Below are 72,089 nucleotides of genomic sequence, written 5' to 3'. Positions count from 1 at the left end.
GACGTAACTAATTTGGACTGATTATACCTTTAAACTCGTAAAGCTGCTAAAAGCCTATTAATACCGAATTAAATTTCACTTCGATAAATCTAAAGAACAATAGTCTAAATTTTATATTTTTATTAGTAATTCATAGACGCTAAATTATTAATCATAAATCTATTACAATTTGACGAAACTATCGAAACCAAACTTACTCAAAACCATACCTACAATAATTTGAGAAGATTTATGATTTGACAAAACTATCGAAACCAAACTTACTCAAAACCATACCTACAATAATTTGGGTATAAATTTTCTTTATCAAAATATCATCGTCGATCACCGAAAATTCATCGTTGTGATCCATCGACATCTATTAGTTTACGCCGCTGTTAGAAGCTCCATAATGACGGTTTCGTATTCTATTTTTATGTGATTTGATCGAATCAAACATTTAGAAAAATTATCGAAATCCTTGGAACAAGTTGAATTTTATCCTTCTCTCTCCCTTTCATTATATGTCTCTCCCCCTTTTCTTCATCTATGCTATATATTTATATCCCTAATTCTTTGTTTTGTTTGTTTCAACATTTGATACACGGGAAGATCAAGTCCCTTCCTAATTCTATATTTTGACACCTACTAATATATTAGCCACTTTTTAATATGGTTTTGACACCTAATTTGAAGGATACTATTTTTATTATCTATACTATATACTAAATGTGTAGAAATAGTGATGAGGTGTCTTTTTCTCAATCTCACTAATGCTGACATGTATTTTTTTCAAATTTATGAATTATTTGATTTTTTCGGCTTATTATTTACTATCCTCTTCTTCTAATTTTGTTTTATTTGACAATATCAAGTTCTGTTGCATATGAATGATACATTGTTTTTAATTCATTTTTAATTAATTATTAGATTTTTTTGATAATAGATAGCATTAATTGGAAGAGATTTTTTGATAATAGAACGAATGCTTCTGCTTCTGCTTCTTAGAGTTGATACAGAAGATAAATGAGCGTAAAGGAATAAGAGATCTGCTGTCTGAATGATGACGTTGGATATTGGGTAAACTCTTCTTTTAATAGGCACTTAAATAGCACCTAGGAAAAAGGCAACTAATCGAGCATCCGTTCAAGGTAAAAGAGTCATCTACAACATAAAGTTTGTGACATTTTTATATTAGATTTTTTTTTTTGGGATTTTAGGAGAACTTTGTTTTTTTTTTTTTTTAGGAAATAGGAGAACTTTGTTTGATGAATGTACTTTACATATGATGTTATTTAGTCAATATAAGTTTTCTTTGATCTATAAATAAATAGAAATTTTGAGAATTACACATAATTAATAAATTATTGAAGGGGATTAAATCTCAACATTGAATTGCATGACATTTGTAATATTTTCTATATTAATATTAGATTATGACTTGATTTTATTAAATTTTTGTAAATATATATTTAATATTTCTAATTCTGTTAGGTAATATTATTCTTTCCTTGAATGAAAAATAAACAAAATAGGTAGTCTTCCTATTTGTTTAATCATTTGAACAAGATTTGAATGGAAATATTAAATAGGAAAACTACAAAAAGCGCGCGCGCGCGCACACACATATATATATATTGAAACGAAATGCACATATATATTTATAGCTTATTATATATATATATACTATAAAAAGGAATGCTTTCAACAGTACAATTTAGTATTTTTATCAAAAATTTCCAATTAAGTCCCTCAAATTCTTCCATACCTTTTATTTTTAGGTGTTTTTTGGTCTTTTCAAGTTTCTACTGCTCACAACAAAACGACGCCGTTTAGGAGGGTATTTTTGTCCATCCACTACCTAATTCAGGGTTACGCACTTTTACTCTTGCTTTGCCTCCTCACATCATCTTCTCTGATCTGCACTTTCTTTCTTCCTCATTCCTTCTACATCGGAGACCATGAGTTTTCATTGGAAACCTGTCTTCTCCTTGCCTTCACCCCGCTGATGCAAAATATTATGTCGGTCTCTCTCCTCGCTTGATGGAGGTTAGTTTTGTCTTTTACGTGTGTGCTTCTAGGTTTCGGATTTTTCATCAATTTAGTCATTACCTTTTGCTCTCACCTGATCTGCTTCTTCCTCTTTCGGTTTCTGCCTCTATTACTCTGATAACATTGTGATATTATCCCAAGGATCAAAAGGGATATTTGATTAAAGAACGCCACGTGTTAGTCGCCTGACCAGAAATTTCGCGGCGTATCGAAGTAAAGAGATCCGACGGGCAAATCACCTAAAACTCGCCAAGAATGATCCGCTGGCGAATCTATGAGGCGGATCTCCATAAGCTCTCAATCCGCCATGGAACGGCAGAGCCGACCTTGTAATAAAAACCATTAATGAGCTATCAATTAGCTAACCGCCAACTTAAGGGTAACCAGTAACCACCATTAATGGGGCATTAATGGAGACTTTCTAGTTACTGAGAGTTACGACTTCACAAACTATATATAGCCTATGTCTCAGGCTATCAAGGTACACATTCACTTACCCTTTGTCAATTCAGTTTGCTCTCTTGTTCTTCCTTACTGACTTTGGCATCGGAGCTTCCCCCGTCGAACCCAACGACGCCCCCCACAGGGACGGAAGTTAATCAGAAATTCTCTGCTTGTCATCATACTCTTTGTCGGTGCGATGTCTTTGCTCTTACACAGATTTTCAGAACTAGAGCATTTCATTATATTGATCGGTGTTTTTCTCAATATCTGGTACTTTTCTACCTTTATCAGTTATGTATATATATTCTGAATCACAGTGATTATTTTCGTCCAATTTATGACTCACACTTTGCCTTTTTCCAGTCTTCCTGTCTCAATTGATACTTTATATATCTGCTGTAGAAAGACAAGAGTTAGGATGTATTAATTTCAGTTTTTCCCCTTTCCATTTCTTTCTAATTATTAGTTTTCAATCTATTTCCCTCATTGTGACATGATCTAGGTTTTTGAGGACTTCATTTTTGTTGCTTTGTTTTCATTTCGGTTTATCGGTTGTTAATTAAAGCTTTGGAACCTATGAGTTGAAGAGATAAACAAAACTATAAATCCATTTCAATTTTCATTTTCCTTCTACTATTTCAATATTCAAATCTGAATCATGTTTTTTTATTTTCATTCTAATTGCAGATCTGGTTATTTTCTCTATTTAATTGCTTTTTCTATTTCATTCTTTTGCTCCTACGGGTTTAGATCTGTTATTTTATTCTTTTGCTTTTACCATCTCTTGCTTTCTTTATTTTACTGATCTTTAGGGTTATTTATTTTCCTTTCTGACCTTTATTTGTGCAGATCTACGAAGTACTTAGTAGGCGAAATTATGGTCGGCGTTGAAAGATCAGGCTGTCCTAGCTTATGCTTAGTTTTAAAACGCATGAAGTGACTACTATCTCTCTTTTTGTTCATTCTTTCCTTTGTATCTGGGTTTTTCTTTCTTAATTTTCCAGGAATCTTCTTTTTCTTACCTATTATTTCCATAGATGAAATGGAAAAGCATCTCATGATTTTGAGCTGGTAAGATTTCATTTATTTAGGTTTCTTTCTGTGGGATTGAGTGTCTGTGCCTCACTAGATGGTTAGATCTGAACAAAGATATGCATATTTCTTTATTTAGACGACTTCTAATTTCTAGGGTTCTATTATTTTGTTTGTTGCTCTGTTGGTAACATTTTGATTTTTCTTTTGCTCCGTGACAATTTTCAGGTTCGATATGATCTTAGGTGCATGTTTCTAATTTGTCTGTGTTTTATTTTATCTGCTTTTTCATGTTTCAAATTTTTCACTTCTTACATGTCAAATGTAACCAAATAATAAAATTTTGAGCCAAACAATGCTTTAAGCCTTTTTTATTAACTCAGTTTCTACTGGTAGGCTTCTTTTCTATCTTCTAATCATTTGTTTGTTTTGTTATATTCCTCTATAGTTCTCCCCCTGAACTCAAATTTCTTATTCCCTTTTACTCTTTGTCGGTGCGATGTCTTTGCTCTTATATAGATTTTCAGAACCAGAGCATTTCATTATATTGATCGGTGTTTTTCTCGATGTCTGGTACTTTTTCTACCTTTTTCAATTATGTATATATATTCTGAATCACAATGATTGTTTTCGTCCGATTTATGACCACACTTTGCCTTTTTCCAATCTTCCTGTCTCAATTGATACTTTATATATCTGCTGTAGAAAGACAAGAGTTTGAGGGATGTATTAATTTCAGTTTTTCCCCTTCCCGTTGCTTTCTAATTATGTGTTGAATTTTTGCCCAATTGTTAAAAAGATCTTCTTTCTATTTTTACATATTGAAATTTTAAGCATAATATGAAGTTTTATAATATGATTGTTTGGAAAGTAATGAGCTCTTACAAATGCTTCCAACTATGTTTCCTTTTAATGGTTTTTTATGGTCGGATGAAATAAAGGTGATCTTCTCAACCATTAGGTAGTTGTTGATTCCAGATGTGTTTTCAATATATTTCCCTCATTGTGACCTGATCTAGGTTTTTGAGGACTTCATTTTTGTTGCTTTGTTTTCATTTTCGTTTGGGTCTATGGGTTGTTGTTAATTAAATCTTTGGAATCTACGGGTTGAAGAGATAAATAAAACTAAAATCCATTTCAATTTTCCTTTTCCTTCTGCTATTTCAATCTTCAAATCTGAATTTTTTCTTTCCTCTTAACGTTCTTGTCTTACCTAAAAATACAAATTGTGCAGATTAATCATTTTTTTTTCATTTTCTTGGGGGTTTCCCATTAATTTGCAGGTAGTATGATCTAGATCAGGAACAAATTTCTAAGATGGTTAGTTTTTCCTACTTCAATAAAATTTCACTACAATTGACCTATGTTAACTCTTTTGTTTTTGGGATATGAACCGTTTCTAAACACTTTCTGGGTATTATTTGAATCATGTGCTCTTCTTTTTACTTGATTAATTTGATAATGCTTTTGTGTATGGGATATGCATTGCTTCCAAAGACTTCTTTTCTGTTATTAGAATTATGTGTTCTTCATTTTACTTAATTAATCTCATAATGTTTTTATTGGAAATGATAAAATTTGTACTTCATTTGGTCTTATAAGCACAAAAAATATGTTGTTTTAAGAGCACAATAATATAAATTCAAAAGTATCCGATTATTTTTGTAAGCTTTGGTTACTTTGGACCTGCAGTTTTGGATCTCAGATATCAGTTGGAACTAGACCGACTGGTTAGTAGGTTTGATATTTTCAAATTCATGATGAGAAACAGTCAGTTTATGTCTAACCTTGGGCGTCCAATTAATTGTAGTTTGTAATGTCTTTGTGGATTCTTCTCATCAGAAGAGGAAGTACAAGAAGAAGATCGGTGATGAATATGGTGCATTTGCTTTTTAAGTTAATTTCAACCATGTTTGATTTGTTTATAAAATTTTGCAGTTGAGGCAGTCAAAGGCGTTTGAGGACAGCAATATTTTTCTCCTGACTTAAATTGTCTATATTTACAGTTGAACTAGCTTCAACTTTATGCTTGGTTTTTTTCTTTTATCAATGTATATAGATAGTTCCTAAAAAAACAATTATGAAAATTGATATATTTTTTTGGTTTAAATACAGCATTAAAGATTTTTTTAAATTCCCGAAGCAAAGCGAGGGTTACTTTCTAGTATAGTATATAAATGAATTATAGTAGGCATTAATTCAAAAATCTTTTTTGTTTTATTTTTCTTCAAATTCTATAACTACTAATAAAAATTTCAAATAATCTGATGGTATATGATTACCGTGCACGGGTGACAAGCTAGTTTATTTCTAAACCCACTTCCTATTTCATCATGCTAATATTTCTGGTAAGTTTTGTGTATATCGTTTCTCTTTATTTTAATATTAAACTTGATTACAATATAATAATATTAAATTCAAATACACTTATTAACTTTCTAGATACACCATTTAAAATTAATTAACATGTTATTATATACCTTACATCAACATAATAATTGTCTGATTTTTTTTTTTTTTTGAAGAAATATTAGCATGATATGTTTTTCTAGGACTTTGACGAAAAGGGCAAGGGCGATGACCTAAATCCATGGCCGCGTCTTGCTCTACGGTGGTTGGCGATGCACCGTTCGCTATAGCTCATCACTTCGGAAGAGAGGCCTTCGCTCGATTTTCCTCCAATGTCTTTGAAACCAAAAAGAATTCAACCAAGGCTTCGCCTTCCTTTGCGGAGGCCCTAAAGAAATCCATACCTACTACGGCGATTTCGGCGCCGACGCAGCCGCTGATCTCTGAGGAGGGAGGTTTCATGGCGGTTAAAATCCCTCAGGCCATATATGAGGAGAGAATTAAATATGTGCAACATTCGGTGATTGGGAGAATCACGCTGAACAAAAGGGATCGGCCCTAGAGGCACGCTGAGCTCAAACAGAAATTGAACCAGGTTTGGAAACGGAATTTAGATTGGAAGCTGATATCACTTGGGAAAGGTTTCTATCAAATCATCATGCCGGATGCCAAAGCACTCCAAGCAATTTGGGGTCATGGGACAATTTCGCTAAAGCCGGGCATTATCAGATTCTCACCTTGGACCCCTGGTTTCAATCCGGATTTGCACAAGTCCACCTCTGCGCAGGTCTGGGTAAGGCTATACAATCTGCCTTGGGAATTCTAGGATACTAGAATCATTGCTAATATTGCTAGAGCTGTCGGGGTTCCTATATGCTTTAACCAAAATACGGTTAATGGTGAGTTTGGTCACCATGCCAGAGTGCTCATTGATGTGGAGCTGACTTGTGATGTTTAATACAAGCTGCACATTGATACGGATAACCATAAATAGTGGATCTATTTGGAATATGAGAATCTTTCGATGCTTTGTAGTAATTGCTCGGCAATTGGACATTCCGTTGCGCAATGTCGCGGAAGGGCTAATGCTAATCCATAGAGCCAGAAGGGCAAACCACAGAGGAACAGAGGTGGGAGAAATCCCTAAGCGGCTGATGTTAATGCGGATTGTACTCAATCTGTCGATATCTTGCAGAATGAGAGGCCGTAAATAAAGACAAGCTTTTGATTGACTCCTTGCAGCTGGTTGTGCGCAAACCTGATGATCAAGGGAAGGCACTCGTTAGGGACAAGTCTGAAAATGCTAGATGGGGTGACTGCAGTGAAGGAATCAGTCGTTCAACTTCAGACTCTAAGGGGTCCGAGCTGCCTAAGAACACTCCAAATGAGGTAAACTTCTTATCTGAATCTCCTGAATGGACACAACATGTGATTAGATCAGCTAATAGAGATGTCAATATTGTGAATGATTTTGCTACTGAAGGCAGCAAATGGATTACAAACCGTAAAAAACCTAAGGCCAAAAAGAACGACTCTCGTATGAAAGGGCGAGTGCGTTCTCCTGACAAATGCATATGATTATTTTGTACTGGAACTGCAGGGGGGGTCCATAACCAGGGTACCCAATGGGCTCTTAGACTTCTTTGCAGGTCTAATCATCATGATTTAGTGTGTTTAGCTGAACCGATGGTTGAATTAGATAAAGTTCCTGGTGTCTTCTGGACTTCTCTTGGCTTGCAATTTATTTCACAGAATGCAAATAATTCTATCTGGCTTTTCTCTAAGTTTGGTAGTAGCAATAGATGTGCCACTATTGTCAGTCATGAGCAGCATATCACCATCAGATATAGTTTGAACACTGAATCTTTTCAGATCACTTTTGTTTATGGCAACAATAATTCTGGTAGAAGAAGATTTCTCTAGAACTCTGTTTTAGCAGTTAAGGATTGTGTTAAGAAGCTTGTTCTGGGGGATTTTAATGCAGTGATAGGAGCACATGAGAAAATTGGAAGAAGCCCGTCTATAAGCAGCTACAGGGATTTCAGGGATTTCTTACGAAATGGTGATCTGACTAAGGTGGAAAGCACGAGAATGCAATTCACTTGGTCGAATAGGAGAATGGGAACTGATCATGTTAAGTGCAGGCTAGATAGAGCCTTGGTCAATGAAGAATTTATGGATAGTTGGGACAAGGTAAGATGCTCGGCTCTTCCTCGCAACAAGTCTGATCATAGCCCGATCATTCTGTCTTGCCTTACTGGTTCCCCTAGAAAAGGAATATTTTGATTCCTCTCAATGTGGACCACTCATAGTTCTCTGCACAAACTAATTTATGATCACTAGTCCTCCTGCACTATCTCCCTACCTCCTGCTCAGCTATTAAGTCACAAGTTGAAAACGCTCCGGCCTAAGCTTCGGGTCTGGAATAAGGATGTGTTTGGCCGAGTTGAAATTAATATTGCAGCTGCCATGTACAAGTTGGAAGCAGTTCAGGCCAGTATCTCCAGGGATGGATTGAATGATAATCTTTTCGCTCAGGAAGCGGAAGCTCAACAAGATCTGGATCTTCACCTTTACAGGCAAGAGTTACTTCTCAAGGACAAAAGCAAGGAAAATGGCTAAAAGCAGGGGACAGAAACTCAAACTTCTTTCACCGGTCGGCTAAAATTAGAAAGATATAATCCTCTTTGTATAGTCTTTTAATCAATGACACTATTGTGAATGATGAGAATGATATATCCCAACATGTAGTTAGCTATTATGAATCGCTATTTACAGGCAACATAAGGCATGTTAACTATGAGGCCATTAGCTTTGTCATCCCACAAAGCGTGATAGAAATGGACAATAATAGTCTGATTGAGCGACCGTCGGAATCTGAGATTAGGAATGCTGCGTTTGGTATGAATAGGGACAGCTCTCCTGGACCGGATGGATTCGGTGGGGTGTTCTATCAGCATTTTTGGGATATTGTCGGATCAGATGTCTGTCAGATAGTTCTCAGCTTTTTTTATTCTGGTTGTATGCTTCCTGGTATGAACTCTAGCATCATTGCGCTTATTCTCAAAGTTGAAGGGGCAAATAAGCTTCATCAATTCTGTCCTGTCGCTATGGGTAACTTCAATTACAAGATCATATCCAAGATCCTCTCTAACAGGCTGGCTCCTATTGCGGCTAGAATAATATCTGACAATCAGTTTGGCTTCTTAGCTGGCATAAGTATTCATCATTGCATCGCTGCGGCTTCTGAGGGGGTAAACATGTTTAAGAAGAAATGTTTTGGGGGAAATATGGCTGTGAAAATTGATATCAGGAAAGCCTTCGGCACACTGGACTGGAATTTCTTACTAGCTTTCCTTGAAGCCTTTGGTTTCTCCTTGCGGTTCAGAAACTGGATTCTTAAAATTCTGAGATCAGCTAGAATCTCAATTGCCTTAAGCGGTGGAATTGAGGGATTCTTCAGATGCTCTTGTGGGGTTCGACAGGGAGATCCGCTTTCCTCCACGCTCTTTAGAATTGCTGAAGATTTCCTTAGCAGATGGATTACTAAGCTTGTTACTGAAGGTAATTTTGATCCTATGCTTTATACCAGAAGCACTGCTTTTCCTTCCCATCTCTTTTATGCTGATGATATGATGATATTTTGTCGATCCTCTTTGAAAAACATGAACTGCATCAAGGACCTCTTTAGCTTCTATGAGGCTAATTCGGGTCAAGCTGTGAATTGGGACAAATCTCAGGTTATTTATGGGAATTTCATTCCCTCAGCTCGTAAAATTCGACTTTCTGACATCCTCGGGATTAAGATTGCTTCGCTGCCTTTGAGCTATCTCGGTGTCCCATTGTTTCAAGGAGCACCTAGGTCTCGATTCTTACAACCACTAGTTGACAAGTTCCTAAGCAAGTTCAGTCTCTGGCATGGTAAATCTCTTTCGTTTGCTGGACGACTCACCTTAGTCAAAGTGTCGTTGACTGGTGCATTGGTGCACTCGTTTCTACTATATAAATGGCATGCGGCTCTTATTGCTAAAATCAATAAAGCGGTTCGGAATTTCCTCTGGACTAGGGATAAGGATAGCAGGAAATTTATCACTGTGCCTTGGAAAACCTGCTGTCAGCAAATTGCGCAGGGTGGTATAGGAATCAAGGATTGTAAAATCTTCAATATGGTTCTGATTGCAAAATTTTGTTGGGAGCTATTACGGGGTAAGAGCTATGTCGCCTCTCTATTTCGTCTTCGCTTTCTTAAATCATCTGGTTTGGCGAAACGGCTTATAACAAATTCCTCTATTTGGGCCTCCATGAGAGTGATTTATGATCAGGTCAGGATTGAGTCGGTTTGGTGGTTTGGGGAGGGATCTGAGTTAAATTTTTGGACTGACAGATGGATTGTGCCTGTGATTGCTGATCAGATTAGCATTCCCCGGAAATCTCAAGCTAACATGTACAAGCATATTCATGAATTCAGATCGAATGGAAATTGGATCAATCTGGAGACTTTATCGACTAATGTATAATGAGTAAATTACACCAATGGTACCTGAACTTTACCCTAATTCACACTTTGGTACCTAGATTACATTTTGTCTCAAAAATATACCCGAAGTAACGATGACCGGACAATTAAGTATATTTTACCGGTTAATGGCCGGTCAATGCGATTTTGACGAGTAAATTACACTGATGGTACCTGAACTTTACCAGAATTCACATTTTGGTACCTATATTTTATTTTGTCCAAAAAATACACTTCAAGTAAAAATGACTCAATATTTCAGTATATTTGACCGATCATTGATTGATCAACCTGAATTTGACCATTTTAAATTAAAAATTGAGACCAATCATACACTCAATTAACATAAAATTATAATACTGTCATTTAGCTCATAAATGACAATATTATAATTTTATGTTAATTGAGTGTATGGTGAGTCCCAATGTTTATTTCATGTTACCCGGTCACTAACCGATCAAATGAACTAAACCTTTCAGTCACCTTTATTTGTGTTATGTTTTTAGGATAAAATAAAATTCAGGTACCGAAGTGTGAATTATGGTAAAGTTCGGTATGTAATTAACTCATGAAACTCGCGTTGACCGGTCATAACCGGTAAAAATATACCAAATTGTCCGGTCATCATTACTTCAGGTATATTTTTGGGACAAAATGTAATCTAGGTACCAAAGTGTAAACTATGTAAAGTTCAGGTACCATTGGTGTAGTTTACCCAATGTATAATAGGACATTCGTGGTATTGAGGTTTTCGACGATCACGACTGCTGCATTTGGCATCCATCAGCCTCGGGGAAGTTGACGACGAGGGACTATTATATTGAGATGCAACAAGGGAATGCGGTGGATTAGAGCAGGTTCATTTGGAACTCATTCATACCTCCAAGTCGCGCTCTCACCTGCTGGAAGCTTTTGCATGGCAGAATTGTAGTGCAATCCCAGATTCAATCCCGGGGAATCTCGCTTGCACAGAGGTGTGAGCTGTGCAAAGCGGATGGCGAGACACTTGGGCATCTATTCGCAAACTGCGGGGTAGCCAAGGAACTGTGGAAATTCATTTTTTATCTTAATGAGGTGAGCTGCTGTTTTTTATACGATTTTGCTGGTTTTTTTGATGTTGTCCACGTTAGGAGAAGCAGGAGGAAACGATGGTTATACTCTGTAGTCACTTGTTGTTGGTATATTTGGTTCATTCGTAACTGAGCTATATTTGATAGCGATCTCCCTTCAATCCAAAATTTGAAATATAAACTGCTGCATTTTGTAATTGAATTCAACAGGTTGGCTACAGCTCGCATACGTCCGCCGCCTGAGCCGGACTATGTGTCTGTGAGATGGATTGCACCTCCGAGTGGGTGGATCAAGGTGAATACAGATGGTGCAGCGAACCGTTCTGGTAATGCTGGGGCGGGAGGTGTTTTCCGGAATAACAGATGTTTTGCTGTTGGGAGCTTTGTATTCCCTATTCAGGACTCACCGGCACATGTGGCTGAGATAAAAGCAATCATTTATGCAGTTAAGGCGGTGTGGGAAAGAAATTGGAGGTGCCTATGGATTGAGTCGGACTCTAGCTATGCGGTGCATCTGCTTCGAAACAATGTGAGAGAGGTCCCGTGGAAAATTAAAAAAGATTGGCTAGAATGCCTAGCTAGGCTCAATGATATGAATTGGACAGTTACTCATATCTTTCGTGAAGGTAATCAGGCGGCAGATCGGCTTGCAGGCTTTGGGCAATCGACAACTGATAATCACTGGTGGAATTTTGCTCCTCATTTCTGTCAGGCTTTCCTGTTTGACGATCTGTGAAATGTAGCTCATATTCGCTTTCTGTAATTTTTTGTTTTTTTGATTTTTTCTTCCTCATGTGTACTCTATCCTATTTTCATTTTTTAATAATATTCGGGTTGTTGGCTGCGCCGGAGGTGCCAACCTAGTTGGGATGTCCGGACTGCCTTCGCGTCCCAGCATTCATTCAAAAAAACATAATAATTGTCTAAAAGATACTATTAATTTATAACTCTTATAATACTTACCCAAAACTTTTAATTTACACCTAAAAGCATTAAATTAAATCAAATAAATTAAATCCAATAATATATTTAAATTTATAATTAATTAATATTTCAAAAAGAATTATTATAATCTATATCGAACAATAAAAATTTAAAATTTTAGATACGGACGTGACATGGACAACCTAACTTTGTCTAGAACCACTATTGATGTACTATGAATGTTTTCCCGAACAGTCAAAATTGAAGGACATGCATCTATGATTACATCCTCCATGGTCGTATAACATTCGGTGACTATGGCCCAATAAACATCAAAATGGATTTTGTAAAAATAGTCCCAACCCATAGCCTATAATTTCTGTTCAAAATCTACCAGCCACCTCCGTTCCGCCAGAAATTCAGAATCAACCATCGGAAACAGTGTGCATGGAGTAGTAGAGATGTACTGAAACTGCTTAACTTGATTCAGTTTTTTTGCTTAAAAAAAGTCAAGTAAAAATATATGAGCTTATTAAAAGAAATTAGAAAAGGTAGGAGCCAAAATATATTTTGCCAATTTAGTTCCAATAGAATCCTTCTAAACACTTTTTTAAAGAAATTTAATGACATTTTTGCAGTAAAATAAAATAAAATTTTGCAATGTCTTGTAGATTTCTTTTAAACTTATGAATGTTGAATCGTATTTATAGAATGTCGCATATTAGTTAGAGCATATAAATCGGTGTTTTTAAAAAAACAAAAAACAAAACAAAAGTATTTTTCATTTTTACGGTGTTTCTATTTTAACGATTTTTTACTTATTTTCTGTTTTTTCATTTTTTTATTTCTCACTTTCCTCGTTTAGTATGTGAATTATAATAATATTCTTTAATAAAATTACTTTATAAATTTAAAATGGAAAAATAAAAAATATATATTCAAATATTTGATTTACAAAACAACACAATCCAATCAATAATCAACCCCTTTATATGGTTAGGTTAAACTCAATCTATAAATAAAAACATATTGGTTCAATCTAATCCATGATAAAACCATTAGAATAACATTTCCCATTTCTAAGAGTATGCAAAAAGGCATGGTTCCTTCCACAAATCTGACTGCACTGACAATAATAAACTTCACATGTTACATATTAAATCTAGTTTAGCAGTTTAGGAATAATATATAAAAGCACAACTTTCAGTTTCACATATATAGCAACTTCTTTAACTGCAGTTTGAATGAGATATAGAGCAATTTCATTTGTTTTGGATCAATTCTTAATTAGTGGCATCTCAACAACAACCTTGTTATTTAATCTTTAATTAAACAACAACAAATAAAATTTGAATTGGAAGAAGAACAGTAATCAGAAAGAAGAATTATGAAAAAAAGAATCGCAATCTTTAGGGATTATAAGAATCAGGAATGATCCTAAAAATTGTGTTTTTCATCATAAGATCGAAAAGAAAGTTAAAGTATGAAATAAGAGGAAATAAATGATGAAACATACAAGATAAACATGACTCACTTGATGGAGAAGAGGTTTTCTTTTTTTCGTTGTAATTCTGGGAGTTTAAGTAATTAAAATAAAGTTCCGTAAATCTTCAAGTAATCAACTAATTAAAAAAGAAAATTAAGATGAATTGTAACATCCGTAATTTTATAGAGGGTATTTTTGCAAAGTAAAAGTCATAAAATATATTATAGTTATAACATTACAAATTAAAATTTATTAAAATTTTTATTATGTGGACCATTAATTAATTAATTAATTAATTTTATTTTTATTATTAGATCAATTTTAGTTAGTAATAATTATTATTATTAGGATTATAAATTGAAAATTAAAAATCAGAAGGGGAGAGGCGGAGTGGAGAAGAGAGGGTTTAGTAAAACAAAACTTTTGATATCAGGATGCGCAGCTTTTGGGTCTCTTTCCTTTTCAATCTAATTTCGTTCATAACTCTTTATTTCGGTCACGTTTTAGAACGAAAATTATACCATTAAATTCCTTATTTCACGAAGAGTATTTCAAGACCAATATTGATATTTTTCTGAGCGAAAAGTATGATGATCAGAGCGGGTATTTTCACAGGAAAAGTTTTAGATCTCGACCTTTTAGCCGATTTTAGTTGTGAAAGGGGTATACTTTTGGACTCCCTTGAATGTTGGCTATTTCCTAGTAGTCTCGTTTCGCGTTTCTGACAACTCCGACGAACTTCCAGTGGTCGACCACCGCACTCCGGTGAGACTCCGGGGAGCAAGCGAAGGTTCAGTTAGAACCTGAATAAATTAATTAGCGTTTTGAGACGAGGGGTAAACTTAATAGCTTATATTTATATATATTTACCTATTTATGTGATTGTCTATTGATATATTGTCACGGAATAATAAAATAAATGTTCTCTGTATAGTTGAATTTAATTAATATAAGATTTTGTTTCTCTGAAAAAAATTGGGTTGCTCATGTATTTATCTATCAAGATAATTAGTTATGAAATTATACCATGATAGAAAGGGGTATGCATATGAGTTCAGAAGATTAATTATGAAATTGTGTTGGATTATGTTTGAGTTAGAACAAAACATAAATAGCTAACTTAAGTGGATATGTACAATGGTCTGAAAGTTTGTTGATACTGTGATCGCATACACCTGTCTTGAAAGAGGAGACGATAGGGTGTTATTAAATTTTGGATTGAGTTTGGTACTGTGTCTTGCAAGATTAGACGATAGCAATACCGTTATAAAAGTACTTATATTATGAAGTCTCAAGGTTGCGTGTCTTGCAAGAGTAGACGATAACGCATACCTATTTTGATGTTAAACACCATATGACCATTAGACACATTTCACTTAGGTTTAGCTAGGGCCCTTAAAATAAATGTAATAACTTTAGGGTATTATGTGTAATAAAGAGTCTGGTTGGAATGTCATCTATCTAATTTTAATGATTTCGTGATATATAGTATATATGAACTGTATGTGTATATCTATATATATAAATATTCCTAATTATGCTTATTGAGTAGGCAATTCATCCATTGCCATGTTGAAATTTTCAGGCTAGATTTAGAGGTTCTCCTATTTACTAGATTTTCAGGTTTACCCTGCATTTAGACTGGCAAGCACAACTGTCTCATCCCCATTAGCAAAATTCATAGACATTCATTAGCATTTATTATATTATTGGATTTGATTATTTGCTTAATTTTAAGTGAATATTATTGACGGGTTAAATTGTTTGGTTGGTTATTTAATTCTTGGATTATGAGATTTTGGTAGACGGTAGCATTTATGTACTTATGTTGGTATTTGTTCTTAATTATGATAATTGTTTGGTTTTTATGTGTTTTCAATGTGACCCGAGACGGGGGTTACATGAATAGATAGGAGAAATCATTTAGAGGCGGTCGGATTATCCATGAAAATGTAAAATGAGAAAGCAGAAAATACGTACAGAAGAAATTGAAAACTTGGATCCCTGGGGAGAATATTAATAAGATATATATACTACACAAGAATATTGTTAGAATCGATCGAACCATAAATACTTTAAGAAGAAGAAGAGTAATCGGAAAGAAAGAAAGAAAGAAAGAAAGAAAGAATGATAATCTTTGAGATTATAAGGAGGAGGCTAGTGATGTTGATGTTGGTCCTGATTCTCAGAATGGCCTTTTTCATAATAATGATGGAAAGTGTGAAATCAGAGAGAGAATAAAACAACCAAATTAGAAAAAGACCATCCCGAGGATCAAGATAAACATCACCCACTCTATGGACAACCAGAGGTAAGTCTCAGTTTGAGAGAGATTCGTATCATATCTCTATATATAGAGATGAGAGAGGGGTTCCGTTTTTATGCAAATCATATTCATTAGAGCATCCACAGTTCTCGAATCACTTTTTTCGTCTCACTTCACTAAAACACCACCATTTTCAAAAAAATCTAATACACTCAACGACATCTCCATTAAACGCCCTTTGTATCACTTTTCTATAGGCCACACTTGTCATAAAACTCTTACACTCTTCAAATAAACTATTATTTATATTCACCAAACAATTAATCTAATTATTTCATCATTCAATTAATCTATAAATTAGTTAAAATAAATAAATATCAATTAGATCTATAATTATTTTCATGGTTGACTATCGTTAAATTGAGTCATATTGGCGTAATGGATATCGAGATGGTAGAAATTGTGAGGTTTTGGTATAAAGTGACCGTAATTATGAGGAAATACGGGTTATGGAGAACCCCTCATTGGAGATATTTGCATATTCGACGTATTTCAGTTTGACATTTGAAAAGGATTAGGGTGTTCCGAATCGGAATACTGATTTTTCTACGAGGATTTTTTGCTACGTTGACGTTTATCCATGCCTCTAAATATGCAAAATGTAGTATTTAAGTGTGTTTTTGTATGTGTAAATGGATTGAGTATTTGTAAGGAATTTTTCAAAAACTAACTGTTAAAATGTTACCGTTATATATAATAATAATAATAATAATAATAATAATAATAATAATACACAAATTTAGACCTATAAGTTTTTTTTTTTTGGAAAATGGATTCAAACAATACAATCTTAATACTAACGTTTGTCATATTCTCATTAACAGAACATGAAAAAACTCATCTTCCATTAATAAGGTTTGAAATTACACTATTTGATAATCGTTAAGTTTAATATTATTTTATTTTATACGTAGTGGCTAAATCCACTCTACCCCCAATAATTATAGAACTAAATTTATACTATTAATAATAAATGTAAAATAGTAATAATAAAATTATATTAATGTGATCCAGTTCGATTGTAACTGCATTTCCAATTTTCAACACCCTGTCCATAATCGTAAAAAAACGCATGTATCGCTCTTTTCGATGCACTTTGATTAACCGAATTGCAATATTATTTTGGGTTCAATTGCAGCTGATTTTTGATTATAACCAATTAAACATGCTTTGATTTTATTATCCAAAAAATGGGTTAACCTGTTCCACGATTGTTGCCTTTCATTTTTGAAGGGTTTTGCTATTTACCACCACTAAATTATTTATCACCGCCTCTATTAGGATAATTTTGCCCTTTGCATAATTTTTTTTCAAAACTGAAAAAAAAAATTGAGAGAATCGGCCAAAATCGTAAAATTTTATGACGAAAAATGTAAAATTCTCCAATTTTTTGTGACGAAAAATACAAAATCGTCATAAAAAAATTATATTGTTTTCATGAGTTCTTTGATAAAAAAAACGTAAATGTTAATGTTTTTTTTACTTGTAATCATCCATTTCCAGGGTTCGGGTTGTCACATATTAATTATTTTCATAATTTCAATTATTGTTGTTCGGGTTTATGATTTTGGAGAGAGAATTTTTAGTTTTTGATCAAAATTATGAGAAGGGTAAAAAGTCCAAATGAAGGCGGTGATAAGTAATTTAGGACGGTATTTAACAACCCACTTTTTGAAATACTAGTTGCACCAAATTGTGTACATGAATCAATATATCAATTTACAATCTAAACATTATTTAGATGTTGACTGGGTGGCCCAAAAGTAAGGATGCCTCGTAATTTTTTTTTCATGGGGGGTGGCCTGATGTCAAAATTATAATGAAAATGGCTTAAAGCGCTTTTTGGCCCCTGACCTATCCAAAATTTGTGCATTTGGCATCTGGCCTATTATTTGGTCATATTTGGCCATTGACCTATCAAATTAGATAAAATTCAACCCATATTGAATGGAAAATTAACTTTATTGGAAAATTAACAGCAGTCACCAATACAAAAACGACACATGACAAATAAATAAAATTAAATTTCAACTGGAGATGGAAACAGTAACTATTTTACACAGTAAAAAAATCCTAAAAACTTTTTCTAGTGTTCCGATAGAGTGAAAATTAATTTTATTTATGTGTCATGTGTCATTTTTGTATTGGTTATTGTCGTTAATTTTCCAACATAGTTAATTTTTCTTTCAATATGGGTTGGATTTTATCTAATTTGATAGGTTAGGGGCCAAATATGATCAAATAATAGGTCATGGGCCAAATGCACAAATTTTGGATAAGTCAAAAGCCAAAAAGTACTTTAAGCCTAATGAAAATAGAGTATATATGAATTGAAAGTAGAAAATCTACTTAACAGAAAATTTGAATGAGCTGATCTTAGGACTAGACACCAAATCCTGAAGAAACTAAAGCGGACCAAATCTCCAAACCTGAACCGACCAGTTGACTTTTTTTCAAGAATTGCACCGAACATAATTGTTGATTTTTTTAAAATTTGCACATAATGCGCTTACATTAAAGAAGAAAGAAAAATCCCCACCTCTCCCTAATGTGATTCGAACTCATGACATCTCTAGTCATAGATATGCTCTCAACCACTAGACTTTATTTTAAAGATCTGAATAGATCGAAATTTATCCAGATCTGAACTCAACCAGATTGTACCAAAAGAACCAAAACCATTGTAGCGGTGCACGTGCTGTCTGTATTTTTATCACCTCTTGGAGATATCAGCTCACGCTTTGATAATTTTAGAGATTTCTGAGATTTTGGGTTGTCATTCCCACGCCAAACGGTTAAGATTGCTGCTATATTATGTTGGGGTGTCTGGTTAAACATGAATGATTTGGTTTGGAACAATGCTTGAACTGCTGCTCCAATTTTAATTCATAATGTGACTTCATTTTTAGCTAATTGGAAACAAGCTCAACTATACCCTTTGCTTCCCACATCCCTCAAATTTCGAGAGATTGGACCCCCCCTCCCCCCAAGGTTCTCTGAAACTAAATGTTTCATGTCGCGATCTTTGTTGATTTGAATGTGGCATGCTACTGTTTTGTGTTGGGGGAGGCTGGTTCATTCATAGTTGAAAAAATGAGGTTTTTGAGTGTCCTATGGATGCTTGTATAGTGGAAGCTCTTTCAGTTAGAGAAGCTTTAATTTCGATCAAGTCGAATGGTTAGGGGTAAATTATATACGTGGTGTACAACCTTTACCCCAAATCACACTTTGGTGTACAACCAAAATTTTGTCACACTAAACCGTACGAACTTCAGGTGACCTCCCACTAAAGTGTACAACCGCTTTTTGTGACCGGTCAACACTGGTCAACTATGCCACATCAGCATTTTTCAGTTGTAAAATTAAAAAAAGTGGAACCCACTCTTTATGGAATGACTAATATAGTCTTATTCCTTATAAAACTACTAAAATATCCTAATCTTCTTCCTTCAACCCTTCTCTCCCATTTCTCTCTCTATATCTTCTCTCCCACTCCTCTCTCTACCATTGCTAAACGTTATTTTCTAGCTTTCAGAACATTATAAACCCTTCGTCTCTAAATTTATTTGCTGTCTAAAAATAACTAAAAAATTTCAATGACAAAAATCAAAATCCTCTTTTACCTTTTTTGAACTTTCCCAGCTACCAAACACTAGAAAGAAAATTTCGTCTGATTCTTTGCAAATATTCAACATTACAATATTATATTTTCCTCTACCATCATCATAATCATCAATACCAACAATATATAATATATAAAAATCTTACACAGAGAAAAATAATTATGTAAATTTTTTTAGAAAAAAAGGCATTTATTCAAAAAGAAGGGTTTGCGGCGGCGGGATATTATGAGAGTGAGAGTGCGATTTCGACGAAGGCTCAGCGGTGGCAGAGGAGGAAGCGTTAGTAGGTTTAAGAGATCTAGTTAACATTTGAACCTATGATCTCTACGAAAACGGTGAGGAGGTGAGTAAGAAGGGGATCTTCGCTTACATCGATAATTAATAGGTGATTTTGAATTCGATCTGGACCTAGCTCGAGATGGAGATAGTGATCTTCACAGGTAGTACTTTGTTAGCGGCAGCAAAAAAACACCAAAAGAAGATGAATGTCAATATAAATAAGGTTTTGAAACATCCATCCACTCACACAACCACACTATTTTAATTTATGGAGTTTTTGTCTAAAAAAAAATTCATGGTAAAATTAAATTGGAAAAACATAATCGTGTAAAAGTGGACCAACAATTGCCCCAAGAACACCCAGAATCTATTATCTATTATATATATAAAGTGCGGAACTAAATTAACACTTGGCACGCAATTAGAGCATTAATGTATGATGTGGCAGCATAATAAAATACATGTTAATGCGTCAATTTTAGAATTTTTAGAATTTTATTAATTAAATACATACAACTAAGCTACGTCAAAGTGATATCTTCTTATTCTCCAACTGCTTGCTATATTTTCGGAGAAATTGGCTCTCTGTATACGCATCTATAATCGCAGGGAAGTCGATATCTTCATCTTCTCCAACTCCTTGCTACATTTTCGGAGAAACTCCCTCTATACATATCCCTCAAACCTCGCCCTTATTCCCTCTATTATTCCTTCTAAGCTCACTGTAAATTTTGTACTTCCTTATTCATCTGAGCTCTCTGTTAAAGGTTTGATACCTTTATTTTATCTCTAATTTTTTAATCGATTTTTTTAAAAAAAATTTAGGGTCATTTTAATTTCCTTAATTTAGGTTTTGCTTGGATTTGGAGGTTATGCCGGTGATAATGATACCGTTCGTGTCGGTGGCCTACCAATCCTCTCTTGGCCGACATAGGTCTTTCTATCGTCATCTCTAAGCCTAAAGGCGCTTCTGGAGATTTCCTTTCTTCTTCCTTGGGCCGATGGCAGAATAGAGGTTCCAATCCGGATTTTCGGTAAGTGTATAAAGTTCTTTATCCATTTATTTGAAGTGATAGTGTACAAAGTTCTTTATCCATTTATGTGAAGTGATGGAGTGATTTTTCTTGGATATGCTTTTTTTCTCCTTACAGCTCTGATATGCGGTGTAAGTTCTGATATATATTTTTTATGTTAAAAAATTATGCATGATTATTTATTTGCTTAAGTTTTAGGAATGCTTTTGTGGTAGCACAATTCACTGCTAGAAAGCATTAATCCAACTGCTGCTTACAAGGATGATGAAGCATGGTTTTCTTTCCTGGTCGGCCGTTAATTGTATGATTTTCTTTTAATTCCTTAAGGTTTAATTCCGGTTATGTTTTGTTTCTCTTGCATTATTATTATTATGCAGATGCAAATCTCTGTTTGCCAATTCCACCTGATGTAAGAGGTAAGTTTTTAAACTTTTGTTCTATTTCAACCGGATTTTGATCAAAATAATCTGATATGTTGTCGGGCTAGAGTAAGATTTCAGTCCACATTGTGAAAAGTTAATTATCATTGCCTTATTTTGTATTGCTCTTATTTTATTCATTTAATTGATAAAGTTTGTTTAATTGTTTATTTTTTCTCACTTTTTTTTTAGTTCTGATTTGTATTTTGACTACATGTATTGCAGTATAGTATAGAAGAATATCTGGTGAATTTTCCTCAGATTTGCTTTTACAAAACTGATTAATAGGGATGCAAAACCTTTATATGAATTTCATTATGACATACTTCTTCAATAGAAGAAAAAAACCATTGCAGTATCCAAAACTCATGTATAGTTTGAGGCTTTGTCTTGGTTCAAGGGATTACTCTGTTTTTTTAGGGATAAGGTGCAAAAATGCCCCTAACATTGATAGCCAAGAGCAATAATACCCTTAACGTTAGAAATGGTACAATTAAAGGTCCAAGATTAATAACTTAGTCCAATTTTAACCTTCTTAACAGATCTTCTTTACTCAGTTTGAACTTTCCGTCTCTTTGCTGTCAGCTAATAAAATTGCATCCTTCTAAAATTAATAAATATCATTTATATCCTCATATTCTTCATCTCTGTGGAAAACCTAAAAACCCTTCCAAAACCATTTTTCAATCTCTTAATCTGGAAGCCTAAGAAAGGAATCGAAGTGAAATAATAATTAATAATAATAATAATAGAAAAGTTGAGTTGAAATTGTAGATTTTGGTGTTCTTAGTTTTTGGAAAGTGGGATTCTTTATATATGACGGGTGGAAGTTGATCCATAAATGTCTAATAGGAACCTTAGAACTCCATGGTTACCATATTAATGAAGTGGGGATTTCCTGATGAGGTAGAGCGTGTTTGGTTCTATATGCCTGCGCTTGACCAATGCTCCTTGAATTCAATCGTTATGAGGTTTTGCTCAAATTCACGCTTTGATGTTGAAAATCTTAATTTCCATTAATGGTTTCTCTTCTTGACATATATTCCAAATGTGGGTTTGTGAATTGTGCAGAAATGGTGCTGAGGAATGTTACTTTTAAAAATAGCTTGATTACATGTTATGGGATGGAGAGTATTGAATTTGGAAAAAGTGTTTTACACACTTAGGTGGGAGGAGATGAAGATATGGGTATAAATGTCTTAGAGTTAATTTTAGTCAAATGCGATTTTATTAGGTGGGAGTCAATTTACTGAAATTTTGAATGTCTAAAGAAGATTTAAAACTGGACTAAGTTATCAACCTTAGACCTTTAATTGTACAATTTCTAACGTTGAGGGTATTATTGCTCTTGGCTATCAAGGTTAGGAGTATTTTTGCACTCTATCCTTTTTTTTATTATCTGAATATAATTTCTCAATTTAATTTCAAATTTATTATTTCAATTTATTTATCTATTCAATAACACAAAGTCATCAAGAAGTCTCTTCAACAAATCCTTCTTACTCTTTATCTTCGCCCCACTCTCAGCTGCCCTACGCATATCCACTTAGAAGTCCAAAACTGTTGAATCCAAGTTCTGTTACTACAAATTTCAAAGGCATGTGCACGTTATTTATTTGTTTGTCTGTCTGTCTTCAGAGAAGATAGGGGGTGGTTAAGAAATTCTTAAGTTGGAATTAGAGTTGGATTCTACCAATTATGTGGTATATACTGTTTTCCTATTTATTAAATTGATAGGGATTATTAATTCTGATAGATTATTCACTTTAATGCTTTACATGAATGGTGAAGTTAGAATTTATATTAAGTACAGATTGCTTTGGTTCTAATTTTTACAATTGCACTTTATAATTTTTTTATTATTATTTTAACAAAATTGATAGCTAATCTAATTTTCTAATTTTGTTTTTGCAGATAAAGTTCAAGAGATGGAGATAAATAGGGTTTCATGAGCTGGGAGGAAAGATTTAAAACAAATCCAAGAGTTTATTTCAAAGACATTAATAGAGTTGTTTATTTTAAGTCTTATTTTATAGTGGGTTCATGGTAATTTCTCTTCATGTTTAATATATGATTTCTATGCATTTTGATGTACTTTTATTGTGTTTCAAAATGTTCCATTATTTTCATTATTTGCAATGTCATTCTTGCAGCATAATTTTTACATTAAATATAATTTTCCTCTGTCGAATGAACAAATGTAATTATAAATATACTTTGTACAATACTAATCCTAGAAATATAATACGTTAGTAACAAACCCTCTATGCTTCTACAGATCAATATTTATGTTTTATTTCATAAATGAATTATTAATTTAGTAATGGTAAACCCATATCAAACTTTTTAGCTATTTAACGTTAGAAAATAGTTTTATTTTAACTGTGCTTGAACTCCTTCAGTCTATTTCTTTAGTATGGTCTTTAAATATCACCTAATCAAATTTTCCATTTTTTCAAAGACTAATGAAGAGTGGTAATTTAATTGAATTGGAGATATTGCTGGTAATGTTCTGGGATTATGGTTATAATCAGCACTTAAGAGTAATGGCCCTTTGGATTTTGAGTAATTAGATAAAAAATGCAAAATTAACAAAGTATTTTCAAACTCTTTGTACATCCTTGTGTGTGTGTATATATATATTTACACTTTTTGTAATAGTATTATTAAGAGGTTTAAGTTATTTATATTCGTTTATTTATTTATTTATAAGTTTTTTTTGGCATATCTTAACTTAGTATGAATTTGTTTATAACTAATTTGTTTATTAATTGAATACAATGATTAATTTGTTTTTGACAAAGTAATTACTTTGTTTTTTTCACCATTGGATGATGGTGGATTTTAACAAAGTAAGTTTATCCAACGGTGTTAAAAATAAAGTAAGACTTACTTTATAAAAATAAAGTAAGCATAACCTAACCCCAAAGGTTATAAATTTGCAAACCGAAGACAAAATTAAATTAATTGTGAAGCTTCAATATTAACTAATACTAGCCGAAAACCCGTGCGATGCACGGGATACGAAATTTTTATATAATTTAGATAAATAAATAAATTGACATATTTACTTTTAAGTAATTTTATATCATGCTATAAAGTTTTTTTATATTATGTATATTTGAAATTAATATATTTTTTATTGATAATTCAAATTAAATTAATTTTAAAAATAATTGATTAATTTTTTATAGAATTTTAATCAAAGATGAATGATTTATTTATTTTTACAAAATTCAATGATTTGTATTTTTTAACAATTTTAATACATTTTCATATTTTGGAATTCTATGAAACAATAATAATAAAATAGAAGATGTAACTTGGATGCTGCCATTTTCATGGATATGTAACTTGGAAATGTAACTTGGATGCTGCCATTTTCATGGATATTAATAAATGTGGCTTTGGAGCTGTATTGAGGGGTTCTGATGGTGGATTCATGGCTTTATATAGTTCTCATTGTGAGGGGAGAGCTGAACCGAAATTTGTTGAAGCTTTATCTTTACGTCAATGTCTTCAATGGATTAATTCGATGCGGTATCAACGGGTTTGTTTTGAAACTGATGCTAAATCTGTTGTGGATAGTATTCATTCAAATCGTATTGATTTGTCTGAGTATGATCAGATAATTCTTGACTGTAAACTCATTTTACATTCTAGGCCTGATTTTTCTGTGTCTTTTGTACCGAGATTAGCGAATAAGGTTGCGCACAATATTGCTCGCAATGCTTGTTCTTATGCTATCTCTTATGTGTCTTTTTTACTCCCTAGTTGGTTAGAGGAGGACATTTGTATTGATTCTTTATCTTTTGATTCTTAATTGATGTTTCCTTGATTCAAAAAAAAAAAACATTTGAGAATTTGAAGAGATTCAAATAATAATATTTTTTTAATTGATATTTTCCAATAACTTGTCCTATGAGTACAAAAAAAAACGTTTTATAATTAATATGTGAAATTAATTATATTAATTAGAATCATTATGCTTAACATTTGAGAATTTGAAGAGATTCAAATAATAATATTTTTTATTTAATATTTTCCAACAACTTGTCATATGATCATGTTTCATTTTCATCTGTTAAAAACTCTTGAAATACTAACAATTTTGTACAAACCATAATATAATAGTTAAAAACTATATAAGTCAATGTTGCAAAAACAATTATCTCAATATCCTATAATTAATGTACATTTTTAGGATTTTGAGCATCAAAATTTATTTTTATTTACCTTCATTTTGAATTCGAATCTAGCATAATCCAAATTCTTCAAGAATAAACATTTTATCAAGTGCATTAGACGCTTACAATCTCTTTGTCTAGAGAACTGAGAAAAAATAACTTCTTGATACTAATACTAAATAATAATAATAATAATATAATGTAATTTATAATTGAAATAAACTTCGTTGTAAGTATAATATTTCTACCTCTTTAATATTTTATTCAATATGTCTCAAACTTCAATGAACAACTATTGTGTGAAACTTTATATCTATTTGTACCAAAATGCATAATAAAAAAATATAATCCATATCAGCTAGATAAACTCAAACTAAAAAAATGAGTGGATTTCAACAGGTTTCGAATCAGAAAAATTAATCTAACTTCAAGTAAAAGCTAAAAATTGAGTTCATATGAAGCCGGAAATCTAAATTTAGTTAGAGTTAACAATCGAAACGATAACACCTAGCAACATATACTAAAAAAGAATGCAAATATACAAAATCTTTATTTTAGTCATTTTGAAAAAAAAGACAAATAAAAAAGAAAACATGGATAAGGTAGCGAGAGGTATGGAACCTAGGTAACAACAGAAATGGAAATTCATCTCTGAAAGATGAAACTATAACAACTATTGCTTAATAAAAATAAAATAATAATACAATTGATAACAAAAATAACTACAATATATGGAAAAAATCGAATAATTACCTTGAGAAACGTAAGAATTTCTTGTAACTTTTGACACTTTTGTGTTTTCCGATTTTAGTTATCCATGCATCTTTTATTTTATCGGATTTCTTCAATTGGAGATATCAGTTTGAAAAAAAAAAGACAAATAAAAAATAAAAACATGGATAATATAGCGAGAGGTATAGAACCTGGGTAACGGCAGAAATGGATCTGCAAGATGAAACTATAACAACTATTGTTTAATAAAAATAAAACAACAACACAATTGAGAACAAAATAACTACAACATATGGAAAAAAAATTCGAATAATTACCTTCAGAAATATAATACTATCTACCATGACCAATGAATATAATGGCAACATATTATCTATCATGCTTTATATAGAAGTTTATTGGTGACTTTTGGATTTCTTTTGCTGTGTGTTTTTTCATATTCCCGTAACTCTTGCTTTCTTTTATTATTTCAATTAATGGGCTAGTAATTATTTAATTTATTATAAATATAAATTTTTTATTTTTTATTAATTAAATCTTTTTAATCTTGATTTTTTACTATGTTGACAATTCATCAAAAGGCCTCTAAAACACTTCTCCTTATTTCTCTCTGCTTCCGCTATTATATATAGTATATATATATATATCAAGAGATAAACCCAAATCCTCTAATTGATGACTTCAAAATATTACTATTTATTTTAACTAATCAGTTACATATCAATTAATAAATTAATAGTTTGCTATTTAATTTTTTGAGAAATTTTAAGTTTGATATTTTTAGCTTTTATTTTCTTATCAAATTATAGATAAGTGAGTCGTTCCTATATCATAGTTTATATATATATTTTTTAATATTAAGTGGAGTCATTCATATATTTATCTATATATTTAATTATACTTTTAAATAGTATTTTACTATTATTTAAAATTTAATATTATATTGTTTTAATAAATTAAATATAGAGTATATTAAAAATAATTAAATATAGAGTACATATACATTAATAATAAATATTTTAAAAAAGTAGAATGTATATAAAAAAATAGAATACTAAATGAATATATACGTTTGTTTATTTTTCAAATCCGTGCATTGCACGGGTGTACAGCTAGTATAAACTATATATACACTAAGAGTTTACTAGATTCTAGATTATAATTCTATTAATTTAATTTAAACCCCGTCTTTTTGGGCATTTTTACCTTGCTTTTCCTTTATTGGCTCGCTTGGAGAAGGCATTAGTGCCCAAGGCATTAGATTAGGATTGGCCGGATACTTGGACTACTGTACCCTTTATAATTGATGATATTTTTATTAATTATCCAGGTATCTGCTTGAACGAAGGTAGTCGGGTAGGGGTTAGTGGATTCGGATCTGGTAATAGGTTTAGGAAAAAGAAGCTGCGGCGGCAGAGGAGGATTGCTGCCGTGGAAACCATTAGCGGAGATGCTGCAACTGCTACTGGTGCTGCTATGGCTGTTTGGTGAAGGGAGGAGAGATTGTGTGCTGTTTGGTTGAAGGAAGAAGATAGAGGGTATTTTAGTAATTTTATAAGGCTTAAGGCTATATTAGTAATTCCATAAAGAGTGGGTCCCACTTTTTTAATTCCACAACTGAAAATGCTGACGTGGCATAGTTGACCAGCATTGACCGGTCACAAAAACCGGTTGTACACTTTAGTAGGAGGTCACCTAAAGTTCGTACGGTTTAGTGTGATAAAATTTTGGTTGTACACGAAAAGTGTGATTTAGGGTAAAGGTTGTACACCACGTATGTAATTTACCCGAATGGTTAGAGTAAAGTTTTCTTGAAAATTGACTCGCAAATTATTGTCCTTTCATCATTCTATATATTATACAGTTGTGAGTGACTATATGGCCAAAGATCTTAATCAGTGCTCTCTGAGTTTTATTAGGGGGTTTAAATCACTATTTGGCTTTCGATCTATCCAAAATTTTCTCATTTAGCATTTGACTTATTATTTAGTCATATTTGGCCCCTAATCTATTCCAATTGGTGAAATTTTACCAAATTTGGATGAAAACTTAACATAATACATGACGATAGTTTGACACTTAAACTTGATAAATTTTAATTTTGGGATTTGTTTTTATTTTCTTTTTCTTTTTTAATCTAATTAATTATTTTCACATAAGAAAAATCTATATGACAAATAAACTTTAGGGTGGCGATGTATTAAGTCTGTGTATCAAAATATCACCATATATCAGGAAAATAACGGTTTTGTCAAGTTTCCATTCAAATTGAATAAAATTTCATAAATTGGAATAATTAATAAACCAAATATAACCGAATAATAGATCAACAGCCAAATGACAAAATTTTAGATAGATCAGATACTGAATAACACTTTAAAACCTTTTATTAAGAGATCATCAAAGAGTGATTTTTTTATACATCCTTCAACTACACTTGAAGTATTCTCTTAATATTAATTTTTTAATCGTTTTACAATAAATGTCTATAGGGTTAATTATAAAAAAGTACCATGTGGTTTGACCGATTTGCGATGTGGTACCTGTGGGTTTTTTTTTATTATAAACACAACCTTGTGGTTGTCACCGTTAACAAAATCAAGGAAACGACAGATTGACTGTTAAATTGCTGACGTGGCATAGGGGCATTTTGAGAAATTAGATTTTTTATTTTTTTTAAATCTTTTCTTTCTCTCTCTCTCCCTCTTTCTCTCTTCTGTATATTTCTTCTTCTCCAGTGGCAGAAAACTAGGCAGAACGATTACGCCAGTCACGATTGTCAGGCTCTAAAGAACGACTCTCAAACTGATTTGGTGGATTGATTTCTGCACGACTCCAACTTTGATCTTCCCCAAAGAGTTCAGCTTCAATTTCTCGTTTGATTTTTAAAATATCATCAAATATCACAGTAGCCTCTTTAATCTGCAAAAGTTGGTCTGTTGTGTATCGCACACGATCATGAACCTCAAAACATGAATCACCAGTCTTTAGAGGAGCACCGCCATGAGGACGCAAGAGAGGGAGATCACCGAATGAGATAGAAGAAGAAGAAGAAATTGCAGAAGAATTAGAAGATGACTCTAAGCGTGGATTGAAGAGTCTGCTTTCTCGACCACCACTAGGTCTCAAGCTCAACACCGTCTGCTCACCTTGCTGCATACCTCGATCTTTCACTCCCAGAGAAAATCTTCATCGTCAAATTAAAAGCGAAAGAAAACAAATCAAGATTCAGCTACAACAACAAAAGCTGAATCGAGATAAACTGATTCTATGTATAACCTAGAATTAAATATAAATATAGATATTGATAGATAGATAGATATAGGTGGATGGATATATAGAGAGAGAAAGGAGAAGAAGAAGAAGAGAGAAAAGTCAGCCAAAAAAGTAAAAAAAAAAAAAAGTTAAAAATATTTGTTTCCAAAATTGCTCTTGTGACTTAACAATCAATCTGTCGTTTCCTTGATTTTGTTAACGATGACAACAACACAGTTGTGTTTGCAAAAAAATACCAGGACACCACATTGCTAATCGGTCAAACCACAAAGTACTTTTTTATAATTAACCCATATATATTCAATCCACGCAAACATATTTAAAAAAGAAAAAAAAGTTAACCCATTATTTTATTCTTCGGGTGATTTAAATCCGAGAAGAACAGAAAATATAAATAGAAAACAAAGTTCAAAAGGCACTTTATATTTTAAAAAGTTTATATTCCATCGACTTGAATTGCTGAGTGACCATTCATTTTAAGTAAAATTTTAATTTTTAAAATTAATGCATAACATTAAATTTTTGGAAATTTTCAAAAAAGAAATAGTCCCCGGACTCCATGACGAACCATACCAAACCAAAAAATAATAAAAGAAAAACAAAACAAAAAAAAAAGCCAACATAAAGCATCCTTTTCAAATATATTTGGGCGTGTCCATAATTACTTCCATTTCACTAGAATTTATGGTTCCAGTCTTCCTTCTCCAGATCCAATCTAGGGTTTCTCTTCCCCTTCCTTGTTTGAAATCCATTCCTGTTTGTATACAGGAAATTTGAGTTTGTTCTTTTTCGAATTTGGATATTTACTGGCAAATTGATCCATAGGTAGAGGATATGGAAGCGATCGAAGAATTGTTACAGCTATCTGATTCTATCAGGCAAGCATCTGCCTTGCTTGCTGATGAAGATATTGATGAAACGACGACGTCTTCCTCCTCTTCCAAACGATCCTCCACTTTCCTCAATGTTGTTGCTCTCGGCAATGTCGTAAGTTCTTCGTCTTCTCTGATTGCTTTATGCGTTTCTTGAATTTTATGAATAGTCTTACCGCCAGATCTTTGGATCTTTCTGCTTTTTTATGCGTATCGAATTCATTTCGTAATGTGCCTAATAATAGATGAAAATAATAAGGAATTGCTTCTTCATAATTAGAAACAGTGAGAACTGAAGGAGGAGATAGTATCTGTATATTAGATAGACAACCTCGACAATGTGAGATGTAAAACTGGTGCAAGACCACTAGAAAATGGTACGGAATAAACATTGGCCTTATAGTTGTATTCTTGATTCTAGGGTGGTACTTCGATGAAGGAGACTTTACACATTTTCAGAATCGAATAAGTTTGTTAGTGCATTCTTCTTTTTCTTTGGATATGTTGGAAGATGGATTTATCTGTATTTGACAGCCGAATGCATCATGCATGAATGTTTGGAGGCTATCAAAGAAAAAAGAAAGGTGTAAGTGTAACGCTGCATTGTTGAAATTGTGAAACTCTCTTATTGCTTCTTTTTCTAGTGGATGTGTTTTATGGCTATTTGTGGTGTCGATGTTGTATGATTAATAACATCTATTTTTTGTGGAAACTTGAGCAGGGCGCAGGAAAATCTGCTGTATTGAATAGTCTCATAGGGCATCCTGTGTTGGTTAGTTCATCTTACCTTCAATTTGTCTTCAGTTTTATGGGCTATTGCTGACAATCCTTAATCTTTTCTTTGGATTTCTCTCTTGCAGCCAACTGGTGAAAATGGTGCTACTCGGGCTCCAATAAGCATTGACTTGAGTAGAGATGGTTCATTAAGCACCAAATCAATCGTTTTACAGATAGACAATAAATCTCAGCAGGTTTCTGCAAGTAAGCCATCGAACAATTTTACCTATAAGTTGCTTGTAGTTTTATATTATGCGATTAGGTTTGCTTCTTGCACATTATTGATAACTGCTAACAGCACATTCTTGTGGCTGAAACTTTGCTATTGTCTCTATGAGTTGATATAGTGATGTTCCTGATTGCTATCGTCATTTGAATTGGCACATTGTAGGTGCTCTTCGGCATTCTCTACAGGATAGACTAAGCAAGGGTTCCTCAGGCAAAAGTCGGGATGAAATATATTTGAAAATTCGCACTAGCACAGGTTGGCCTTTTCTTATTCTACTGTTCATCGCATATTTAGACATGATCTATAATGTTTTTATACTTGAGAAAAGAAAAGGAAAGAAAAACATAAAAAAATTCATGAACTTAAATCCTTCCTTTAGAACGAAAGCAAGGAAATGGCATGCCATGGATTTACTTCACGTGATAAATTCTAGGTCTTGCTTAAATATTTTTGTATCATATGTTATACCAATGATTGTGGATTTGCACTTAGTAGTACTGTACAGTCACTGTACTTTTATAACTGTTAAATTCTGTCGTTCTTTTCCAGAAGTTAGCAGTTAGTTTATATTCTATTTAACCAAATTAAGTGTGCAACTCTTATGAAAACTTAATACAGTTAAACTTAATGTGAAGAGTTCATGAAAATAGAATTAACTAGGAGATTTGTACCATTTGAGATTACTCCATGATACACGAGTTTGCTGTTCTTAGGTAGATTACTTAGAAATGCTTTAATGCCATGGGATGTACCTGGATATATATTTATTTATTTTTTTGTAAACACAATGTTAAGCAAACTATATGTCTAGATATGTTTTATTGGAAAAGAAGAAAATAATGACTAGACTACACGAGAAGAAGAGTTGGAAAACTCAAACTTTGAGGATTTGGATGTTGTTCAAATTATACCACAGATATGTGTTCAGACATGAAGACACATATATGCTTTAACTCGTGCATGCATGTATATGCTTTCACATTACTTTTATACCTGATATTTTAAATGTAATATCTGCAGCACCACCATTGAAACTAACTGACTTGCCGGGGTTGGATCAAAGAACCATGGATGATTCACTGGTGAGTGAGGCTGACCATAATTTTCTTCTTAATGTCATTTTTCAGCTCAAAGTTTTTTTTGTTGATCTTAAAGATGCCATTTCCAGTCATGGTCATTTTGATGTGTATAATTTTTTATTTTAGGATGCTTAATTTGAAGCTCTATCTCCCCTTTCTCCCTTTCTTTCCCTTTCCCCCTAATGACCAATATTGTAATTTATTTGCTGTCGCAGGTTGGAGAATATGCTGAACACAATGATGCTATTTTGTTAGTTGTAATACCTGCTATTCAGGCCCCAGAAATTTCATCATCTAGAGCCCTGAGACTTGCAAAGGAGTTCGATGCAGAAAGTGGGTTCATATTTCTGCATACTTTTGAAGAATTATAACTTTTTCTCTTCAAATTTCTTTAGTTTTACATTTATTTTATTCTTTATATGTTTCCAGTTGTATGTTTGAGTTTATGTATTAACTTTCTTTATGCTATTGTTTGATTTGTTTTAGGTACTAGAACTGTTGGTATTATTAGTAAAATTGATCAGGCAGCTACAGAGTCAAAAGCTCTAGCTGCTGTTCAAGCCCTCCTCCTGAATCAGGGACCTCCAAAAACATCCGATATACCATGGGTTGCATTGATTGGCCAATCTGTTTCTATTGCTTCAGCTCAAGCAGGAAGTGCTTCAGCTGAGAGCTCCTTGGAAACAGCTTGGCGAGCCGAGAGTGAAAGTCTAAAATCAATTTTGACTGGAGCCCCCCAAAGCAAGCTTGGGAGATTAGCTTTGGTGGAAGCTCTTGCTGGTCAAATTCGTAGCCGAATGAAACTCAGGCTTCCAAATTTACTCAATGGGTACTTTATCTTTTCTCCTCTTGCATCTTTGCCTTTTACATATATTCGCACATTTCTTTTGTTGAATAAGCTGTTGCAAATTAATAAGCTATGCTTTTTGTAATTGCTACATTTGTTCGCATTGGTCATTATATCCTTTTGTATGATATAATCAAAACCTTATATATCAGTAGATGTTTGTTTGTTGAAAGGTTGAGCTTGATCATTATGCTCTTTTTGACTTGTAATGCTGTGTATTGAAATATAACTGCAGGCTTCAGGGAAAGTCTCAAGTAGTTCAGGAAGAATTAGTGAAGCTTGGTGAACAAATGGTTAGTAGTTCTGAAGGTACTAGAGCTCTAGCTTTGGAGCTTTGTCGTGAGTTTGAGGACAAGTTTCTCCAGCATCTTGTTGGTGGCGAAGTGAGTATCTTGTATTAGAAAAAGGCATGTGTCATTTATTTCTTTTGCTACTAGAGATGCCCGTAAAAGGAAACCTGTTTACTATATACTGGATGGTTATTAGCACATTACAGGAAGATAATAATGTCTGCAAAGGCTGAAGCTAGGTCTTCGCTTTTTTGGTCATCTGCAGTTTTGTTTGGCTTGTATGCATATGTGCAATTTTGATAAACTAGCTTGTATGAAAGCTCACGTCTGACAAGTCATATAATACCAAAGACTCCTTGAAGCATGTACGGTTGTATCAGAGTTACAAGCTTCTGGGAGTTTGTGAAAAAATGATTCAAATGTTAATTGATGAATAATGTGATGTGATGCTAACATATCGATGAAAGCTTAATAAGTTATTAGCAAAGAAGTAGCCGTGTGTAAATATTATTGAATTTTTGTTTGGTGCTTTGTTGGTTTCTGTCACTTAAGTGGAGCTGCTATGCTGGATACCTTATTTGTTGGTTGGCTGCTTTCAACTTTTCTTGTTGTAAGGCTGCATACAATGTTTGGCTCTTAAGACTATTGCGGTTCTAACATGTTTATTTGCAGGGTAACGGCTATAAGGTTGTTGCAAGTTTTGAGGGAAGTTTTCCAAACCGGATGAAGCAACTGCCTCTAGATAGGCATTTTGACATGAAAAATGTCAAAAGGGTATGCTTCTATTCAATTTCTGTAATCTGCTTTCTGATATATTACATTTTAGGTGCTCTTATGATGGTTATTTCATGATATTAGGTTGTCTTAGAAGCTGATGGTTATCAACCATATCTTATATCACCAGAGAAAGGGTTAAGGTCCTTAATAAAAGGTGTGCTAGAACTTGCAAAGGAACCGGCATGTCTATGTGTGGATGAGGTACTTTTCTATATGCGCTGTGAGTTTAATACTAAAATTATCTCTTCGAGCTTCTGCAATCCTTTTAGAATAAGGAACTGCATGTTTGTTTGATCAACACAAAGCATGATGACATTGGTAGACAATGGGGTATTGGCAGTTTGGCTCTCTATCATGGTGCATATATGCCTGTCTGGGCATGTGGCATTTGCTTTGTGATCTTATCTAAAGTTGAGTTCGCGTGTATGTGATTACTGTGCTGACACTTTGATCTCTATAAACCATTTGGCAAAATGCTGATAAATGGTGGATTGGTGGTAGAGTAGAATGCTGATCATATTTGCTTTTGCACTCTATGGTTGGCAACATGATAATATTTTGCAAAATCAATTTGAATTGGTATCTTAAGATCACAATAATCAGTTGCTGCTGCTATATTATAATTTATGCATTTCAACATTTTTACCCCCATTTTTTTGAAAACTATATTCTTATCACTAAAATTGTTTTTGTTACAAGCATCTGTGAGGCGTTTAGCCTGTTTGCATCGCATTTACTGTGTTTTTGGAATGCTCTCCTCTCCTCTCCCTCCCCAGCCCAACTTTTCTCTCTCGTTTTTAATTTAACTATTCCCTAGTTCAAATTTTGGATAGCAACTCGTCTAAGCAAGAAAGATGCAGTTTGTAAACATTAATGAGGTCATTTGTTCTATTGAGTGTCGCATGGCTTCTTGCATCTAATCTGAATATTTACAATTACAAATTGCAGTTTTGATATTTGTTTTCTTTTTCTTACCATGTTATCAACTTGTCTTTAAGTCAGAAGTTTGTCTGTGCAATAATAGGTTCATCGTGTACTGGTGGATATTGTATCTTCTGCAGCTAATGGCACCCCTGGTCTTGGACGATATGTTCCTTTCAAGAGAGAGGTGACGTTGCATTCTGCACAGTCTTAAGTGCTCTGTTTAAGGTGTATATACTTTCTATAATTATGGTTCTTGGCTCTTAAACTTAAAATCAGATCGTGACAATTGCAACTGCTGCACTTGATGGGTTTAAGACTGAAGCCAAAAAGATGGTGGTTGCTCTTGTAGATATGGAGCGTGTATTTGTTCCACCTCAGCATTTCATTCGTTTGGTGCAGAGACGGTATGAATGAAATTGAAATGTAGATAATATTATTATATTAAAATAATTGACATTTCATAAAATATATTTTCTTTTACTTGAAAGTTCAGTTTAGATCTATTTGGCTGTTTGGCATCTGTGGACGATGCAATTTCTTTTAATTGGTATATATTACTCTATTTTCTTGTAGGCAGATTGATTATGAAAGTTGAGTAGTAATTTATACCATTGTCAAACATTGGAACTCCTTTTGTCAAGTGGTTATTGTTGCCTCTATAACTTCCTGTGCTCTATTTATTCCATGTCCAATTTTATTAAATGACTATATTCTGTCTAAGTGCGCTCCTGTTTATTATATAGGATTTTATGTGTGCATGTATATATTGCTTCTCTCACTCTTTCATTAATAATATTGACCAGAATGGATAGGCAGCGTCGTGAGGAAGAGATCAAGAACAAATCCTCCAAAAAGGGGAATGAAGCCGAGCAGTCTATACTAAATAGGGTGTGAACTAATTTTGTTTTCTAAACTATTGGTTGCTTGAAGGTATTCTATTTCATGTTTTTGGTGTCAATTGTTAAAAATGGTCCTACTGTGTCAGGCAACTAGTCCTCAAGTAGGAGCTCAGCAGTCTGGAGGAAGCTTGAAATCGATGAAAGAAAAACCTGATAAAGATTCACAGGAGGGATCTGTCTTGAAAACGGCTGGGCCTGGTGGTGAGATAACAGCAGGTTTGTGTTTGAGCTTTGATATATTTGCATAAAAATATATTTGAAGTTTTTCCTATTTGGATACTGAAGTGGCTGACATGCTTCATCTGCTCAGAGAGTGGAATATATATTTTACTTAAGAGCAATACACATATAATACAAGGTTCTCCTTCAATCAAGGAGACATTGTAGACCCACAGCATCCTATAACAATGCTTTAGTTGACTTAGGCATGCTTACATTTATTACATTGACTTATTCTATAGCACTCCCCCTCAAGCTGAAGCATGGATTTTAATCATGCTCAGCTTGCTACAGATAGAGATAACATAGTCTTAAGACAATACCACACTCAAAACAAAATAAAACATAAGAAACTCAAGATACTTCAGGATATAAAACATAATCTGGGAGATGCAACCCAGAAGAACAAGTCGGATAGGCGGAAGGTAGGTGACAAGACGACAACATAACAACAATCCTCATCGGAAACGGAGAAGCAGATGCCAATATGAACATTGCGCAAGAGGCTGCCAACAATGTGAACAAAGGAGATTCACCGGAAAACTGACTGAACAGACATGTTGGAAATAGAGAGGCTATGTTGGTGGAAGAACTGAAACTTGGAAACCTAGGTCCAAGCAGTCTGCTCACAAGGCAGACAACAATGCTGAAAGAAACAGCCCAGAAATGTAGACCCAGAAATTCTGCTCATAAAGCCAAAAACAAATTCTGGAATCTCAATCTAGAAACCCAAAACGGAGACCAAACAAGGCTCTGATACCATGTAACAAACCATGTAATACACTAGGAGTACATGGGATACCATGTAGATTGAGAGACTAGACTACATTGATATATTTTACATAAGAGCAATACAAATATATATACAAGGTTCTCCTTCAATCAAGGAGACATTGTAGACCCACAGCAGCCTATAACAATGCTTTAGTTGACTAGGCATGCTTACATTTATTACATTGACTTATTCCATAACACGGTCAATTCCAATATTTGACAACAGGAAACTCTAGTGTGACAAGAGGATGTTTCAATCTCAACAGAACATAAATGTTGAATTACAAATTGATAAGAACAAAACCATGGAAATAACAAACAAGAGAAAAATAAACAGCAGAGGAAACATTGGCTGGCAGTATATTGAATACGATGAACAAAACTGGATTGAAGAGAATCAATCCCTACAGGAAGATTACAACCCAGCCCTTGCTATTTAGGTTGGAATAATATTTTCTGTAATAGTATGCAGTTGTTTGGTGTCTGTACTCTGCACTTTTTGTGTTAAAGATTTTTTTTTTTTTTAACTTTAATAATGGATTAGCAAGTAAAATATTACGACATGAGAAATGTGTTTGGCTTCAGAAGTATACAGATCAAGAATTTTGGGCCTTCCGAAAAGTCTAAACTGAAACATTGCAGTTTGGATGCATTGCGTCGTCCATTGCTGCGCCCAGTAGTAATATGCAATATTTACTGGATGATTTGCTTATTCTATCCCTCTAAAATGTGATTTTTCTTTGTGAATATTTTGGACAATGCCATTCATGATTCTACTCTTTATCTGCAGGATATTTGATGAAGAAAAGTGGAAAAACAAGTGGGTGGAGTAGGCGGTGGTTTGTATTGAATGAGAAAAGTGGCAAGGTTTGTATTCTATATAAGAATTTGGCAAATGTTAAATGAGAGTACATGATTGGTGATCGTTTGCGGTCAACTGTGTTGAAATAGCTCTTTGCCATGCCTAATGAGACCCTTTATGAAATCTATCTTCTTAAATTAAAATATGCTGTCTAAATATTTGCAGAGTTGATAATATAGTGTCATGTTAGTATTTTTCCATTTGGGTTTTGCTGCACTCGCTATTTGTCAGATATATGTAAAAGTATCTTAGATCAAAGTTAAATTTAAACTTGAATATACTTATTAGGTCCCTAGATATTTGCATATGATCAATGTTTTTGTTGGGTTTTTTTGAATCTATCTGTTGGTAGTCTGATATTTCATAACATTTAACTTCTCAGCTTGGTTACACCAAGAAGCAGGAGGAAAGACATTTCCGTGGTGTCATTACTTTAGAGGTAAGAACCTGAACAGGTCATGGATTGTTATTATAGTTCAAGTAGTCCGATAAGATTACTATGTGGAGTTTGGACTGCTTATCAGGTAGTTTTTTCTGGCTTTCAAACTAGTAAAGGAAGAAAGTCAAAGATAAGATGTTCAACCTAGAAGGGGCATAATTTTTCCATTAGAGAGTTAAGAGTATGTGGAGGATATTGTCCAAACTCTTAGCAATATGGGAAAACTTAACTCCCATGGTTGCATATTGATATCTTTGCTCTATCAAAAGGTGGTTATTGTTAAGTTTGAACAGGGGTCATGGCATCATAATCTCTTCTCTCAGCCTCCTTATGTTATGGCTTTAATTTGCCAACTTTTGGTGCATAAATCAGGAATGCAATGTTGAAGAAATTTCTGAAGAAGAAGAAGCCCCCTCAAAAAGTTCCAAGGATAAGAAAGCAAATGGACCAGAAAAGGCTGTCAATCTTACTTTTAAGATAACTAGTAGGGTTCAATACAAGACTGTCTTAAAAGGTACTTGCGTTTTATTTTTGCTTCGGTGCATTTATACTGCTTAACTCTCCTCCAGCCCATTCTCTCTCTACCAATGGATCATCCAATTGTTTTGTTGTGCAGCTCATAGTGCTGTTCTGTTAAAAGCTGAAAGTGTGGCTGAAAAGAACGACTGGATAAACAAGCTGAGAAGTATTATCCAATTAAAAGGAGGTCAAGTAACTGGGGAATCTGGCCTTCCCATGCGTCACAGTCTTTCTGATGGGTCTCTTGTGAGTTATCCTGGTTTTGCCCATTCTTTTCTGTTGGCCACATTTTCTTGTAAGGGATACTTTTAATAGATTGGGAAACTTTATGTTCTGCTGGAGATTTGGTTTTTATGCTTTCCATTTTCCCTTATTAATTAAGAAATAAAATTTTATCCTTAGCTTAAGTAAAGCTATAACAAAATGCGGTAATGTTGTGTCTTAAATGCTCAATTTCTTAGGACACAATGACAAGAAGGCCTGCAGACCCGGAGGAAGAGCTCCGATGGATGTCCCAAGAAATTCGTGGTTATGTTGAAGCTGTTCTTAACAGTCTTAATGCCAATGTTCCAAAAGTAGTTACTTTTACCATTAATATTATTTCATCTTATTATTAGGTCCTTTGTTTTAATTTATCTTTTCTAATTTTATCAGCTTTTCTGGATGAGCAGGCAGTTGTTCTATGTCAAGTAGAGAAAGCTAAGGAAGACATGCTTAATCAGCTTTACAGTTCCATTAGGTTAGCATTTTATCCTCCCCTATGTTTACATATGTACAAACATTTTCTCCCAAGGAATGATAATGCCAGTGGTTTATTCTATGAGCTTGCATGTTCTGCTGAACAAAATTTAGCATCCAAAGTACTAGAAGTGTTTTATGTTTCTGAACTGCTGTAATAGTCGACCATCATGCTTAAACTTCATTTTTTGCAGTGCGCGAAGCACAGCTAGGATTGAAGAGCTGCTCCAAGAGGACCACAATGCAAAGCGAAAGAGGGAGCGATATCAGAAGCAGTCATCTCTTCTTTCAAAACTTGTAAGGCAACTTAGCATCCATGACAATCGAGCAGCTGCTGCATCCAGCTGGTCTAGTGATGGTGGTGGAGCAGGTAATGGTGACTGCAAGCACTATAATTGGACCTTTTTCTTTTGGTTGTTGAGAAAGGACATGAGCGAACATGATTGTGTTGCTTGCTTTATATGTGCATGTTTCCTTTATGTGGGTTTTCATGCAAAAATTAGTTCCTTTTGTTATAGTAAATTTATGATGCTCATGTTCCTAATTTTTGCATATTTCCGTTGGGTTGTAGATTCATACTGTTAAAACTTTGAAGTGTTGGGGCAGTTACTTTGATTTGACAAAAAAAAAAAAAAATTGCTAAAAGAGAATCACTTGAATATCTGTTGGATTATTTTGTCAGTTGAGTTTTTTTTTTTTCTGACAATTATGGAATGTGAAATATGAACAGAAAGTAGCCCAAGATCAAGTGCATCCTCAACAGGCGAGGACTGGAGGAATGCCTTTGACGCTGCTGCTGGTGGACGTGGTGATGCATTAAGATCGCACAGTCGACGGAACAGTGATCCACCTCAAAATGGTGATGCAAACTCAGCTGGAAACAGTAGCCGCCGCACGCCAAACAGGATGCCACCAGCACCTCCGCCCTCAGGCTCATCTTATAGATATTAGGTAAAAGAAGTTTGGTACGGATTGATTGATGATTGATGCATTATTCTTGTTGGGTTTGGCTCCCGCCACATATGGAGCAATTCTCAAGCTCACATAAATATAGCTTTGTAGAAGTGATATAGGTTTTTGTAGATATATAATATTTAGAGTAACAAGTGATTGATCTCGAGATGTATCATTCATGTCCTTTAAAGTTTTCCCATATTCCATTTTGTCATTGGGCAGGCAGGGTCAAAGCTCTCTTTTCATTTTTCAATCAGATTGCTTTTGTATTTGTTGTACTGAATTCTCACTAGAAATTTTATTTTTTTGGCCTCAAGTCTTAGTTCCCCCAAGACCTGAATAAGCAAGCATGAGCATTCATTTCACTCGTCAAGGTTTAAGATGTTAAATGTAAATATTATAATATGACTAAATTTACTCATTTGCTCTTGCAAGGAACGATAATAAATGATAAAAAAAATTGTGAAGGTGACAATGTTTAAATAAATGTGCAAAGGGACAAGGTACAAATTTAATTTTTTGGATATTGGCGGATAATTGTGATGCAATTTCAAATGTATAATTGACAAAAAAAATAGTTTCATTAGTAGAAGACGTGATGAGAATAAGATGAGGATTATTTTCCATTAGCTCGACATGGGAGAGGATGTATAAAACTCAATGGTAGTGAGGGAGGGGATGTGTAAAGCTCAATGGTAGTGAGAATTAATTGACATGGGAGAGGATGTATACAGCTCAATGGTAGTGAGAATTGTTTCCTCATCTTTCTTTGTCTAGATGGGCCATCTCCATTTTTGCCTTTGTTCATGGAATTGAAAAAAAAAATTGTTCTTATGATGATTCCTTTTTCCATCCTCCAAACTTCAATATTCCAATCAATTCTTTTTTTCTTTTCTTTTTTTCACAAATTTTAAATTTTAGTAGATTTTTTGTTGGTTTAACTCTACTATATGGATTGGGAAGAAATTTCTGAAGAATTCTTGAGTTCAAAGAAAAGAACAATCAGTAGTATCATCTTTCCTTCACATGACCTGGTTTTTCCTCGTGAATATCACTAGTATTGACAACACTATGATTTGATTGCTGAGAACTTGAAATTTAAACTTTAAAGTGAGAACTGAGCAGAGAAAATACAGCTTTCACAATATATGGCTGAATTCTAGGAATTTTCCTTTCTATTTTTTAATCCAAATCTTGTAAATATGTACACTACATTTAATTGTTTATACTTACAAATTGAAAGAAAAAGATAATTACAGAATGATGTGTACGCATTGCACTTCTATTTTAGATGTAGACCCTCCTTGAAGGGCCCTGAATCATTTAGTAGTTTCATCACCATGTTAACCTGCAACACATCTATTAGAAACACACTAAACTTCGCCAAACACATATAGACGACAACATGATAAACTGTGGAATAGAGGTTTCATATCAGAAAGTGCTATTTAATTCCCAAATTTAATTCCAGTTTTGAATTTTAGAAGGGTAAAAGAAACTGGACCAAAAATGTAAAACAGAAACCTGAAAAATGATTTGAAACCAACGTTTTACTTCTCTAACGAACTTTAGAGACTTTAAATTCTTCAGTCACAGTTCCTCAACGGTTCTGCGTTTCATATGATGTTTTGACATTGAAAACATGAGGCTTCAAACAAGAACTATAGAAGAAGGTCAAGTGTTACAAATGAGGAATCAAGAGAGAAGAGAGGTTAGCATGTTACAGCATACCTGAGATGCTTCTCGCACTACGAATTCCCCTATAGCTCTCCTGAAACCTTCATCAACAAGGTAATGGCAGCTATAAGTGGTCACGGGTAGATAACCACGCTGAATTTTATGCTCTCCTTGAGCTCCCGCTTCAACAGTGCTCAAATCAAGTTCGATAGCTGCTTCTATTGCCTGCATATGGAAACCGGATAAAACGCAAGGAGCCAACAATTGAAAGAAAAAGCATCCTTTCTTTCAATATATGTGTAGTTGTGAACCTGGTAATAGCAGGCTTCAAAATGGAGGCTAGGATAATAGACTCTTGGGTGACACCCCCATAGACGCCCGTAGATAGTATCTCCGCCAATAAGATTAAGAGCTCCGGCTACAAGTTCATCCCCTTCTTCAGCAATAACAAGTAGCACCTGATCTCCCATCTTTGACCCCATAATGTGAAAGAATTCTCTTGTGAGATAAGGAGTTCCCCACCTATACCAAAGTCGAATACTTCAGCAAAGTGGCATGGAATACAATATTTTATAGAGCTGATTTTTACTATATATATACAAGTATATAATTTTTGTTTTAAAAGAAAAAAGAGTAATGGGATGAATGTTACTTGTTATCGGTTGTGTTCCTGTAGAAGTTATAGAAGGAATCCCAATGTGTAGCCTGCCAAATGTGAAAATGTAAACATGAGACCCCTACCTCTATCAATAACGATTAGTATTTCATTCTAAGATGACCTAACTGTTGAGTAGGGTTGTAAATGGGCCGAGCTGCTCCTCGATAAAAGCTCAACCGTGTTCGGCTCGATTTGTAAACAAGCCGAACTTGAGCACGATTTTGAGGCTCGATTCGTAAACAAGTCGAGCTTGAGTGCGGCGAAACTTGGCTCAAAAGCTCGCGAGTAGGCTCGGTTATAGATTCGTGATCAAGCTTGATTATAATGTTCATGAAAGGGCTCGTGAGCAAACTCGGTTCGATTATTTTTTTAATAGAAGTATTTCTATAAACGGGAAATGTAAAACTACATAGTTTTATGTGACATTTTAGTTTTCTAGGTTTTAAAACTAAGTAGCTTATGAGCATAATTAATGAGTTATTCATGAGCAAAGTTCACAAGAGCTAAGTTCGTGAACTAATAAACAAGTTGCTCGCAAGCAGCTCACAATCAGATAATTTTCTTAATGAAACGAGCTCGAGCTTGTCCATTTTCTACCGAGCCGAACATGAGCAGGCCAAAGCTCGGCTCGACTCAATTACAGCCCTATTGTTGAGGGTTACAGCTGTTCCTAAAACTACAGATTCGCTTTTTTGTCATCAGCATATTTTTGACATCAATGATCTCGTTCACTTTTCCCATTTATATTATCATGTATTTGGCAGACTTCATATAGGGAGTAAGAGTACTAGGTCACATTCTTGGCTCACAAACCAACAAATTGATAATCTTTGCTAGTCAAATTAATGCTCAAGTCATGAAATTACATAAGAAATGTTAAATACTATATCAAGCAAACTGAGAAGCCAGCAAGTAATTGCTAACAGGTAATTCACATTACACAATTGATCATAAAAGTGTTTCTGCAAGCATATATATCAGTCGATCATGTGTAAAAAGCATACTCCCTCCATTCCAAAATATAAGTCATTCTAGGTTGTTTCACACAAATTACGAAATACAATTAATATAGAGTGAAATTAATGAAGTTCCATTGGTTAACTAAAAAAAATTCTCTCTCATGTAATGGTTGGTGAATAAATCTTGTAATTTTGAAAAACACATGGACCAAGACAAAAAATTTAATGCTTGGACCGGAAAAATATACTAAAAGTTCTTGAAAAACTAGAAAGACTTATATTTTAGCAAAAAACTCAATTGCTAGAATGACTTATAAAAAGGAATGGAGGGAGTAATAAATTTCAAATCCTTTTTCTTAGCATTTGGAGTACCATCAAAATTGATTTCCCAAGTCTAACTACAACATCTCTAACCTCCAAACATTTTGGGCAACTTTCAAAATGTTCAACCTAGTCAAAGATTAAAATCACAACTCAGTCATTAACATGAAGGTAGAGTAAACTGCTCTTCTCGGACCTGCTCCATTTTCGAATCTTGAGTTAGGCAGGTAAAATTTCATGAGGTGAAATATAGCTTTTCTTTTTGGCTTTATAATCCCTTCCTGTTCCTATAATAGGGGTCAAAATAAAGCGTATAATAAAGCAATACAGCAGCAACTTTTACCATCATTGAGTCAAAACACAATATGTCTAACATTCCACTATATGCTTTAATTTTGTCAGATATGCTGTAAAAAACATTCCAATATTGCAATTGGTACATAACATATCCATCAATTTCAAGAGACACCAAAACTTGCAAACAATGTGCCAGATGTAGAGTTGCACTATAACTGTTCAGTGCAATTTCATGAGGCCATCAAATGCAAAACTAAAATATCAGAACATATTGATGTATTGCAAACAAAAACAACCAAGTACCTTTATCTCATCACCCCGAAGCCGTTTCATAGTCAAGTTCTGTGCTGAAATCTGCATTAAGAAAGCCGTTGAAGAAGTGATGAGTTGTATGTCGAGTCAGATGCTAAACACTTGCGAATTCAACATAAATTAAGCCACAGAGAGCGAGAGAGTCCAGATTCATTTGTTAACGAAAACAAGTATACTACAATTCTTGATGTTAAATCCAACAAAAAGTAAGAATCTAAGAAGAAAGGTTCTTGAGAAAAAGCCAAACTTTCCGCATCACTTCGTGTTCTCTGCTTTCCCTCTCCCATACGAGTATTTTGTACCAATTCATATGATATTATACTGCAGGTTTACATATGATATTATAACTTTATTAATATTATATTATTAATAATATAGTGCAGGTTTAGTTCCTATTATTTTCAATGGTTAACATACTTTTTCTGCCTTAAAAAATGACATGCATACACAACACAAGTTCCCAAGTTCCTTTTAAACCCATCCTACAAGTGTAAGCATGAAGAAGAAAACGGGATGCACCTTTTTACGTTCTTGACGAATATTTTTCCTTTTATTTTGCTTCATATCCATCAAGAACTCATCAAAACTGCAAAGCATAACAAAGATATTATAGCATCCACATATCAGCAAATTTGACTCAGAAATAAATTAAACTAAGCATGACCAAAGTGTAATCTGTAACGACCCGGTCCTGAGTGGGTGGTGGAGGGGTAGAAGGCCTGAACTGAATCCCACATTGGAAATGGGGAGGGAGTGATTGGGGCTTATTAGTAAGGTGTGAATCCAATGCATGCAGATGCGTTTTAAAGCCTTGAGGCCCAAGGTGTTGGATTGGGCCAAAGCGGATAATATCTGCATGGTATTGGACCAGGGTGTTACATAATCACTAAGAAATCAGACAATATATTAGAGGACGGACGTTAATGGTATCCCTTCATGATGTTTAATCTTGATGAAACCATAAGATTTTAAAAGCTGATATTAAGGTAACTCTGCTGCAAAAAGCCCAATTTTTTTGAGAGGTTTTGCTTGATACTGAGTATAGAGAAATGTTGTGGAATCAGAATATGAGAACTAGTTCCCTTGAAGTATACCAAAAGGTGTTCAAGCAAATCAAAAGGTACTTGCCAATGTTGTACAAAAAAAATATGTTTCTCCTACATTAAAGGAGCATGAGAAGACAATCGGGAAAATATCAACACAATGATGTGATTTAAAGATAAATAGATTTAACTAAAGCACTCACTTTTTATAATTACGATTTTTCCAGTGATACTGCATTCCAATCCTCTGCAGGAATCCTTGTTCCTTCAGTTTGTGCCACTCATTTTCCGAGGGGAATGTAATGTGAAGCGATGAGACCTGGGACTGCAGAAAGAACATACATAAAATTGGTTTTTGGATTTTACAGAAAATGTGAAACATAGAACACGTCTCAAAAGTGCATATCTACTCCCTAGATTCTGTTGAAATAAAATTACAGGAGTTCATTGCAGCTTAATAGAAGTCCATAGAGTATTGTGTTTCCTTTCCTTAAAAAAAATTCTGACAAAACATACAAATAGAAATTACTCTAATCCCATTAAATAAAAGATTTGATTTCCTTCAAACCTTTTTTACCCATTTAAACTCTTGCTCGCATTTAGAATAAGAACAAGGACATAAACGGGAGGTTCCCTGTTAGAATGCATTCCTTTCTCTCTTGATTGTCTGTTTTCCCTAGTACATGTTGTCCATATGAATTGCGATGATTAAGTTTTTATCTAACGTAAGCATTTCTGCTTGCTCAGCAATTAACACCAGTAAATAGTTGCAATTTCTGATGACTTGATGCAGGACTTCACTGTTTGCCATTTCAAATTGTTTGGCATCTTGGCCAATTCAGAATCAACTTTTTTTTTTCCTTTTGAGGAGAATCATCTTCCTAGCAATCTTACAGGGAGAGACTATTAGAAATGAAATGTAAGAGATATTGTAGGAAATGGTAGGCAAAAACATTTACTATAACATGGTGTAGTTGACTGGAGTCTAAGGATCAAATTCTGACTTTGCAGTTACTGAGGTTTCATGGATATAGAACTTAGAGCATCTCTAATGGTGCCTTTTTCCTTGTCACTTTCTAGAATTAGTTGTATCTAACCATTAGAGAACATGTATCCAAAATTAGTTTGTTACTTTTTTTTATCACAAACTTTTACTGTTCAAAAAAACTAAATAAAATAGGTACCAGTATAGAGAGTGGAGAGGACGCAGGGCCAGAGGCTTGCGCGTGTAAGAAACATGCCATCTGTGGCAATTCTGGTGTCTGCTGTAATAATAAAGGGTAGGTTGCTTTTTGAGAAAAAAAATCTTGTTTAATCCAATTTCTTTTATTAAAATTATTTTTTTACCCTGCATCATTTATTTGTTGACTCTACAGAATTGTAAGTAACCAAGACCTCTAGTGGTGTGTTTTCTTTACTTGTTCTTTGTCCTATGTGGCATAAAAAAGTTGTTTGCACCATTAGGGATGCTCTTATAAATCCAATGCTATTATTACATCCAGCAATGATCGGAGGGTGGGTTTTGCATCATTAATTAGCTTTGTTATATTTCTATATTGGAAATTGTTCCTCATAATTCTATCTTTGAGTTATTTGACCTTCTTATCAAAGGATTTGTTATAAACAAACATGAATTTGTGGTTTAAGATTAATATGAAAAAACTATCTATGATTAAAACAATTCCAGGAATACTACAGAAAATGCACAGATACAATATAATGAAGTACGGTGATACAGTAAGTATAGCTCCTTACATGATGTCATACTCTAGTCTATAAAACTTCTATCGGAATGGAACCCTTTTTAATTTCTGCTGCCAATTATCAAGCAAGATAATTATTTGAGACATAATTGAAAAAAATGAAAACAAGGAACATCGTATAAAAGAACATAATATTTGCCTTTGAATTTTCTCATGATCACAACATGGAATGCAAACATGAATGAAATAATTTGGCTGTACCTTTATTGTCAGATCCTTCAAGGCTCCAACTATAATGTCAAAAACCTGATCTCTGAATGAGATATTACGGAGCAAAATCCTAGGTCCAGTCACTGGAGTGAAAGGTACACAGCATTGGAACTTTGGATAGTATCTTGATCCAAAACCATAGTACGCATCAGCCCAAGAATGATCAAAAACAAATTCACCGTATGAATGGCTGCATATCATATCCCAAACCAGAACAGGGTCAGATTAGAAGCTAATAAAAAAAATTGTGGAACAAAATTCAAAAGTAAAGCAAAATAGAAGATAGTGAACCTCTTAAGATAGAGCGGAACAACACCTAAAATATCTCCACATTCATCCTTAGCAACAATGTGGCTGGGCATCCACCCTGTCTCCTGGAATAAGAGCAAATAAAAAATCGGACATTATTTACTAAGTTTAATATCATATCAGTGATAAAGTGAACATCTAGAGGTGATAGTTCCTTTATAAAATGATGTTTTGAAGTGTTGAAATAATCCAGTGACATGATCCAACCCAATGTTCAGAAACACACACTACACTAGGTGTCAAATACATAGTATGGAATGGAGTAACAATCATTACCTTCACGGCAGAACCTGATTCCTCTAAGCTTGAAAGAAAAGCATGGGAAAGGAATGGATTTATCTTTTCAGGGCCTGTAGAATCCAGACAACAGGCATCCCATTCATTGGGTGAGACCTCAGAGATAGAAGAGATCACTGAAATTGATACCTTTTTAGGTGTCACTTGGCTTGCTGAGCCACCCTGAATTTAGAATTCATAAGCAAGTATTAGCTAGCTATAAAATGCAAGAAGAAAATAGAAACCAATGAATAATAGCTATTAAATGCAAACACCTCAGAGTCTGACCCTGTTAGAACCAAATTATCTATGGAAAAATCCGAAACATTAGGTTGCACAGACTTCTTTTGTCCCCAAAATAGTGCACTGATTTTGCATGTCTGCCCTAAACTAACGAGTCTCGGTCTGGATAACGATTTTCCCTGCAATAACCAAGAGTTAGACCAAAGGGGTGATATTAGCAACCAGAAGAACGAACACAAGAGAGTTTGGCATCATGATTATCTTCTGGTCAATTAAATGGTTTCAATGTGGAAAACTAATTCAAGCATAACAAGCAGAGGATTACAAGTTATGAACTTATAATTCCAAGTCCAGGCAGCACTTAAATCTTTAGTTAATTAAAACCACCACACTAGATAGAATTGGGTTCAATACAAGAAATTGAGGAAACGAGCTTTTCCTTTATTACACAATTTCTTCGGATTTTCAAATTGTACAAAAAGAACACAAATAACTACACCCATAAGTAAAAAAAAAAACTTTCATCTTTATGCACAACATTCCAAGAAAGAAACAAAATCCATAAACCATTTCACAAGTACAATTATCTGTATATTGGAGGCATAGAACCGAAACGAAACTACATCCATGAAATGAAAAAGCTTACAGCGTAGGATGGGAAGTATTGGCCGAGAAATGGCGAAGGCTTGCAGTAGCAACTCACTACTGCTGCCATGGCCACAAGCTGTCTGTCAGCTCCGGATTTGATTTTTTCTTTTCAAGCCAAATCACTTACTTTTCTTAATATATTTTCACTAATTTATCCATCAGATCGTAAAAATGATTAATCAAGTTTAAAACAATATTAAATAATTTATTTTTATTTTTGAGAAAAATTAATTTATTATTTATCTCATTTTTATTAATCAAATATGAATAATAGTAAATAATAACCTTGATCTTTTGTCTATTATTTTAAACTTTAAAAAATAAATATTTTATTATTGGGATAAGATATTAAAATAAGTCTATGGTTTTTGGAAACTGTCAATTTAGGTTATACATATAAAATAACACCAACATAAACTTAACGTTTAAAAATGATACCAATTTAGGTCTCGATAACGGGATGTGATACGTCATTCATATTACTACGTAAAGTTCTGTCAATTGTATATGAAGAGAGAAATCAGAACTTAACAGAGTAATATAAATGTCGTGTGATATTTTGTTATTAGACCTAAATTGGTACATTTTTTTTTAAGCAAAGAGATTCTTAAATTAAAGAGGCAAGAATATCCTCATTAAGTACATGTGCAAGCCAATCGGTTCACAAAAAGTAACACTACTATTATAAGAAAGATAATTTCTAGCTACAAGATAAGCTAAACTATTTGCTAGTTTAAGAGTATTTAGTATTAACTCCTTAGAGCAACTCTAATGGTTGGACAATCATTCTACATCACTTATTTTTAACAATTCTCTCTCCAAAACAACCTCCATCAAAATTTCTGTCTAGTGGTTAGTCACTTATACCACAATTTAATGGGTCCCATAAGTTATATAATATTTTATTTTATTTATTTTAGTTAATTAATCTATTTTATAATAATAATAATATAATGAATAAATATTACTATAAAAAAATCGGGTTATATTTTTAATTCTCAAATTAAAATTTTAATTTATGAACAATGGTAAAAAATTATGAAGAAGGTCAGAAACTTTTTTTAAGGAGAAGGCCAGAAACTTATATATTGAAATTTATGTTTTATTTTTATTTTTTGAAGTAAAATTTATGTTTTATTTTTAAACTCTGACAAACACCAATAATATTTAAGAAAAACAGCAATAAATAAGAACTTAAAGATATGTTTAGCTTTTTATTGATTAAAAAATAAATTACGGAGACAAAGGTTAGTGGCGGGCCATGTTTTAATTACAAAACTTTCAAAATAATACCACTTCAACGCGCGATTGAAGACTACATGTGCCTCCTTGCATTGTGCGTGTCTCTCTTCCTCCATGGAACGCGTAATGTATGCTCTTCATGGATTTAGACCAAGCAAGTCGCTGGATCGAGCGACTCGCTTGATTCTGGTGACTTGATTTTTGGTAGTTCTAATGGTTAGGAGTCTCTGTAAAATTTCAGATTGGTCCTTTAATACCACCATTAGAGTTGCTCTTATAGTCCTTAATTAAAGAATATTGCTAAGAAATGGTGGTGAACATACCCACTCACCCCGAACAGATACAAAACTGTTTGCTTTTGCTAGAGTATGGACAATCGAATTCGATGAATGCTTAATAAATGAGATAGAGTCCTCAATTTGAATGCTTTTGTCATACAACTCTAAATCTCGTAATAAATGAATACCATTAGAAATAATGTCAACTAAATACAAAACACCTTCTAAATCCATTTGAATTGTCTTGACTATGACAAGACAATCCGACTGAATTTGAATTTTCTAACTCGAGCGATGCATCTTAATCCAACTTAAAACTTCTTTGATAATCATGGTCTCGACTAGCTGAGGACTGAGATTTTCTTGAAAAAACTCCAATCTTAGATAGATTGCATTCTATAAAATGATTATTTGATGATGTCATAGATGAGAAAAAAAACTTTTTATTCAAGAATTGAAAAGAAAAGAAATTGTTAAATGACAAGAAAAAACTAAACTCATCAGATGATAAGACTCATATCCGTTGAACAGCAGCGGAAATGAACTCAAAATTCTCTTTTTAATTAACATTGTTTAATTCATCTCTTTTCTATTGGACATTGATGAAACATTTTTTTAATTATAACTCTAAAATATTTGGAAATAAAAGTGATGTTGAATTTAATAAATATTGAAATTATTAAAATTATGTAATTGTTTAAATATTAAAAATAATTATATTTTTCAACACACCTACAATCTCATAAATATAATTATATATAATACAAAATTATATAAATATATTTAGATATATAATATATTATAAATTAAGTTTATATAATATTTTAAGCCTAAACTATAAGCAGCCCCTTGAACTTGTCACTTTTAGTCATTTTACCCCCTGAACTTACGGGACGACCCATTTGCCCCTTCAACTATTTAAAAGTGGTATTAGCAACCCCCTATTTTCATTATAACGGAAACAATTATGACATTTTTCATTGCAAGCGCCAATGTCATAATAAAAAAGGGTTGTGCACTACTAAAATAAGCTGCAAATCAGGTTAGTATAGACAATACACAAGTTCTCTTGTAAAAATTGCATATATGGCTATGCACTACTAAAACAAGCTCCAAATGAGGTTTTATATATGCAGACTAGTTCCAATACTTCTATGAACACTTGTACTAATGTTGGAATTTCATTTTGTTTCCGTTATAATGAAAATAGGGGGTTGCTAATACCACTTTTAAATAGTTGAGGGGGCAAATAGGTTGTCTCGTAAGTTCAGGGGGCAAAATGACCAAAATTGACAAGTTCAGGGGCTGTATATGGTTTAGGCCTAATATTTTATCTACAATTTATATAAAAAAAATTCTTAAAATTTATGTAAATCCAATTATAATAATTTATATAAAATAACACTTAACATAAATACTCAAAAAAACCCGTATAAAATAAGACACATCCATAAAATTTAAAATAAACATAATGTTAAGTTATACTTATCTAAGTTTTCCAGATCAGAGATTCCTTCAATTTTCATCATTACGCGTTATAATAGTTTTATAATAAGAGCTTGAAATCGGAAGACAAGCAACCCATCTCAACTAGGTTGGCACAAACCACTCAACAACCAGCCCCAAAATTTTTATTTAAAAGAGAAAAGTAAAGAGTAATTGTAACTCTATTTTATGTATGGTTGCTTCATCGTTACTGTGTATATTGCACCGTAATGGTGTTGTTTTTAACCTATGGAAATAGATTAGGGAAAATTACAAAATTGAGTGTAATGGGAGACCCATTTATCTTTTTAGATCCATTAGCAACCAACTTACATACATAGACTGATTCATTTTGAAATACTCATAATACCCTTTATATATATAAGAAACTAGCCACCATTCATTCTCTCTTCCGCTCGCTCTCTCCATTCTCTACAACTCTCTCTCTCTCTCTTATTTTCATTGAGATCCTTCATTTGAACACATCAATCCAAGCCCAAGTCTTGTCATGTAAGTATGATGTTAGTTTGACATATTTAAATCCCTTTTAACTTGTTGATGTTGTGTTTTTGAAGTTAGAAATTTGTAAAATATGTATTTCAAGTTATTTGCGGGAGCACGTGTATTTCGCAGATTATGATTTTGCTTCGCGAAATCGTAACCTGCGAAGTATGGAAGGATATATAAATACATTTGTGAAACTAGCGAATTCGCACACTTCGCGGAATTCGCATATGGAATGTATGTGCGAATGCTACGAATTCGCATGTGGAATAACTGCGAATTATGCGAAGTGTATGGTATTTCATTCTTTGACACACTATTTTTTCGTTTCCTTGTTGTTTATTATTGATAGAAGCATGTCAGCCGACCATTTATTGTGTGTGATTATATGGAATGGCCGGTGGAAAACCATTGGAAAAGCCATGATATATGAGGGGGTGAAAGGAAATTGCTGAAGATGTCATCGGGAATCAGCTTGGAAATGCTTCAAGATAGAGTATACACTTTTGCTCGTGTTGATCCAATATCATTTGACCTGCGTATGACTATGCAGATAGCTTACGGTCCAAACAAAGTACCTGGGGTAGTAATTCCGATTGTTGATTCAAGTGATGTTGATTGTTTTTTAGATTATTGTCGGATGAATCCAAGCGATGTTGTCCCACTATATGTTAATTTTGAATCACGAACAATCCAACCGCGAGCCATGAAGGTAGAGAATGTTATTCATTCAAGTTGTGATGCCAATGCCACAACTGAATTGGAAACAACCCATGGAGTAGACACAACCGTTGAATGTTGAACCCATCGGCTAGGAAAAGAACCTATCACTGAGTTCAATATTGCATCCAATCCTGGTTTAGATGATATTAGCTCGAATCCGGTTTATTGTCCGGAGGAACAGATGTACGAAGATGACATTTGGGGTCATGATGACACAGAGGAAACGATAAATGATGGACATGTTGAAACACCTTTCCACGTGATTTTGATTTGACAAAATTATTTAAGTAATTCTAAAAATATTCTAACACATTAAATTTAAAATGCTTTGATTTATTACACTAATGTGTTTGTTCAATGTTGAGTTTAATTATGTATAAGACATTGAGATTAAAAAGCCCAAAGGCCCATAAAGTGGAAGTCAAGCCCAAGTCAACACATCAATACCATTCGGCCCAAGAGTTCAAAATGAAGCCGTGTCAACTAAAACGATGACTCAGCAAAGAGAAGGATCGAGAAGCCTTCGTGGCAAAAGCTTCAAGAAGAAGCTGCTGAGTTGGACGACAAAGCAGTCTGGACAGCGGCAGGCAATGTTCAACTTCTAGACAAAGTATTTCTACTTTGGGAAAAGTTCAGAAGGCGCAGAAAGCTGTCTCGTGGACTTTTCCTTAAATGGCGAAACATTCTGCCAAAGACTGACGAAGACAGAAGATGCAAGAATCCTATTGGCCAACGACGCTGAGCACGCCTAGAGTGACAACGACAAGAAGCTGTTTCCCTCCAACGGTTATTTCGAAATTCGAAATGACCAGGTGCCTCAAGTGTCACTATATAAAGGCCATCCATTTGCTTCAATCTACACAGAACTTCAAGTTGTCGAAACGCTGACCAAATTCATACTCGAAGATTCTGTGAGAAAAGCAAAGCAAATACCTTACACCAATTTCCATATTATTGTGTAAAAGTCTAGAGTGATTTCCAATCATCTAAAGTGTCTTAGCAATCGTTGTTTAGGACAAACACTTTATCATTTCTAGAAGAATAGAAAGGAGAGGCTGAGTACTCGGTTATAGTACTCAGCGTAGATATAAGAGTGAGTAGAGGTATAGAGGAATGTACTCTTGTTATACTCAGCTTCTATTTGTAAAAGGTTTCATGCTCTACCTTTAAAGAGCTCAGTAGATAATTCAAAAAGCTCAGAATGAGTTCCGGGGACTGGACGTAGGCGGAGAGGCCGAACCAGGATAAGTCTGCTGAGTAATATCTTTCTAACCCTTAAACTCCTTTAATTTATATTGCTTGCTGTGAAAACTGACTAAGAAAAGAACTCACACTGAGTTAAGTTTACTAAGAAGCTGAGTTCAGGAATAGACTCTAAGTGTTATTTTCTGACTCAAGTAAAGAAGCAGACTTAGTCACAAGTTGAATAAGCTTGTGTCTTGAATCTACTTAGTGACGCTGTGTAATCCTTTTCATCGAAAAGAAGTTAGCCTTAATGAACAATTTTTTAAATAGTTCCTATCCCCCCCTTGGAACTAACTTGTCATGTTATAAGGGACCAACAAGTGGTATCAGAGCTTAAAAGCTCACTGTGCAAGGTTTAACTACCTTGAGCTGATCCCCACTATGGCTGAGAACAGTACTCGGTTTCTCCCAGGAAATTTGACAACTCAGATTCTGCCTGAGGGTCTGTCCATAACTCGGCCTCCTCTATTCTTCGGGTTTAACTATACCTTTTGGAAGAATAGAATGAAAAATTTCATTCAGGCAACAAACATGAGCGCATGGCTATCTATAGTCCAAGGCCCATTTGTTCCTGTTGAAACTATTGATGGCCAAACGGTTGTCAAAGCTGAGACTAGATGGACAGAGGATGATCTCAAGAAGCTACAAAATCATGCTTCGGCTATAAACATGCTTCACTGTGCGTTAGATGCTGCAGAATACAACAAGATTTCAGGTTGTGAGTCAGCGCAGGAGATCTGGAAGAAGCTCGAGGTTACCTATGAAGGAACCAACAAGGTGAAGGAATCCAAAGTCAACCAGCATATGAGGTTGTACGAGCTGTTCGAAATGAATGATGATGAAGGAATCTCTGACATGAACGTAAGGTTCACAAACATCATCAATGAGCTCAAGAGACTTGGAAAGATCTTCACTGAGGAAGAGCAAGTCAAGAAGATTCTTAGGAGTCTTCCTAAAAGCTGGCAAGCAAAGAAAACTGCTGTTGAGTAAGCTCAAGACTTAACCACCTACAAGTATGATGAACTCATTGGCTCACTGCTGACCCATGAGATCTCAATGAAGAATTTTGAGGTGAAGGAAAAGTCTGAAGACAAGAAGCAAAAGTCTCTTGTCATGAAAGCTGACTCCACTGATGGGAGCTCAACAGACGATGAAGAAATGGCTATGTTCACTAGAAAGATGAAAAGGCTGTTCAAAAAGAATGACAAATATTCTAAGAAGCCTTATAAAAAGTTTGATAAGTACAAAGCTGACTCCAGCGACAGTAAGTACAAGAAGGACAGCTCAAAACCCATTACATGCTTTGAATGTCATCAAACTGGCCATATCAAGTCAAGCTGTCCCACGCCAAGGAAAGAAAGGAAGAACGACAAGAAGGCAATGGTGGCAACCTAGAGTGATAGTGATGATTCATCATCATCTGAACCTGATGCCACTGAGTCAGCAAAGATCTGCTTCATGGCAGATGAGCTTGCTGAGCCTTGTGTTTCTGAGCATGCTGACCCCTCCATTGCATCTGACGATGAGGAACACTCAACTGAGGTAATATCACTACCCTTGCTCAGAAATGAAATGGTTAATGCCCTGAGTGACCTTTATACACTTGTCAAAAAGTGTAATAAAAAGGTTAGAGCACTCAACAGGCGATGTGACGAGGTTGAGGAGGTCAAACTGAGTGACCTTCGATATATTCTCCAGGACACTTTGATTTTGCATAGTAATGTAGAAATCATGCAAAAGTTTGTCACTGAGGTCCAATCAGATTCTAAGAAACTGAGGAAGGACGTCACATCAATTTAGAACCAACTTAAGGTTCCGAATAAAAGAAATAATCCTCTGAACACTGAGTACCGAAGTACTAATCAGCAGAGATGGAATCCTCAGTGGAATATCCAGTGTGACTTCTGTGGGAAGAAAGGACACACCACAAAGGTGTGCTGGCATGCTCATCACTGGGGTGCTGACCAGTCAGTGAGACATCCTAAACGGAAGGTCAGCTGTGACTTTTGTGGAAAGAATGGACACACTGTCCAAGTGTTTCGTCATAAAATGAAATATGATGCTTTACCTGTTGAACCTAACAAGCAAGGACCCAAAAAGAATTGGGTACCTAAAAGCAACTAGCTATATTGCAGGTGAGCCTGAGGTGTGTTGAGAAGTCAAAGATGTGGTACATTGACAGCGCATGCTCGAGGCATATGACTGGTGATGAAACTCAGTTCATCACGTTTGTGCGTAAACGAGGAGGAAGTGTAAGTTTTGGAGACAACAAGAAGGGTAAGATAGTAGGGTCAGGAACCATTGGTGGCAATCCTACTATTGAGTCAGTCTCCCTAGTCAGCGGACTCAAATATAACTTACTCAGCGTAGCTCAACTATGTGACAATGGGAGAAAAGTTATATTTGATGACACTGGATGTAAAATATTCGAGGGTAAAACAAATGAGTTAATTTTAACTGCCCCTCGTATTGATAATGTCTTTATGCTGAACTTGGAAAAGAAGTTTTCAAAAACTGTATGCTTAGTGTCAAAGGAAGAAAATTCCTGGCTATGGCACATGAGACTTGGTCATGTAAGCATGGACCTCCTGGCCAAATTAGCAAGAAAGCAATTGGTTGAGGGTCTGCCAGAACTTAAATTTGAAAAAGATCAACTATGCCACGCTTGTCAAGCTGGAAAACAAACCAAACAATCTTTTCATAGTAAAAACATTGTCTCAACTAAGCGTCCATTAGAGTTACTACACTTGGATCTCTTCGGTCCAGTCCAGCCGCTGAGCTTGGGTGGAAGAAGATTTTCCTTGGTCATTGTAGATGACTTTTCTCGGTACACTTGGATCATCTTGCTGAGTAGCAAGGATGAAACCTTTGAGACATTTTCAAATTTGGTAAGAAAACTTGAAAATGATAAAGACCTTAAGTTAGCTCACATCCGAAGTGATAATGGTGGAGAATTCAAGAACCAATAGTTTGTTGAATTCTGTGAAACCAACATCATTGACCATAATTTCTCTGCTCCTAGAACGCCTCAACAAAATGGGGTGGTTGAAAGGAAAAACAGAACCTTGGTTGAAATAGCCAGGACAATGCTGAGTGAGCATAGGCTTCCAAAGTACTTTTGGGGAGAAGCTGTCAACATAGCGTGCTATATTCTTAATAGGGCTCTTGTTAGACCTATACTAAAGAAAACCCCCTACGAACTTTGGAAAGGACGAAAGCCCAACATTGGATACTTTCGTGCCTTTAGCTGTAAATGTTTTATCTTAAATACCAAAGATAGCCTAGCTAAGTTTGACTCAAAAGCTGATGAAGCTATCTTTTTAGGCTACTCAACAAACAGCAAAGCATACAGAGTTTTCAATAAACGAACTCAAGTCTTAGACGAGTCAGTACATGTTGAGTTTGATGAAACTAACCCTATAGGTAGATACCAGCCGCTGACCGAGGATGACCCACACTCAGCACCCGCTGACCAAGAAACAGTCGCTGAGTCATTCCCTCAAGGGCTGACCAAAGGTAAAAGTGAAACTCAAATTACTTTCACTGACCAATCTACACCTGCAGAGATTGTTGAAACACAACTAGCGCAAGACATCAATCTACCAAAGGAGATTAGGATACCAAGAGGTCACTCAGAGAGTACCATTCTTGATGCCGCTGAGAATACCCTGATGACTAGAAATCAACTCAGGAGATACCTCAGCAACGTAGCATTCGTCTCAATCCAGGAACCAAAGAACTTTGCTGAAGCTGAGTATGACGAATTCTGGATGAATGCAATGCAAGAAGAACTTGATCAGTCCAGACGAAATGAAGTATGGGATCTAGTGCCAAAACCAAGAAGCCAGAAGACCATATGAACAAGATGGGTCTTCCGCAACAAGCTGGATGAACAAGGGAACGTGGTCAGAAACAAAGCAAGACTTGTAGCTCAGGGCTACAGTCAGCAAGAAGGTATTGACTACGGTGAGACCTTTGCCCCAGTGGCAAGGCTAGAGGCTATAAGAATTTTATGTGCATATGCAAGTTATATGAACTTTAAATTGTTTCAAATGGATGTTGAGAGTGCATTCCTTAATGGAGTTATAAACGAGGAAGTTTATGTTAATCAGCCTCTAGGGTTTGAGGACCCCAAGTTCCCAAACCACGTTTATAAACTCAAAAAGGCTTTGTATGGCCTCAAGCAAGCACCACGTGCTTGGTATGAGAGGTTGACCAGTTTCCTGCTGACTAGAAATTATATTAGAGGTAAAGCCGATACAACCTTATTCATTAAGAGGAAGGGTAAAGATACCATGCTGGCTCAGATATATGTTGATGACATTATTTTTGGTGCCACTAACGAGTCAATGTGCAAGGAATTTAGCAAGCAGATGCAAACTGAGTTTGAAATGTCAATGATGGGAGAACTCAACTTCTTTCTTGGACTTCAAATCAAACAAGGGAAAAATGGCATCTCCATAAGTCAAACTAAGTATGCTAAGGAGATATTGAAGAAGTATGAACTTGAGAATTGTAAGTCAATATCTACCCCAATAGGCACTGACACTGTCCTCTGCGCTGATGAGAATGGTAAGTCAGTAGACAGCAGATTGTACCGAGGTATGATTGGTTCTCTACTTTACTTAACTGCTAGTAGGCCGGACATTCAGTTCTCAGTATGTTATTGTGCTAGATATCAATCTAACCCTAAGGAATCTCATTACATAGCTGTAAAAAGAATCCTTAGATATTTGCAAGGCTCAGTGAATGCAGGTTTGTGGTATCCAAATACTTCAGATTTCACACTTATTGGATACACTGACGCTGATTACGGACGAGACAAGCTTGAACGAAAAAGCACCTCAGGAGGATGCCACTTCCTTGGGAGCTGTCTTATGTCCTGGTTCAGCAAGAAGCAGGCGTCAGTAGCCCTGTCAACCACTGAAGCTGAGTACGTTGCTGCTGGAAGTTGTGTTGCTCAAGTCCTATGGATTAAGCAACAGCTTGAAGATTATGGCGTTCAGACTAAGACAATTGAAGTCAAATGTGACAATAAAAGTGCAATTGATCTATCAAAGAACCCAATCCAACACAGCAGGATGAAGCATGTCAGCATCAGACATCACTTCATTAGAGACCATGTACTCAAAGGTGATATCAAGCTGACCTATGTCCCAACGGAGGAGCAGCTTGCTGATATCTTCACAAAGCCACTGGCTCGCGAGCAATTCAACATACTTAGAGAAGCCATTGGTATGTTTAATCCTCTTCAATAAATTCCAAGTATAGTATGCATGCTGAGTGAATTACCATGCTGAATGATTTGTGTTATTAGATGCTGAGTAGATAAATATACATGCTGAGTATTTACTTCAAGCTGAGCTTCTGCGCATAAGATTTATTCCTTTGACTAACACTGACTACTCAGAATTTTAAACGCTTGAAATTCTTAACACTGAGTAAAGAGCCGTTGCAAGCTTTAATGCAAAGCATGCGAATTAAATAGCCACCTAGGATGACGTATAGGCTATAATTAGAAAACACACGCGCCGTATGTGTCATAAATGCCAGAATCTTTGTCGATTGAGAATCTCGAGGCAAAACGGATTACTCAACGCCTTGGATTAACTCAACATCTCTATAAATAGTGGATGAATTCGCACGTCTATTTCTTTACGCTTAGAAATCTTCGGCATTCATACTCTCTCTCTCTCTCTCTCTCAAAGTTCCCAAACCTCCCAAAAACTTATCTGAGAAAATGACTAAAATTTCTCTGAACATCTCCGGTGCTGGTCTCTCCCATAACCGCTCCGATGACAATCCCACTTCTCCTACTCAGCGTAATCTCGCTGGAGCTACTACGCCGAGCAAGAAAGCTCAAGCTGTCCAAGCCACCTCTTCCAAAGGGAAACAACAGCAAAAGGACAAGGGTAAGAAAGTAGTACAACGCACCTACACTCAAGTCTTCGAGAGTGTGAGGGGGTGGAAGATTGACCACTCGCGGTGGTTCTCACAAGGATTCGTGGATGCCGAGCAGCCTTTCTGTGAGTGGATTACATGGGTCAGCATCAAAAGATGGCCCATTACATATTGACAAATTTCCTCTATCCTAAAATCAACTGCACCAACTCAGCAACCAACTTCGAGCAGTGTTTCATATGGCACATGCTGACCTACACGCTGATAAATATGCATGTCTTCATAATCGGTGGGTTTTTATGAAGTACATGAACCCTTAGGCTGGGCTCCTTCATCACTCGAATCCTCCAGGATCACAAAGTGGACACGGTTTCGGAAATTCAAGTTCGGGGAACCGAAATTACAGCTGCTGTCCTATTTGGTTTGGCATATGACCTACCAATTGTAGCGAAGGAAGGAAAAGGAGAAGCTGTCCAGAATGCTGAGGGGGAAAACGCTGAGGGGGTAGTGACTAGAAAGGGCAGAACACAAAGAAAGAGGAAAGCTGTGCAAATCACTTCTAAAGGAGCTGCCTCTACCCCAAAGAGGATCAAAGTTGTATGTAAAGGAACAAAGCCGCAAACTCAGCAAAGTCCGGGTGGATCTAGGTCAGCTGAGAAAAGACCTAGGCAAGTTGAGCCTAAGATAGAAGAAAGAGAGGTTGCTAACCAACCATTAAGGAAGAGGAAGAAGCTCAACTTTGAGTTAAGACCTATTGAGGCCATGCCTGTTGGGGTTTAGTGTCCTATAGACAATTGTTGCAGGATACAAACTTATTGTAAATGAATTGTTCTTTATATCATTTGTTTTAATAAGATATATATGTTTCATAACTATATAAAGGCAAACCCTTTTACAGCACTAAATAAAGTCTAATAAAAGGAAATCCGTAAGTTTGTTTAAAGTGATTATAAAGTGTTCATACAAGCATGAAGTGAGACAAGAATTTATAATAAACTAATAAACTTAAAACCACCCCAAGTCAAGTGAGATGTTTAGGATTGACATATCACTGTTGAGACTTGTATGTAACAATGTCTTCTGTCCGACAGAAAGCTGATCTCACAAGCTTCACATATATAGATATCTGGACAGTTACATAGATCCGATGAAACGTCGTTCATTAGGATTGGGGATCTGATTTGAGATAACAGGATGGGTAGATTCGTCCTTGTCACCTGTTCATCTCATTGGTATTAATAGGTATAAATAATCCTCAGACTCAAAGGAATGTTAATTGGTCATCCTGAATTACTGAATGTGAGACTTTGATCGCGTGGTCCCACGATCCTTAACAGAGATGACTCTGGGGTGTGAACTGCAAAGGTTGGGTGTCACAGGAGGTAATATCAGGGTAGTTATACATTGGATTGAGCATTTATCACTCCCGACGAATGGGAGATACGTCCAAGGATCGCTTGTGGAAGACTCGACTCTAAATCCTTGCAAGGTGATAGCTTAAGAGTAGAAATACAGATTTCACTTAACCTATCTATTTGAGTTGACTCGGCCTGTACAAGTAAAACGAACGTCTCGCTATATATGACTTGACATCATCCATAGTCATAAGATTCAGTTCAAGGATGTAGTTGATAAAGGATCGAATTATACTGTAACTAATACGGAAGGGTTAACGGCAGAATCAACCTGTCTTCTTAACGGACTCTGGGGGAATGATTACGGACATGCCGATAACATGCTCTGTTCATCATTCCGTTATGCAAGGATTAAATATAATTCTTGGAGAAATTAATTTAATAGTTGCATACGGCCAGAAGTAGTAAGGACCTAATGGATCACACATAAGACTTGGAAACAAAAGAGAGATGGATCTGATTAATAGATGGAAGCCCAGTTGAGCTCAGTAAGGCCCATGGATAAAGGGGGGTCGAAATTATATGTATTAAAGGAAGGGAATTAATTTATTCCACTCTTCCTAATTGGATTAGGATTGTGAAATTAAATTAATTAAGAGATAATCAAGTTAGGAGTTATTAATTGGATTAATGTCCTCCTATTATTATCTAACTAGGTTACTTATTATTATCCTAATTATATTAGATATATAGTAAGATAATAATTAGAAATCCTATTCCGAATTGGATTGCTATTAAGTAACCTAATCCTATCTAACTAGGGTTTAAAGACAAGATAACATATATACCCCTTACCTAGTGAATTTCGATACACACACGAGCCCCACCCCTTGTGATTTTCGAAATCTACTAGCTAGAGAGAGAAAGTGAATTCCATCCCCAAGTTCGTGGACAAGAATTCATACGGCTTCCGTCAATCGATTAATCTCTTCCATCTCTTTTCTCTTTGATCTTGTGTTGATTTGTTAGAGGCAATCTATTTTGGTTGCATCTCATAAGGGTTGATTCTAACTTAATCTCACCGTGTTCACGAAAGAAGAAAAACAATCAAAAGGGAGAAATTCGTTTTTCTTCGCCTACATCAGGTCAGTTCACTATTTCGAGGATTCCCGGAGATTGAACCGTCGGATCGTCGCGATTTTTGGACAGTAGCCTCTAGACACATTCTTCCACGTTTCCACCGAAGGGATCGTCGTTCGGAGGTCTGGAAGGTCTATTTCGAACAGGGGCAGATTGGTAAACAGTTTACATCTCCTTTGAAGTTGTGGGCACTTCGTTTGCAACGGTAGATTGATCATCGAAAGGTATATCTTCTTATCCCTCTTTATATGAAATAACGATTAACGGATCCTATGGTTAAAAGGAAGTAGGCTAAAATTTTTATATTTCCGCTGCTATACCTTAGCCCTATTTCCAACAGTGGTATCAGAGCCATCGTTAAATCCGTTATTTCATATATGAAAATATAGAAGTTTTCAATAGGATTGAATAAATATTTATGGTTAGGATTAATTGACAAATAGTATTGATTGATTAATTCTAAAGATAAATAAAGTTTTGATTAATTGTTAATTAAAACTGATTATGCTTATGTTCCTAATTATTTCGGTTGATAATCATTATAACAAAATCTATTAGTTTTATGGTTAGATTAATAAAATTAGTTTTATTGATTCTAAAGATAAAACAGAAATCTATTGTAGTTTTTCCTATTTCTGAAAATCGCTTTTCAACCGTTTTGAAAATCTGATATATATGTGTTTAAAATTAGTTTTGAATATAAAATATATATACATGTTTCAGAAATTAATAGTTTTCTGTTTTGATTATCGAATGAAAATTCGTTTAAAAGTTTGTTTTTACCAAGTTGTAAATCAAAGCGTTAAATGAATTGAAATCAAAATAATTGGGACATGCATAATCAACGTTTTGTATGGTTATATTAATCTAAGAATTAATATAAAGATATAAAACGATTAGAAGTAAAATTGGATGAAAGTTAATTTGATAAGTTAATGTGATTAACCTAAATATTACATAAGACAGTTATGTAATCAACCAATTAAATTTATTTAATTGAGTCTTTGCATGTTTGGAGTTATGGACATATTTGGACCCTCTTTTAGTCTTTTGGTATTTTTGAAATAGGGCCTGCGCGTCCTGCCTTTCTACTATTTATTGTAATTTCTCCTCTCATCTGATTCCCTTCAATTCAATTGAAGTTTTCTTTTAGTAGTATAGAAATTAATATGTAATTTCAAGGCGCCATGGAGAAGGCGGAGGACCTAAAGAGAAATATGTAATAGTTAGTATTTCCTTAGGTTTGCCCTTTTTATTCCGTCTCTGGCTCGACGGAATAATTTAGATGATATGTCCATAACGCCAATGTATGTGTGAATGTATGTCTGATGTATGCTAAAGCAAATCAAGACTAAGTTAGATTATGAGACTTAAATAAAAATCCCTCATTAAAAAGTTAAGTAAATAAATAAGTTATTAAAATCGGTTGCCCCTCCCTAATATTATAATTCAGCCGGCAGTACTGGGGGCCTTTGGGTTGTTGGCAAAAGTCAAGGTCGGGGTCTTATGGTAACACCTGGATTATCGAAAATAGTTCTTTCATGAATATGGGGTAATACTTAAATTAGAGTATGACAATTGGTCGGCAAAAGTCATGTTGTTCATACACTAATGGGCAAAATGGTAGGGATTAATATGAATGACATATTAGTTACTAATGTGGTTAGTAACCCAATAACCTAGGAGTCACATTCGAGATGTGATTGATTGAATGAATCTACCTAACGAATGAGACTAGTTTGTTGGCTAAAGTTAAGGCGAAATCTCAGGAGTTAGGATCCTAGCTCACTAAAGGATTTGTGAAATTCTTCGAATTAATATGGAGGGTTATTAATTTGGCAAAATAGTGGGAGCAATCTGAAATAAATTAAAAGGCCTATAATTTTAGATTGTTATACTTTAGAACAAATGAATAACATACGTTTACTCTTTCTCACACTCAGTTTAATGAAACACTCTTAAAATCATGACTAACACCAATCTGCAAAATACATTTACCGATAACAAGTTGAATAGTTCAAATTTCACCGACTGGTATCGCAACCTCAAAATTGTTTTGAAGTTCGATAAAAATAGAGTATGTATTTGATACATCGATACCCCCTATCCCTGAGGATGATGCTCCCATCGAGGGAATCGATGCTTACAAGAAGCACAAGACTGATGACGATCATGTCGGATGCATCATACTTGCATCGATGACATCGGAATTACAAAGGCAACTATGCCTGTTCCATCATCATGCGCCTAAAGAAATTGTTTGGGAAACAAACCAGGTGCAAACGCTACGAGATATCCAAATGGTTATATTGTTGCAGGATGCAAGAGGGCACATCAATCATGACACATTGTGTCAAGATGATTGGCTATATTACCAAACTTTCTAGTATTGGATTCGTGATGGATAACGAAATAAGTGTAAACTTAATTCTTCAATCCCTCCCAAAGAGTTATTCATAGTTCATCATGAACTATCAGATGAATGACTTGCAAACCTCTCTTGAAGAGCTTGCAAATATGCTCAAGTCAGTTGAGCCCAATATTCAGAAAGACAAGGCAATACCGGCTATTGTCATAGAGGGATCATAGAAAAGGAAAGGGAATTTTTCCAATCCTAAACATCCCAAGAAAGGTAAGAAAGATGTGTCCAAGGGAAAGTAAGTTAAGAAGCCCAAAGGAGAGTGCCACTTCTGTGGTGAAGAAAGGCATTGGAAAGGAAACTGTTTGGTGTACCTAGCTACCCTCAAGAAGGGAAAAGGCCGGTACTCCAACATCTGGTATGTTCTATATTTCGATAAAGAACAAACATTGCGATTTTTATAGAGATAGGATTTTCTATTTTCCAGGAATATCACAAAATGGGATTTATATGTTAGATTTCTGTTTTCGCAATTGATACCAAAAGACATAAGCTAGATAATTCAACTTGCTTGTGGGATTGTCATATAAACAAGAGACGCATACTAAAAGCTACATTCAGATGGGCTTATAGATCCACTCGATTCTGAATCATTGGAAACATGCGAATCATGTTTAAAAGGTAAAATGACAAAGACACCCTTTAGCAATAAAGGTGAGCGTGTATCAGACACTCTAGGACTCATTCATTCGGATGTATGTGGTCCTATGTCAGTCCAAGCAAGAGGAGGATTCAGATACTTCATTAGCTTCATAGATGACCATACTCGCTATGGTTATATCTACTTGATGAGGCACAAATCAGAAGCCTTTGACAAGTTCAAATGCTTCAAGAATGAAGTAGAAAATCAATTAGGAAAGAAAATAAAGACGCTTCGATCCGATCGAGGTGGCGAATATCTTTCTGATAATTTTCTGAATTATCTAACTGAATGTGGGATATGCTCGCAATGGACACCTCCCTATACACCACAACACAATGGTGTATCCGAGAGGAGAAACCGTACCCTATTAGATATGGTGCGGTCCATGATGAGCATGGCCTTACTTCCAAAGATGTTCTGGGGCTATGCCTTAGAAACTGCCCTCTTCACCCTAAATCGAGTACCAACTAAATCCGCTAGTTCCACACCGTATGAATTGTTCGTTGGTAGGAAACCTGTGTTCTCATTTATGAGAGTATGGGGTTGTTCGGCATATGTCAAACGCATTGCGTCCGACAAATTAGATTCTAAATCTGATAAATGTTTCTTCATTGGATATCCCAAAGAGACCGTAGGGTATTACTTCTATCATCCAGATGATCAGAAAGTAATAGTATCCAGATACGCAACCTTATTAGAGAAAGAGTTTCTCCAAGAAACACAAAAGGGAAGCGTGATTGAACTCGACGAAGTTCAAGAGGAAGAGACGCCGGCTGAAACAACAGAAGCGGTTGAAGTACCCGAAGAAGTCCCATTAAATGAGACTCCAGTGGCACCTATTCGTAGATCACGAAGAGTTCGTGAACTCCCAGTTAGATATGGTTTTCTAGTGGGAGATGATGACGAGGTTCCCGTGTTAGACGACGAACCCAAAAACTACGAAGAAGCTCTTACTAGTCCAGATTCTAAAGCATGGCTTGAGGCCATGGATTCTGAAATGGATTCCATGTATACTAACCAAGTGTGGTCTTTGGTTGATCCACCCGAGGGGATAAAACCCATTGGGTGCAGGTGGATCTTCAAAAGGAAGACTGACATGGATGGAAAGGTTAGCACCTACAAAGCTAGGTTGGTAGCGAAAGGATATCGTAAAAAACAAGGCGTTGATTGTGACGAAACCTTCTCTCCCGTTGCTATGTCCAAATCAATCAGAATCATGCTTGCAATTGCCGCTCATTTTGATTATGAGATTTGGCAAATGGATGTGAAAACAGCTTTCCTAAACGGAAACCTGCTTGAGGATGTATACATGATGCAACCTGAAGGTTTCATATCAAAGGATGCAAATAAAGTTTGCAAACTTCAGAGATCCATTTATGGACTCAAGAAAGCATCTAGAAGCTGGAATAAGCGTTTTGACGAAACCATAAAACAATTTGGTTTCGAACAAAATTGCGAGGAAGCTTGCATTTACAAGAAAGCAAGTGGGAGCTCTATAGCATTTCTCATACTATATGTGGACGATATACTATTAATGGGAAATGACATTGCTCTATTACAATCGGTAAAAGTTTGGTTATCCGGTAACTTCTCAATGAAAGACCTTGGTGAAGCAGCCTATATACTTGGTATAAAGATCTATAGAGATAGATCGCGTAGACTGCTTGGTCTTTCACAGGCTACATACATTGAAAAGGTGCTAAATCGGTTTAGCATGCTTGAATCGAAATGAGGTAACTTACCCATGGTGCATGGAGTGAAGTTAAACAATCATCAATGTCCTAAAACTGATGATGACAAACGACGCATGGCTGTAGTCCCGTATGCCAGCGTGATCGGTTCGATTATGTATGCTATGCTATGCACTAGACCTGACGTAGCGTTCGCGTTATCAGTAACGAGTCGTTACCAGGGGAATCCAGGAGACGAGCATTGGATTGCCGTCAAGAACATTCTTAAGTACTTGAGAAGGACTAAAGATATGTTCCTAGTGTACGGAGAAGGAGATCTGAAAATTGAAGGATTTTCAGACGCTAGTCATCTCACAGATGAGAATGATTTTAAATCCCAATCAGGATACCTGTTTATCTTGAATGGGGGCGCGGTCAGTTGGAAGAGTTCCAAGCAGGGAAGCATGGCTTTCTCTACGACCGAGTCAGAGTACATCGCTGCTGCGGAAGCGGCAAAGGAAGCGGTTTGGATTAGAAAGTTCATTACAGAACTAGGAGTGGTGCCTGACATTGTGAATCCCATTACTCTGTACTATGATAACAATGGAGCCATTGCGCAAGCAAAGGAACCACGGTCTCATAATGCATCCAAACACTACCTAAAGCGATACCACATCATTAGAGAGATTGTGGCTAGAGGAGATGTGAGAATAGAAAGAGTACCTACCGAGGACAACGTTGCAGATCCGTTGACAAAGCCGTTAGCCCAGAAAGTACATGATCGTCATTTGACTTCTACTGGGATAAGTTTTAGAAACAATTGGCTTTAGTCCAAGTGGGAGTATGTTGGGGTTTAGTGTCCTATAGACAATTGTTGCAGGATACAAACTTATTGTAAATGAATTGTTCTTTATATCATTTGTTTTAATAAGATATATATGTTTAATAACTATATAAAGGCAAACCCTTTTACAGCACTAAATAAAGTCTAATAAAAGGAAATCCGTAAGTTTGTTTAAAGTGATTATAAAGTGTTCATACAAGCATGAAGTGAGACAAGACTTTATAATAAACTAATAAACTTAAAACCACCCCAAGTCAAGTGAGATGTTTAGGATTGACATATCACTGTTGAGACTTGTATGTAACAATGTCTTCTGTCCGACAGAAAGCTGATCTCACAAGCTTCACATATATAGATATCTGGACAGTTACATAGATCCGATGAAACGTCGTTCATTAGGATTGGGGATCCGATTTGAGATAACAGGATGGGTAGATTCGTCCTTGTCACCTGTTCATCTCATTGGTATTAATAGGTATAAATAATCCTCAGACTCAAAGGAATGTTAATTGGTCATCCTGAATTACTGAATGTGAGACTTTGATCGCGTGGTCCCACGATCCTTAACAGAGATGACTCTGGGGTGTGAACTGCAAAGGTTAGGTGTCACAGAAGGTAATGTCAGGGTAGTTATACATTGGATTGAGCATTTATCACTCCCGACGAATGGGAGATACGTCCAAGGATCGCTTGTGAAAGACTCGACTCTAAATCCTTGCAAGGTGATAGCTTAAGAGTAGAAATACAGATTTCACTTAACCTATCTATTTGAGTTGACTCGGCCTGTACAAGTAAAACGAACGTCTCGCTATATATGACTTGACATCATCCATAGTCATAAGATTCAGTTCAAGGATGTAGTTGATAAAGGATCGAATTATACTGTAACTAATACGGAAGGGTTAACGGCAGAATCAACCTGTCTTCTTAACGGACTCTGGGGGAATGATTACGGACATGCCGATAACATGCTCTGTTCATCATTCCGTTATGCAAGGATTAAATATAATTCTTGGAGAAATTAATTTAATAGTTGCATACGGCCAGAAGTAGTAAGGACCTAATGGATCACACATAAGACTTAGAAACAAAAGAGAGATGGATCTGATTAATAGATGGAAGCCCAGTTGAGTCCAGTAAGGCCCATGGATAAGGGGGGGTCGAAATTATATGTATTAAAGGAAGGGAATTAATTTATTCCACTCTTCCTAATTGGATTAGGATGTGAAATTAAATTAATTAAGAGATAATCAAGTTAGGAGTTATTAATTGGATTAATGTCCTCCTATTATTATCTAACTAGGTTACTTATTATTATCCTAATTATATTAGATATATAGTAAGATAATAATTAGAAATCCTATTCCGAATTGGATTGCTATTAAGTAACCTAATCCTATCTAACTAGGGTTTAGAGACAAGATAACATATATACCCCTTACCTAGTGAATTTCGATACACACACGAGCCCCACCCCTTGTGATTTTCGAAATCTACTAGCTAGAGAGAGAAAGTGAATTCCATCCCCAAGTTCGTGGACAAGAATTCATACGGCTTCCGTCAATCGATTAATCTCTTCCATCTCTTTTCTCTTTGATCTTGTGTTGATTTGTTAGAGGCAATCTATTTTGGTTGCATCTCATAAGGGTTGATTCTAACTTAATCTCTTTTCGTTTTTCTTCGCCTACATCAGGTCAGTTCACTATTTCGAGGATTCCCGGAGATTGAACTGTCGGATCGTCGCGAGTTTTGGATAGTAGCTTCTAGACACATGCTTCCACGTTTCCACCGAAGGGATCGTCGTTCGGAGGTCTGGAAGGTCTATTTCGAATAGGGAAAGATTGGTAAACAGTTTACATCCCCTTTGAAGTTGTGGGCACTTCGTTTGCAACGGTAGATTGATCATCGAAAGGTATATCTTCTTATCCCTCTTTATATGAAATAACGATTAACGGATCCTATGGTTAAAAGGAAGTAGGCTAAATTTTTTATATTTCCGCTGCTATACCTTAGCCCTATTTCCAACAATGCCAACAGATATCATCGTTCCTCCTAACTCACACTATGCACAGAGTCAAGGGATTGACGCTGAGCAATAGGTTGAGGAAGAACAAGACCAAGACCAATTGGGTGGTCAGTTTGATGAGAAAGAGTTGGATGACCAGTTAGAAGAAGAAGAACTGGATGATAAGTCTGAAGAAGAAGAAAGTGGTCAGGATGACACTGAGGAACCAGCAGATGATGAGCATCTTGAACCAATCAACACTGAGTTGGTTGATGAAGAAGAAACTGAGAACCAAGAAAATGCTCCTGCTGTTCAAAGGGATGCCTCACCCACTGACTCCATTAAGTCTATTCCGTGTGACCCTACTCCTCCGAAGCTTAGGAGACTGAGAAAGAAGAAAGCCTTCAAAACACCCGTCATTGACCTCATGGGTGACTCACCGCTGAGGGATGAGATTCCCGATCTTACAGATGTCCAACTTAAATACTTCTCAATCCCTCCTGAGTCTCAACAAGGGCAACTAGAAAATCAAGCCTCTGTTTCTCCAAAGGAACATGCCGACTTAAATGCCTCCGCCAACCAAAGTAATGCCGAGCAAGTGCTCGAAGATTCCGCTCCTCAAACTGTTGAGCAAGCTAAGGAATTTCTTGCTCAGGTGGACACTGAACTTCCTAACATTCCATCACCTAGTCAGCTTCAGCCTGACATTGAGCAAGCAACTCTTTCTGCTGATCCTCCACTTCCTCAACTAAATGAGCAGAATCAGATTCAGTTAGTTTCCACTGACAATACTAATTCCAGGCCAGCCGCTGACAATGCTGGGCCTTCCAATGACGAGCAGAACCAAACACTGCCCTTATTCGGTTCTACTCCACCTCCGACATCTGGGCCAACATAAGATGGATCCTTTAGCTACCTCATTGCCTCTGAGTCTGGTCGAAGAATTGTTGACTCAGCTCAAGCTCTCATCCAGGACCTCCATAAATCAAGTA

General features: G+C 35.1%; 2 protein-coding genes across 5 annotated transcripts; one reads left to right on the top strand and one right to left on the bottom strand.

Annotated features, from left to right (window-relative positions):
• The first annotated feature begins 30,335 nt into the window (after positions 1-30,335).
• Positions 30,336-41,292, top strand: LOC136226154 (dynamin-2A). 2 transcript variants are annotated; one of them, XM_066014488.1, is made up of 22 exons: positions 30,345-30,715; positions 31,322-31,372; positions 31,461-31,581; positions 31,769-31,861; positions 32,627-32,688; positions 32,901-33,018; positions 33,172-33,514; positions 33,768-33,915; positions 34,495-34,596; positions 34,681-34,800; positions 35,624-35,707; positions 35,800-35,927; positions 36,327-36,411; positions 36,509-36,638; positions 38,206-38,282; positions 38,660-38,716; positions 39,089-39,230; positions 39,333-39,481; positions 39,697-39,810; positions 39,907-39,974; positions 40,168-40,343; positions 40,704-41,292. In XM_066014488.1, the coding sequence occupies exons 1-22, from the start codon at positions 30,563-30,565 to the stop codon at positions 40,922-40,924; spliced, it is 2,742 nt and encodes a 913-aa protein (XP_065870560.1). In that variant the 5' UTR covers positions 30,345-30,562; the 3' UTR covers positions 40,925-41,292. The 2 variants fall into 2 exon arrangements, with proteins under 2 accessions (XP_065870561.1, XP_065870560.1); XM_066014489.1 differs by lacking the exon at positions 40,704-41,292 and having other exon boundaries at positions 30,336-30,715; positions 39,890-39,974; positions 40,168-40,305.
• Positions 41,293-42,048: 756 nt separating this feature from the next.
• LOC136227833 (uncharacterized) lies at positions 42,049-49,784 on the bottom strand. Of its 3 annotated transcripts, none has more exons than XR_010688260.1 (13): positions 49,642-49,784; positions 49,028-49,174; positions 48,753-48,935; positions 48,459-48,541; positions 48,159-48,357; positions 46,398-46,519; positions 45,671-45,737; positions 45,143-45,193; positions 43,257-43,309; positions 42,916-43,126; positions 42,659-42,829; positions 42,452-42,588; positions 42,049-42,275 (listed from the first exon to the last, which is right to left on the bottom strand). XR_010688260.1 is itself a non-coding variant. In XM_066016601.1 (12 exons), the coding sequence occupies exons 1-12, from the start codon at positions 49,708-49,710 to the stop codon at positions 42,210-42,212; spliced, it is 1,422 nt and encodes a 473-aa protein (XP_065872673.1). In that variant the 5' UTR covers positions 49,711-49,784; the 3' UTR covers positions 42,049-42,209. The 3 variants fall into 3 exon arrangements, 1 of the variants encoding a protein (XP_065872673.1); XR_010688261.1 differs by having other exon boundaries at positions 42,452-42,536; XM_066016601.1 differs by lacking the exon at positions 42,452-42,588.
• Between the last annotated feature and the right edge of the window lie 22,305 nt (positions 49,785-72,089).

The sequence above is a fragment of the Euphorbia lathyris genome, chromosome 4, assembly GCF_963576675.1.
Source record: "Euphorbia lathyris chromosome 4, ddEupLath1.1, whole genome shotgun sequence".
Classification (NCBI taxonomy): domain Eukaryota; kingdom Viridiplantae; phylum Streptophyta; class Magnoliopsida; order Malpighiales; family Euphorbiaceae; genus Euphorbia; species Euphorbia lathyris.
Note: the sequence above shows the minus strand (reverse complement) of the source record. Positions and strands in the feature narration are given on the sequence as shown.

Coding starts and splice junctions, on each gene's coding strand:
- LOC136227833 (XM_066016601.1), bottom strand. CDS start 49,710: ATGGCAGCAGTAGTGAGTTGCTACTGCAAGCCTTCGCCATTTCTCGGC. Junction 43,127..43,256: donor AGGAACACAACCGATAACAA/GTAACATTCATC, acceptor ACTTTGGTATAG/GTGGGGAACTCCTTATCTCA. Junction 42,276..42,658: donor TAGTGCGAGAAGCATCTCAG/GTATGCTGTAAC, acceptor GATGTGTTGCAG/GTTAACATGGTGATGAAACT.
- LOC136226154 (XM_066014488.1), top strand. CDS start 30,563: ATGGAAGCGATCGAAGAATTGTTACAGCTATCTGATTCTATCAGGCAA. Junction 33,916..34,494: donor AGCATCTTGTTGGTGGCGAA/GTGAGTATCTTG, acceptor GTTTATTTGCAG/GGTAACGGCTATAAGGTTGT. Junction 34,597..34,680: donor ACATGAAAAATGTCAAAAGG/GTATGCTTCTAT, acceptor TCATGATATTAG/GTTGTCTTAGAAGCTGATGG.